We start from the raw sequence: 69,470 nt of genomic DNA, 5'->3' as shown, positions 1-69,470 counted from the left end.
ATCGAAGATTAACACCGATCGAAACCCGTGAAATCTGAAGGAGGCACACCTCCACACACCCTCCGCTGATGGTAGACACACCATCGGGAAGGGGGTCGAATATGGGAGACGTTATTCCTAGTGAGAGACATTACCGCTGCCACATAGCCCCAAGCAAGACGTTGAACCTAACAGAAACGAGAACAGGATCCCTCCCGTCGGGAGGAGGAGGTCCTCCACACCTCCAGGGTCCAAAGGCAACTTGGAAAATGGGAAGTTATTGAAAAGCTTCTCGGATTCTCGCGCAACTTTTCCTCGACACTTTCCACCACAATGGTCATAACTTTCGATGCACAACACCAAATGATGCAAGGTCTTTTGGGTGGGAAAAGTAGACTTCAAGGAGCCTCTAATCGTATAGCTCATTTCCACGTTGTATCTCCAAAATGGTGGCGGAAAAGCAAAAGATCGGAGGCATATTCTGAAAAGTTTAGATTCAATTCAGAACTTGTTTCCGCAAACATTGTTTCTTCACGAGCTCAAAGACTGTTGACTTCCCTCGACTTGGCACATGAGTTTAGTCAACAATAAAGGGGGTGAAGGCACAACCAATTTATCAAGTTTACATGATATAAAATTAAGTTAGCGTTCACCTGGTCAGTTATTTGTTTGCCGTGGCTTCTTCTGATTGGACCTATATTTTCTAGTCTCCTCTTGACGGTGGTGAAGTTCTCATCATGAGAGCGTTGGCATGTGTCTCTTTTCCTTACCGCTGGTTCAATGCATTTGTGAAGCTCCGACGGACGGCGTGCAATCGAAGGAACAAGATGGCCAATATGGTTTTTGATGTAATTTTTTTTGCTAGTTGTTTTGTGTCTTGTTGTCTTTTCATTACATTGTCTATATTGTGTTTTCTTTTATAATATTCAGTTAAAAGAAAAGGATGTTCCCCGCAAAAAAGAAAAGATGGTCACGGTTTTTTTTAACTTCATGGTCAAGGTTCACTTCATTCCACGACCTGAAGGAAAAGGGGATTCGGGTTCTGAAGGCCAAATTAGGGAATTCGCACGGCCACGACCTGAAAAAGACTGAAGTGTACGGATTTATGAGACATTGAGACCTGCCCAGCTCCACGGAGAAACACATATAGACAGATAATTGCATGTCCATGGTCTCTGTTTTACTACACATATAGACAGATAATTGCATCCGATCCGACACTTGAACAAAATCATACAAGCTTTACTTGTGTGTCTCGCAAAAAAACCCGTACTACATCCGTAGATCTAATGCGAATCTCAAATTACAGTATTACACCGACGCGAAAATCTTCTGCTTTCAATATGTGGCCCTATACTCCTGGCTATGCAGTACTGAAGATGCTATGTATCTACGAGCTCGGCAATAGCTTGCCATTGTACATCTTGTCCAGCAGCTCTTTGGCGCCCGGTCGCCGCAGGAGTCCTTTGTTGTTGGGCACGCCGGTTCCGAGACAGATGGGGCAGACCAGCTTCCCACGGCCTACATCGGCAGGCAAACACAGATCAGAGAAGCATGATCGACCGGCGCCATACGGCTTGTAATCGACATGTAAACAGGCAAAGAAAATGTATGCAGAAAAGCTTTTATGTCCATTTGTTGTTTGAAACAGAGAAGGGCTGACTTGACTGAAATGCTACGCTGGGTGCTTTTGGCTATTACGTGAAGAAAACTACAAACGATCGATGTACCAGAATAAATGAATCTAAAAACATGTCTTAGATACGGAGAACTACACTTGATTCATTTATCAGAATTACTGGATTCTGAAAATGTAGGACACCAAATCACTAAATCAAGAGTAGAGCATACCATAGCAATTTGGGCATTCTGTGAATTCATAAACATCTTTTGCTCTCTTTCGGTTGAGGGCCTTCCATTTTCCTGTGCCACCACACATGTCACCTACACCCCAAATGGTTGAAATATCATTCAAGGAATACATTCTACAAGCTTGATGACACAAGTAGCGCTAAAGTAAAACATTACAGAAAATAAAATGAAATAGGCACTCTTGTTTTCTTGTCATACACAGTGACATGTAAAGAGTCAATGAGGTTATTATAAGTGATAAAATGGAAATCATAAGCAGTGCAGGATACTAAAAGTAAATTGTCGAGTAAGGCCTGACATGAGTATGGCCAGATTTTTTTTTTATTTCTCTGAATTTATCGAGGTAAAGCAGGTGGCTACCAGCTCAGCATGTTTGCTTTTACTGAATGTATTTCTGAATGACATACTTCTAGTACTACTGTACTACTAATTACAATCAACGAAATTGTTCTTCACAAGCACAATTCCTAACAACACACTGTTTAAGCTGGAAGTGTACTCATCAGACTAATCAAGGGTCAAGGCATGGGAAACAGTAAGACGTGATAACATAGAAGGAGACCAGGGTGATGCAAAGCTCTTACATATTATAGCACCGCCGCCACCACAATTTCTGCATACAGCCTTTTGTATGCCAGGCTTGTTCGTCATGTCCGCAGCAAATCCATTCGGCGCATAAAACGTTGGGCCTGATGCACTGATTAATGTTACAGCACATAGGCAAGCCAAACATCTTCTTCTGGAGCTAATACTTTCTTCCTCCTGTATGAGAAAGAAAACGCGCATCAGACATGAAAGCAAAACGAGCCTCACAATGTTCGAGCGCTCGCTCCCTTGGTACAAAAAAAAAGCGCAAATTGTTCATGCCCCTTTTGGTTCTTCAGACGTTTTATTTTGCAGAATGGTACTGTTCACCATTTGGGGATCATACATCTGACATTTGCCATAAACATTTCTCAAGGATTCTTTACTTGTATGATTTGAAATCCTCTTTTCTGAGATGAACCATGACTAACAGGATATACATAGAACCTGAATGGGCTAGAATATTGATTTTTGAAGATGTTGCAAGACCGTAAGGTTCTGACTGTGTACTACCATGCCCAATATGTATGACAGTGTCTCCAGTATTTGCCTTATCCACCTTATGCTAGACGGATTGTATGGCTGAAACAGAGACAACTCAAAGAAGAGTAATACACGGCCAACCTTGGCATCGCTGGGGGAATCGCTTCTCGCGCAATCCTCCTCCGAATTGTTGGGTTTAGAGCAGCAACTGATCCGAGTTCGCACTGTAACACACATAAGAAAACATTCTCAGCACCTAATTCAGTAGAGATGTTTCTCCAAAAAAATCATACCCCCCCCCCCTCCACCCCTCAAGCAACCTATGAACCACAACCAATTCTGCCTATCTGAAAACGAACTAACATCGGAGCCTTCCGATTTGCAGCCCCGAAATGAGCACTCACCTCCCCTACACAGGTCTAAAAGAACTCACCTTTGGCAGGCGGCCGGTGGGCAGTGGCGCGGCCACTGACGGCGGGGAAGCTCGGGCGGGAGCGCAGCGGCCTCGTCGGCGCCGGCGAGGGGAGGAAGTGGCAGCTGACGCCCGCCATCATCGTGGCTCTCCCTTCCGCTCGCTTCTGGTGGCGTTGTGAGGACCGGAAGAGAGCGGGTGGCTCAGCCGTATTGGAGATTGGGGCCGCGCCACATCGCTCGCTCAGTCGTTCTGTTTGGGCCCGACCGACCACGGCCCGTTCGGGTCGGGGCTCGGCCCAACCCTATGATATATATCCGCCTCGACCACTGGAAAACCATCCCGGCGTCCACCCATTCACTCGCGGCGGCGGCGGCGGTTGTTGACCATGTCGGCAGGGAGCGAGCGCTCGAACGCCGCCTACGCGACCCCGGCGGCCGTCCTGGCGGACTTCTCGCGCGGATCCGGCCCGTCCGTCTCCGGCGGCGCCGCGGGTACCGGCACCGGCAGCGGGAGGAGCCAGGCGGAGGGCGGGGCGAGGAAGAAGCCCCCTCTCCGCCTCGCGGCGGACGACACCAAGCCCGTGCTCCGCGACCCGGTTAGTCCGTCCGTCCGTTGGTAACACGCGCAGATTTATCGCTGGATTTTTCTTGGTGGCAGTGCTCAACTGACTGGGTGCTGCTCTGCTCTGCTCTGTTGTGCAGATCTCGCGGTCCGACCCCATGGAGACCGAGCAGGCCGTGCTGCGGCTGCCGCCCTTCCCCTGACGCCTTGACGATGACGGTACGCTGCTCTGCCCTGCCCTGCCCTGCCCCTCTGTACGCCGCATCTTGCGACTTCCTCCGTGCTGCGCCTGCGCTTCAGTGGCTGTTGAGCCATGAGTGGTCAGGGTTGTGTGGGCAGAAGAATCATGTGCCCACCAGTTAGCCTCGGTGCAGGTCTCTCTGCTTTTATATTTTTGGTCAAGCATGTCAACTACTCCCTCCTCCGTTCCTAAATACAAGTCTTTGCAGAGATCTCACTATGAACCACATACGGACGTATACAGATGCATTTTAGAGTGTAGATTCACTCATTTTGCTCCGTGTGTAGTTCATAGTGGAATCTCTACAAAAGACTTGTATTTAGGAACGGAGCGAGTACGAAATGTAGGAGTACATTTTGTGCCTCTGCCTTGTGATCTCGTACAGACTACAGACCGCTCAAGTGTTCGGTCGACTTGCTTAGCGTTGATGCAATTGATTACAGTAGAAAATGGAACCGGCAACATCATCATTTCGTTTACAAGTTGTAACCGCCGTGTGCGTGTGTTGCTGATCAAATGTTGGCTAGTGACCGTCTCACAAGTTCTTATTAATAACTCGCATACAACTGGCCGGGCTACAAGTTTATTGCTAGGGAATCAGCATACTTAGATATACGATCTATATATATGATAGAAGAGCGGAATTAAAATTCATTGGCTGCATACGCACCTACGTAGATACAGTATAAAACTAGAACAGTCTAACGGGATCTGATATGGGGTTTATCGATGGTACATGAAGTTGTCAGGTGAGTTCACTTTATTTCAGACAAGTTAAAAACTGAATGTATTGGTACATCAAGTTGTCCAACATGTTCATCACTAGTCCAAAACAGTCCATTGAGGCAGAGTTGCTAATCTGGCTCGTTTAGTCAGCTCACAGGGTCTAATGTTTTGGAACCACTTTGCTGTGTTATCGAGTATGACGATCATGTGGAAGGTATGTCTTTTGGCATTGCGCCTTGGGCTAGGCTGACTCAGAGCATCTCCAGCCATTGGCCCCCCAGGAGGGGCTAAACCGCGCGTTGGGGGCGTGATGCCCCCCAGTCACGGCGCCCACGTTTTAAAAAAAAACTTAAATATGGCGCAAACACGGCTCAAATTTAACGCAAACATCGGCGAGTTCGTTCAAATTTAAACATATTTTACAAAAAAAGAAAAAAAAACTACTAGGGGCTGCTCCTCGCCGTCTCCATCGCCGCTCCTCGCCGTTCCTCGCCGCCCGCCCTTGCAGTTCTACATGCCGAGTAGGCTGTAGAACCGCGTGTAGTCGCCGCCGCCGTCGTCGTCGCCGCTGCCTCCGCCGCCGCCGTCCCTGCTGCATCCTTCCCCTGGTTGGCGCGGCGGGTTGGACGGTCCGGGGTCGTCCTCGTCGTCGTCGTTGTCGAGGATCACGACGCCGTGCTCGTCCTCGCGCCCACGTTTGTGGGCTTCTATCTCCTCCAGGGCCCGGCGCTGCCGGACCATCTCGTCGCGGTAGTAGTCGTCCCGCGCCCACTGTAGGGCCTCCTCGTTGGAGAAGCCGCGCCGGGCTATCTCCTCGTACTCCGAGGGGAGGCCGGCCTCCGGCTTGGTGGGTGGTGGTGGCACCGGCACGCCGTCGGCGCTGATCCTCCACGCCCCGGGCACCCGCATGTCTGGCGGGACCGGGTACTCGGCCTCGAAAAGGAGGCGAGCCTCGTCCTCGTGAAGATGGCGGCGCCCGAAGCCATTCGCCGCCGCGCCGTCGCCTGGGAAGCGCTCGGCCATTCTTCTGAACTGGAGACGGCGAGAGGAGGCGAGGGAGGAAGGGGGAGAAATGGGCGCGTCGGCGGTGGAGGATCTGTGCGTGTCTCCGGCGCGCTGGTGGTCGGCTTATATAGGCGGAGGCGCCGCGTAGTCGCGTGGCTGGCACGTTACGCGTGGCGGGCGAGGGGACGCGCGTTGCCCGGCCTTCACTGCGCCGCCCGTGAGGCATCAATGGAGGCTGACCGGCGTGGCGGCGCGCGCAGCTTTGGCATTGATTCGCCGCGGGGAACGAGGCGATGAGGACGACGAAGCGGCGAGAAGAGAGTCGAGTCGCTGGCAAGGGGGGCCTGTGGCTCTTCGCGCCAAAAACGATCCGCCCGGCGCCCCCCAGCGCGCCGGGTTCGGGTCGGTTCCGCCGGCGCCAATTTCGGCCCGAGCCGGCGAAAACTGGGCACTTGGGGGCGTGACTGGGCCGTTTTTTTGGTGCCGGCGGCCGAAAAATCGCCTGGGGGGCCTTGTTGGGGGCGCGGCTGGAGATGCTCTCATGCTTTCTTTGCCATTTTTACAAAAATGGGCATGGACCACAAGGCGCATGTGTAACTAGTGTGGTATATGGACTTGGCCCATCTAGCCCAAACCAGTGATATCTTATTAGCCGAGTGAAGTGGGAGGAGTTGCCTGGAACCATGAATCAGACACAAAAGTCCTGCATGGTGCCTCCGCTGGATGACGACCACTCTGCCCTGCAGTCCAGCTGCGTCATAGTGATGGCTCTGTATTTTAGGAATCCAGTAGTAGTGAACTAGTGGCTACTGACCTCATGATTGATCAGGGTTGTGTGAGATGTTTCAAACAATTAGTCATGGTCTCTGCTTTCAGATTCTTGGTCAAGCATGCCAACTAAGAAACAGCATATGGTGCCTCTGCCTTCTGATTTTGTATAGATCGCGGACTGCTGAAATGTTTGCTTGACTGCCGTAGCTTTGGTGCAATTGATTACAGAAGAAAATTGAACAAACAACAACATCATTGTGCTTGTAAGTTGTAACTGCCCTGCGTGTATACTCTAGGTCTTGTTGATCAGTGTTGGTGTACTGTGACCATCTCACAATTTTTTGTAAGATTGAAATTATTCACATACAACTGGCCGTGCTATAAGTATATTGTTAGGGAATCAACATACTTGCATATATTAAATATGATGGAAGCGTGGAAAGAAAATTGATTGGCACATGCACCTATCTAGGTCTAGAACTAGAACATGCTAACGGGGTCTGATATGGGGTTCGTCAATGGTACACGAAGTTGTCAGGTGGGTTCATTTTATTTTATACAAGCTGAAAACTGAATATATTGGTACATCAAGTTGTCGAACAAGTTCATCACTAGCAAGGATTACGAGTCGACGAGTCGTTCCGAGGTTGAGACTCATAGACTAATCGGATTAGTCTTAGACTAGTGCTAGACTAGTCGACATAGTACTGTAGTACTCAACTACTAATACCTAGTAGTAGTATGTAGTACTCCCTCCGTAAACTAATATAAGAGCGTTTAGAATACTAAAGTAGTGATCTAAACGCTCTTATATTAGTTTACAGAGGGAGTAGTATGTAGTAAACTGTACAGCACATTACAGTATATACATAATAAAACCAGCAGTGCTAGTCAACACTTGTCAGGCCCAGCCCAAGTGGCCAGTCTACTTAGTCCCCCAACAACTGGAACCCTAGCTCTCGATCTACCCAATCGCCGCCGCCAGCGCCATCACGCACAGAGCACGCGCGCACGCGACCCGCGCCTCCTGCCGCCTTCCGCCGGCCTCAACCGCTCCTGCCGGCGAGCCCGCCGACCACCGCCATGCCTCCTCCTTTCCTCTCCCCCCTCTCTCTCTTCCTCCTCTCTCGTCTCAAGGCCGCGCGCGCCTACGGGTCACGGCCATGGCCGCTGCCTGAGCACGAGCTCCGGCCGGCTGCCGCACTTGGCTGCGCCATCCGCCGTCCCAGCGGTGGGTGGCGGCGGCAGTGGCAGGCCAGTGGGTGCTAGCGGCGCCTCGTCCCAGTTGAGGCAGCTCTCTCTGGAGCAAACCTGGATTTTTTTTGAGTCGAACGACTCAAGATGCACACTAGTCGTCGATTAGTCCTTCGACGGCTCGACTCGTATTTGTAGTCTACACGAGAAAAGGAGTCGACAGCTGGAGTGCGACTCGTAGACTAGTCGAGCGACTAGTCTAGACTAGTCGTTCGACTCGTAATCCATGATCACTAGTCCAAGACAGTCCATTCAGGCAGAATTTGCCAATCTGGCTCGATTGGGAAGCTCATAGGGTCTAATGTTTTGGAACCTCTTTGCTGTGGTGTCGAATGTGACGATCATGTGGATAGTATGTCTTTGGGCATTGTGCTTTGGGTTGTGCTGACTCATGCTTTCGTTGCTATTTTACAAATGATCCACAAGGATCATGGGTAACTAGTGTGGTATATGGGCTTGGCCCATCTAGCACTAACCAGAGTCGACTGTAACCATTAATCAGACATGAAAGTCCTCCATGGTGCCTCTGCTAGATGACGACCTCCTGGGGGAGATCCTCCTCTCGGGGGAGATCCTCCTCTCAGGCTAGGCATTCGGTTAGACTGAACCGATTGGTTTGGTACCTTGGTTTACTTTGGCATTCGGTTTCCAGATCTTAGTGACGATCGGTATTCTGAGAAACCAACAACCGAGATTTTGGTCCACCCAGAATTCGGTTCAGTCGTCAGTATAGCCGAAGAGAACTGAGATTGGCGAAGTTAAGAAATCACAAGTCAAATCTGTAGCAAGAAACGACGAACAGCCGAACAGAAATCAATTAAAAACGTAGAAGGAATGGCAGAAGGAAGTGTTGCAGGATATCGTCACACGTGGGTCGTCGCCCGTGAAGGAGTAATGCTCGTGAGAGCCATGTGTGCCACTGGCCGCCGTCCTGTGGGAGCTATGGGCGCCGGGTGTCGGTGGCTCATGGGAGCAATGGCCGCACTGGTCCCTGCCACGTGGGAGCTATGGGCATCAGGTGCCGATGGCTCGTGGGAGCCATGGGCGCGCTGGTCGCCGCCACGTGGGAGCTATGGGCGTCGGGTGCCGGTGGCTTGTGGGAGCTATGGGCGCGCTGGTCGCCGCCACGTGGGAGCTATGGGCGTCGGGTGCCGGTGGCTTGTGGGAGCCATGGGCGCGCTGGTCGCCGCCGGGTGGATGCTATGGGCGCCGGGCACCGCGGCAATATGGAAGCTACGCGTTGGAGCCGTGGGCGCCGGTTGTTGGGATTGCGGGTCGTGGGCAAATCCACAAATGGAGATGGCGGCTCTAGGTGATGTGCGTGAAGCCTCGAGCGCATCGAGATAAGCTGCGGCTGCTGCATGGGTGCTGTGTGCATGGGTAGACAAAAAGGCTGGGAAAGCTTCATGGATGGCATATTGGGATTTAGCTTTTTCTGAATTTAGGTTTAGTTTTGTTGGCCTGTAATATAATATTCGTTTAATTCGGTGTACGTCATCGAAGCAATTTCGGTTTTTGATGTTTGCTAACTGAGCAAACCAGCGAACATTCGGCCCTTGTCTTTTTTTGGCTTTGCTTACGATTTTTTCGGCTTCGGTCTTCGATTCTCGGTTTTTTGCCCACTCCTATCCTCCTCTGCCTTCCCACACACATGCTCTCCCTCCCCTGTGCCTCGGGTGCCTCATACGTGCCTCCAAGGACAATGTTGACATTAGTCAACCCTTTTTGATTTGTGGTTCTGTTGTGTGCTTCCTCTTGCCACTCAACTATTATGACCTCTTCCTCGACTGCCACCATGGCCTTGCCCTCGTCCTCAATCGGCAACACTACAACATGTTGGTTTGTGGTTTGGGATTTTGTAACCAAGACCACCACTTTGTTAATTGCACCATAATACAAAGTATGATCAGTGTCTTGTTAGTTGTTACAAACAATACATTGCACCATGGTTATCAAACGAAGGCAAAACAAATCTTTTAGAGGGCCACAGCGCTCAAGTTTGCTCAAAATATAATTTGATGGAATGATTGACTTGCCATGCACGAAGATAAGTTTTTTGAACTATATTAACAAGTGTATTTGGTAATAAATAAAAATAAGATAAACAAAGAAAATAATTATAAAAATACTAATACTCTACTTCGAATCACAATATCACTTATGAGAATTAAGCAACATGACCTAAATAAAAAGAGGTGTGGGCAAACCTAGCCTTGGTGATCCGGAGACGGCTATGGGCGGAGGGTTGATAGTGATGTGTGTATCGCTTCTGGGCCCTCAATTCCACATTAGGCAGCACAAATTAACCATGGGTTCGGGAAGCCTTACACCCACTACTACCAACCCTCCTCCCATGGCTGACTCCGCATTGCCCAGGTTAGTTTTGCCAATTTCTCTCTTTATTCAGGTCATGTTGCTTGCTTCTTATCAAAAAACGAGATGGTGACTTCAAGTATTGTAGTAGTACGTTATAATTCTTTCTTTTACCTTTTTTATTTGTTACTTGAATTTATTAGTTAATTAATATACTTCATTGAACCAATCGTATTACACGCCAATATTTCATTAGATTAGATTTTGTGCAAACTTGAGCCTAGTAGCCCTTTAAATTTTTTTGCTTTGCCTTTGTTTGATGATCTTTAGGCTACATTAGTCAGTTGCGATGTTCCTACAAGATCTGTGGTGTAATGTAATGTTGGTAAGAAGAAGCTGATCGTACTTTGTACCATGGTGCAATGAACTCGGTTGTCGGTCCAGCAACTGTTTACAGGATCCCAAACTAGGAGCTGGTAGTGTTACCGGTTGAGGACGTGTGCGAGGCCGTTGTGGGTTATAAGGAAGAGGTTATAGCAGTCAAGCAGCACGCGGAAGCTCCTCGAGCAGTTTGTGTGGGAGGCTGGGAGCACAACAGGGTAGGGCGGGTATGCCGTCAACGCGAAGTACGTCATGAGCAACATCAAGCATGACAGAGACACGGTGCGATTGTGATGAGATGACTGAGCACAGGAGGTTCATTCTAGTACCACCGCACCCTCACCTCCCAGGCTGATTTGGACCACTGGTTGTGCATCACTTATGCAACATTACTAACTTGTGTATCCGCGACAACTTCTTGTACTAACTGTGTAATATTACTCTAATATCACCCTCGCCTAATCAGGATGACTGCTGTGTGGGAGCTCACTGCTAACAAAATCTACACCGCAAGTCGATGTATAGAGCTCTGACTTACACGGGCATCATATTTCCCTTTAAAAAGCAGGATAATTCACCTTGCAAGTCATTCCGGATAGAGTATGGTACGGGCAATTGGCATTGCCCCTTCTCTGAGCACATTGAAACTGTCGGCCACCTATTTTCTTAGCTGCCCATTTGTGTGGTTTGCTCTGTTCATCCTTGGTGGCTTGGGCTCTGTTTTGGCGACCTGAGTTTTGAAGTTAAACTTGTGCAACAACCCGGTGAGCAGGATGCCATGCATGAAATGCTCCTTTTTTTTTCTTGCAGCACCAGCGGCTCTTTGGGGGGAGGAAGCTGCTGGAGGTTGATCTTGACTTGATCGTAGCCAAGATGGTGGAGCTGGGGAAGTGGTGTTGTGCTGCCCTGTGCCCCTGTGTCCGTTTTGGTTTAATATCGTTTGCCACTTTTTAGGTGTCCCCTGGACTATGTAATGGATTCTGCATTCTGCGGCTGGTGCTGCCTAGATTGATTCTATGTTCTTTAGCTCTACCTGGAAGCAGCTAATAGTGTCAACAAAAAGTTTGGCTGCACCTAGGATGTAGTGGAAATCTGATTGCTTGATATCTCATGGAAGCACCGAATGGTGCCACGAACCATTTTGGAATGGATGCCACGCCGAGTGATTTTGTAATCGCAATGCAAACCAGGTGGTTGACTGCTTCGCAAGGCCTGCCTTCTTGACTTCCGTTTGGGATACTAATCCCGTAGACTTTATTTCTTCACATCTTCCGTTTGAGAATGCTATTCCTGTCCAAAAAAATACTCCTAACAGCAGGTAGAGCGCAAATTTAGTGATAAAATCTACCTCCATGTTAGCCCTCCTCCCTCTTCTGTTCCTCCCTTGTTTGCAAGTGTTGGCAGGGCCTCGTCAGGCGCCGCCTCTTCCGCGGTTGCCATGACAACCTACCCCCTCCTCAGCGTCTTCTCTGATGAGACAGATATGAGCCACCCCTTCTTCATGCCCTACATCAACACCCCGCATCCTCCTCAGCATCTTGTAATTTTCCTCTGCGCTGCACCTGCACTTGTATGGCGGCTCTGTATTTGGGGAATCCAGTGGTAGTGAACATGGTCTACTGACCTCATGATTGTGTGGGATGTGTCTTAGCCTCGCGCAGTTGTTTACAATAGAAAATAGAACAAACAGCAACATTATTGTATTTGTAAGTTGTAACCATATGCGGTGCGTGTGTAGTGTGGGTCTTGCGGATCGGTGTTGGCTTAGCCTGACGATCTCGCAATTTTCGGATGCTATGTCTTTTGGCATTGCGCCTTGGGCTGGGCTGACTCATGCTTTTGTTGCCATTTTACCAAAAAAAAAGGAATGGTCCACAAGGATCATGTGCTAGTGTGGTATATGGGCTTGGCCCATCTAGACCTGGCCCAAGATATCTTATTAGCCGAATGAAATGAGAGGAGTCAACTAGAACCCTGAATCATACACAAAAGTCCTCCATGGTGCCTCTGCTATATGATGACCTCCTGGGGAGACCCTCCTCTGCCTTCCTCCGCACATGCTCTCCCTCTTCTGCGCCTCCTTTGCCTTTTCCGTGCCCGCCACAGACAATGTTGACATGAGTCTGCCTTTTTCGCACCAACCTAGACTCGTTGTGTGCTTCCTCTTGCCACTCGACTATTATGACCGCTTCCTCCACTGCCGCCATGGCTTCGCCCTAGTCCTCAATCGTCAACACTACAACCTGTAGGTTTGGAGTTTGGGATCATGTAACCAGAGACCACCGCTTTGTTAATTGCACCATATTACAAAGTATTGTCGGTGTCTTGTTAGTTGTTGCCAACCATACATTGCACCATGGTCCTTGTAGCAACATCACTTTGACTAGTGTAGCCTAAAGGTTATCACACAAAGGCAAAACAAATCTTTTAGAGGTCCTGAACGCTCAAGTTTGCACAAAATATAATTTGATGGAATGATTGATGTGCCAGGCATGAAGATAAGTTTGTTGAACTATATTATCAAATGTATTTGGTAATAAATAATAATAAGGTAAACAAAGAAAATAATTATAAACATACTAATATTGTACCTCGAATTATCTCATTTATGAGAATTATGCAACATGACCTAAATAAAAAGAGGTGTGGGCAAACCTAACCTTGGTGATCCGGAGACGGTCATGGGACAGAGGTTGATGGCGATGTGTGTATGACTTTTAGGGCCCACCGACGCGAGCTGGTGGAGGTGGCATGCTTAGGTACCTTCATTGCGACCGCTAAAAAGTAAGGCCACTACTACACATCGGCCGACGGACCAGGGGTTTGGCCCGTCGCTTTCGAACAGTCAGATGTAAGTGCTGGTGGCCATCAGATTTGTCTTATCCCTTCGCACAAAGTCAACTCTCTCCTCAACGCGCGCACTCCTCGCTAAAAAGTGTTCATGATCTTAAAAAATGTTTGAAAATCTGTAAAAATGTTCATGATTTCAGATATGTTCACAAGTTTAAAAAAAGTTCATGATTTTAAAAATTGTTCATGATTTCAGAAAATGAGAGTGATAATGTATCTTGGTGATGCAGCAAAATGTGGTCAAGATTATTGAAAAATATGATTTTTTTTTCTCCCATCGCAACGCACGGACGGTTTTGCTAGTTAGAACGTAAATAAGGGGAAGGGGTGTGTGCCATGTACTGAATTGCCTTTAAATGGTACATAAGGCGGCAAATAGGTGTTGGCTTGCTGGGTGCGGTTGGATTAGAGAAGAGAAGAAGAAAGAGGAAGAAGCAAATGGTCCCAGCCCAATGACAAGGGGGAGTAGGGGCAGTAACCGGCACCCTAAAGTGCCAAATAGGAAGCGGCTTCGATTGTGTACCTCACTTTCAGTCCATTTCACCCTTTTTGCCTCGCTTCTAGCGCAAGCAACAAAACTGGCTCGGCTGCAGCGGCCATTTAGAATGACCCATCGAGCAGGAACAAGTTTTATGATAATTTTTTTAAAATATTTCCAATTTTAAATAATAAAATTGAAAAAAATTGGCCATGTGTGCTTAAAATATATAATTTTGTATTTCTTAAAATGTATGTGTATTTAAAAATATATATTATTATATTTCAAAAGATTCATTCATGTGTCGCAAAAAGTTATTCATGTACTATTCGGCATGAATTGTAAGCTATATCAAAAATAAGAAAAAAAAACCATGTGGATATTACAAGAATCATGTCTTTATTTGGAATTTGTTCTTATATGTGACAGAAATGGTTGGTAGAACTTAAAACAAAATGATGTTTGTGTATTGAAAAAATTGTTCAAGTTCATCTGAACAAGTGTTCATGTGCTTACAAGAAAAAAAAATCTAAATATAAGAAAATACAAGTAGAACATAATGCTTTTGGTTTAACAGTAAGAAATTTACGTGATTTGAGACTAACATGAATGTATGTTTGCCAAGCTGGGCTTATTACATATCAAATCCCTGAATAGCATGGCCACAAATGACATGAGCACAGCTAATTGCTCCTGAACTCCATGCCCTCCACGATGAGTCCTCTCTTCTCCACGGCGACGTTCTCCTCACGGAGATCCACGATCACCCCCTTCTCTTGTCGCATCTCGTCATCATTTGTGAACTCCGCCAGCTTAAGCTCCAACCAGCCATCGCTCCTCGGGACAGGGTAGGTAACATCGCTGTCCGATGCGCACGCTTCCTGGCCGAGGCTAACCTTGCTGGTGGCGACGGTATGCTCCCCGTGGAGCCTAAGCGACGACGTCTGCACGAAACCTCTCAAGCCACAGGAGCTGCTCGCCAGCTTGTACACTAGGTAAACGGTGTAGCTTGCACCGGCGCAAAGGTCTGCTGGTGAGACCTCTCCGCTGATCGCGAGGAAGTACACACTCAGGAGCTCCGCATACTTGGCAAACCTTGTCACGGAACAAAACAAAATCAAGCCCGGGAACTGGAAACTGTTGATCTGAATACGGTCGTTGAGAGCATTTCTCTGGTTTGAATGTTTGGTGAGCAAACCTGGAATCTGGGAGGGATATCCATCTCCAGTGACGGGGCTTGTTGTTGGCAATCAGCAACGATTCCGATTGAAGCATCTTGGACGTGCGGCCGGTTTCTCCCTCCAATGATGGCTCGGCCTGCACCATTGACTCCATGCCTGTGATTGATGCCTGCTGGGATACAAAAACAGCTTCTCACTTAACTTGAACTAAGAGACCATACCTCCAACAAGTAAGGGCAATGACGACACACGTCTACGTTTATGATAATGGAGAAGTCACATGTTTTCGCGAAATGAAATTGGAATGATCATATACCGGCTGTACCGATACCGGTAAGGAAGAAGTGTCAACACCAAGGGAACCGAGGATATCCTGTGTAACAGGTCTACTCTCTGGTTCATGTTGTCTGCACCTTTTTGATATGTCGATGCATGCTCTCACTTGTTCCAGTTGTGTGTGCTTCTCAGATGCATCGAGCTGGTCCAACCTTCCACTCCACTTGCCCAGCTACATTTTTATTAGCAAAACAGTGTGGGGGTAAACTTGCCGTCAAGATAAACTTTGACTCCACTCGCCCAAATACATAGCCCCATCCCCCCCCCCCCCCCCCCCCCCCCCCAAAAAATTCCCAATCCTAGAAGGGGCCGTACACCAAGGGCACCTTATTTGGGTGCCCTCTACGTCCACCCTTTGCGCTAATCATAATTATGTACCAACCCATAAAAAAATTGGAATTAACATGTTCAAGAATTAGGGTGTTCGTATGCTATTATTTGCCAATTAATTAATGATAGTGTAATTTGTACTAATCATAGCATCTGTTAAATATTTGTTGATTTAGAGCGAATATTTTCTGATTAGGCAGCTAGCTAGTAATTATGTTGGTGGTCGGTATTCAGATGTGGGCCAATATAATTAGCAAGCTAAACATGTTACGTACTTATGTCGATGTATACAGTTAGTTAGACAAAATTAATAAAATATAGGACAGTGGAACATGGGGTCTAGAAATATCACACGAGTGTAACTCTCTGGCCCGGCCCCCGCGTCGCTCCCGCAGGGGCGACTCGGGCGGTGATAACCTAGCCCGCCGCCAGCCTCCCCTCCCCCACTCTCCTCTCCCTCGCCACCACCGGAGGGGGTCGCCGGAGTGCTGCGCGTCCGCCCGGGAAGGGTGGTGGCGAGGATCTGTTCCGCCCTGTCTCGTGCAGGGGGCTTTGGAGCCGAGGCGGCGGCGGCCTCGGGTGGTGGAGCGACGGCGACCTCAGCAAGCGGCCGTCGCTAGTGCTGGCCGTCCTCCTTGGCCGCGCGGGTGGCAAGGCGGCGGCGGGTGGTGGCTGTGGGGCGCGGTGGCCGCGGGGGCGCCCGTCCCGGATCTGACGCCTCCGTCTCCAACCCTTTCGGCCCCTGTCAGATCTGGTCTCCGGCTGGCCCAGGCTGCCGGCGCCGCGTCTGTGCTAGGGGTGGGGAAGACGTGGAGCCCGGAGAAATCCATGGCTGGCTCTGCCGGCCACGACGACGGCGACGCCTGAGGGCGCCGTCTCCTACTTGTAGGCGCCGTCAAGGTTATCCCTTTCCCCCTCTGCCTCGTTCCCCTGCTCGTATACCGGGGTGAAAACCCAAATCCCTTTGGATTGGGCGGCAGCGACGCTCGCGGCGCCGTCACCCCCATGGTGGTGCCGCCTTCGGTGAGTTTGGGGCGGTGGTGAGTCCGATCTGGTTGGTGGGCGTCTGGCGGCGACATGGTTGGAGCTGGTGGGCGTTTGGCAGCTTCGTCTCCATGTTCAGTCCAGTGGCTCCACTCCATTGTTGCTCTGTCATCGGCAGCCCCACCGTGCTTTTGCTTCTCCTTGCGTGTTGGTTCCCTCCCAGTGCCATGTTGCCCTTCGTTGAGCTCGGCGACGCGTGTTGATGGTGCTCTGGTATGGCATTTCGTGTGGCCATGGCGTCGGGTGTACACCTTTGCTCTTGGGAGAGCGTTCTCATCGTCCGACGGATCAGCGCCTCGTGCCAGGCGAGGGGCTAGGGAGCCCCTTTCGGAGATGTAGGAGGTTGTCGCCGCTTCGGCCGGAGCCCATGGAGCTGCCATCGTCACCCCCGCTTGCTAGCTGGGTCTCCTCAAGGTCAGATGGTGTCTCGGTGGGGTGGATCTCACTCGGTGGAGGGCTTCAACGTCTCCAAGCTGGTCTTGTTCTTTAGATGCTGCATCTTTGCTTGTGGATGGTAGGAAGCCTATTAGCTGTTAGCACAGCACTCTTGTACCCTTTTAGCTGTTTTCTGTGTTCGTCTCTGTACTTGGTGCTTGTTGTAATCCTGGCCGGTTGATGGCTTTTTTAATTCAAAGCCGGGCTCGTCCTGAGCCTTCGTTCTAAAAAAAACATGGGGTCTAATAATTAGGGGTTTTCCTTGCGTGCGTTTCAAAGTTTAGGGGTTTTGCTGACGATGCTCTTGCTTCATCTTATAGTCTCACTATCTACAAAGACGCGGGGGGGGGGGGGGGGGGGGATCTTCTTACTGTATCATCCATGGATATCGTGTGTTGTCCATTATTTAGTATGTTTTCTATTAAAACACCCAAACTATATATGTCTGATTTGATAGTAAATTCCCCATTGTTTGTGTACTCTGGTGCGGTGTATCCCCTGCATGAAAATTGATACAATCAGATACATGGATGAATGATTTCTCTGACTAAACAATGAAATTTCAATGGAGACTTAGCTTACTGTGTTCCATATTTTTTTTCAATGAGAATTCGGCTTTTTCCTTGCTCCAACAGCCTTGACAAACCAAAATCCGCAATTTTTGGAGTCATGTCATCACCAAGCAGTATATTATCTGGTTTGATATCTCCATGAAGTATCCTGTGCTCATGAAGATGGTGCAGACCGAGACAAATTCCTCGGATAGTATCATAACACATGTTCCACTGACTCCAACAATGATAGTCGTCTATCAATTAAACAAATTAATAATGTTCAGAAAATTATAACCAAGTCCATTAAGTTGGTCAAAGTCTTTCTCAAAATTACAAGCTTTTAAAGTTTCATTTCACACTGTAGAATTTCAGTTATTTGTATTTCATATATACATAAATAGTTGATCCCCACTACTTCTATTTATCTCAACATGCATGCACGTGACCTCACCACACATCCCGCTGTATCTACCCCACTACTGTTATTTCACTCAACATGCACGAGAAATGATACTTCTACTATTGCTCTCAACATGCACACATCCCACTTCATCGACCTAGCACTTTTATTTCTTTTAATATGCATCAGATATACTACTTATATTCTATTCATCAGATCTATTTTAGTCTTCACTCTAATATACAAATCTAGACAACCAAATCTCATCAAAATAATATGTTGCAACTAATTTTCGCAGTAATGCACGGTGTATCATCTATTTTTCATCGACCCACACATCGATAAAAGGGGAAATCAGAAGAAATGGGATCTTTTGCCCCCCCCCCCACCTCGAGAATGACGGGTGGGGCCGGGGCCACTTACCATTTAGACAAGTCTAGGGCAAATCATAAAACCCCATGTAAAGTGGGGCAAAAGAACCAATCCCCTGGGAAATTAGTGTGTCGTTAATTACGACTTGTACCCATGTAGTGGCTATACATGTCTAGCCTTATTTTGGTCGGCCTACATGCCTAGCTCAATGCTAACCGATCTATTGGAAGAAAAGCATGAGAGAACTCATTAGATTAGTTCTATTCTCCAGGTGTATGAATACGGACTGTGTTGTGGCGGCACCACTCTGGGCGGACATGGTCCGGTCCCTGATCTAGCCGCTGTTTGGACCGGCCGTCGGGGGTTCGAACCGGACCGGACCAGACCGAAGAGCATCGCGGTCAAGTTTTCGAGGACCAGACCAATCGTGGAGAAGCCTAGGTGAGACCAAGCGGACCGGCCATGGTGATGGCGAACAGCAGCAGCCTAGGTTGGCGCAAGGCGGTAGGCTACGAGACACGAGGAGGCGAGAGAGGAGGGGAAACAATTGCGTGATCACGATGAGCTTGGTTAAGATGCCGGGGAGCCAGGGAATCGACGATGATAATGAATTCATGGTTGTAGGCGGCAGCCATGGTCGGAGAAGAGATGATGCACATGTCATCTCTTCGGCGTTCCAGAGCAATTCGTCATGCATGGATCAATATGGCAATGTGGTGGACGACTATTGTGTGGAGGTGGCAGCGGCGACTATCGTGTGAAGGCAAAGGCGGGTGTGGAGAAGCCCCAATGTTGTAGGATTTTTTTGTTTTTTGTTTGAGAACCCTAATGTCGTAGGACGATGTGCATAAGCTGCGTCATCTGCGTGGGTTGTGACTGATTCATTGGGGCACGAGTTCTTTTCGCGGCCTAAAAAATAAGCTGGCTCCTCCCGAGCTTCTCTCATAAATCGTCACTCGTTCATTGGGGCTTCTGAGCTAGTTATAGGATAACTAGTTTAGAAGCCTTATCAAATTTAGGAAGGGGCTTATTTTTTATGATTCTGGGGTACTAGGCTCCATGTTCAACAAAGCAAAGCATTTGCGTAGGCATAATTTTACTGAATTCCGCCCTAGAGCTTGTAATAGGCCACCTCATGTACTGGCCCCGTTCTCCTACGGGCCACAATGCCAATATATACGGAGTAGAAAGGCAGTTGTGACTATGATTTTGACATCAACGCCCTCTTGTTCCAGGTAGTCTTCGAGGTCGAGGAGTGGCAACAACCATCAATTCGGCCGAAGTGGTTCGTTGGCCACAGCGGATTTGGTTTGCCACAGAAGCCCATTACTCAAGGACTACATTGCAAATTTAGTTTGTATGTTTGGGTCCTTCTTACGATGTTCGATTGCGCATACTGTGGTGCAGCCAACTCAGACGGAGTTCATGCCGGAACGAAATATCCTGGAGGGTGTTGTCATTCTTCACAAAACCTTGTGCGAAATTCACTCAAAGAAACTAGATGGAGTTGTCTTCAAAGTGGACTTTGAAACATCATACAATAAGGTTAAATGGCCATTTTTGCAGTAGGCCTTGCTTATGAAGGGTTTTGATGTGGCCTGAAGGAAACAGGTAGAATCCTCTGTACAAAAAAAACATTGAGATAAAGGTTAATGACATCATAAGTCGTTATTTCCCGACACACAAGGCACTGAGGCAGGGGGATCCAATGTCTTCAATCTTGTTTAATATCATGGCCGATATGTTGGCGGTCCTAATTGATCGAGCCAAAGAGGACAGTGAGGAAAGTGGGCTTATCCCTCATCATGTGGATGGTGGGGTTTCCATTTTTCAGTACGCTGATGACACTATTATTTTAATGGAACATGATTTGGCAAGGTTAGGAATATGAAACTTGTTTTCTGTCTCTTCGAACAACTGTCTGGTTTGAAAATTAATTCCAGCAAGAGTGAACTGTTCTGTTTTGAACGCGCCAAGGAAGAGCAGGAAAACTATAGACAATTGTTTGGGTGTGGGTTGGGTTCTCTACCATTTAAATATCAGGGAATACCAATTCATCTCCGAAAACTTAACAACAAAGAATGCAATTGCATAGAGGATTGATTTGAGAAAAAGCTTAGCTGTTGGACAGGCAAGCTTATGCATTATGGGGTCAGCTAATCCTGATAAATTCCATGCTTACAAGTATGCCAATGTTCCTATTGACTTTCTTTGAGGTACATATGGGTGTACGAAAAATATTAGACTTTTATGGACCACATTTCTCCTGGCAGAGCGATGAGACTTGGGGCCTTTTCGGCTATCCACAGGCTCCACAAAATTACAGGGATCTGCGGAGCACCTATTTTCCAGCTCCATTTATTTAGCCTGTAGCTCCGTCAGCTCCGCGAGCGGAGTCTGGAGCGGAGGGACTCCAAACACTCCCTTAATCAAAATATAGGTTGCCAAAGTGGGATATAATCTATAGGCCGATGGAACAAGGGTGCTTAAGGATAGAAACCTTGAGGAAAAGAACATATGCCTACTCAGTAAATGGTTGTATAGACTTTCTATTGAGGACAAGGGTCTATGAATACAATTATTTCATAACAAGTATCTACACTCTAAGACCCTCACAGTAGTAATGGCGCAACCGAATGATTCATCTTTTGGAACAGCAATTCAACTAGGTTCTGGGAAGATACATGGCTAGGGGACACGCCCCTGACCATACAGTATCCAACCCTCTATAACATTGTACAACGAAAAGAGGCTTTCGTTAGTTTAATTCTTGAATCGATTCTCTTAAATATTCAGTTCAGAAGGTCCCTAGTGGGGAAGCGATGTGATAGATGACTACATCTTGTGCCTAGGTTGATGCAACCGTGATTCTTTTGAGGAAAGCAAGCACACTAATCAAAATCACCGTATCACCACTACCAAAACCACTAATGCCTCGTAAAGTTGTTAAACTCCATCGTCTTGAAGACCTCTTCTGTGAGACAAGTACTGATAAAAGTATGGAGCTACAAGTTTTGCAAGACATAACAGAGAATTTCTCGGTGGATACGGTGATTGGTAGTGGTGGATTCGCAGTGGTTTTGATTAGTGGGGAAGCGATGTGATAGATGACTACATCTTGTGCCTAGGTTGATGCAAACGTGATTCTTTTTGAGGAAAACAAGTACACATATGCATGCCTAGGCTAAATGAGCAGTGAAGGTTGCATGCGTCAATTTCCTTTTAATCTTTTGATGTAGCAATTTAATGCGCCTAAAAATCTACATGTTATGAAGAGGAATAGAAGTGGGAGTAATAACAAACCGAAACATTTCAAAAGCTGAGATAGGCCCAACAAACTAGAAAGTAGGGAGTATTATGTTTAAAAAAGTGTGATGTTGCCAATGCCTTGTATGTGCATTTTTTTTGATAAATTGGAGGGGGGGGGGGGGATATAATTTGGAGAAATTTACACATAAAAATAGGCCGGGCACCTGTCATACCATCAAGATTCCTGCGAAGGCTTCCATTGTGAAGATACTCGAAACAAATCAGTTGGTGTCGAACTCCTACCAAAAGATTCTTGCCGTCCATCATCACCATCTTTTTTTGTTCTCCAGCATAATAACCGATACATCGTACTATATTTTGGTGCTTAATCCTTATCAGACAGTCAACCTCACGCTCAAATGATTTGTACTCTAGTACTTCGTGGAACTTCTTCACAGCTACACAACCATCTTCAAGCTTTCCCTATATGTTTCTTCAGTTATAGGTGTGTAATCTACAAACTGAAAAGCTTCTACAAACTGAAAAATAAACAAGTAGCCCGACTTACCTTGTGAACCACTGCGAATCCACCACTACCAATCACCGTATCCACCGAGAAATTCTCTGTTATGTCTTGCAAAACTTGTAGCTTCATACTTTTATCAGTACTTGTCTCACAGAAGAGGTCTTCAAGACGATGGAGTTTAACAACTTTACGAGGCATTGAGTGCTTTGAAATCTACAAAGACATTGCACCAAATCAGGACACCATCAAAGCATATCCTTTGGGAAAATAAACAGGACCACACATCAACAATTGATGCCATAACAGACTACTCACAGTGGAGAGTAACTTCGACTAGTAACATGCATATGTTCAAAGTTACTCCTCACTATGAGTAGACTTTTAACATGCACAACACATTTTGTGTGCCAGAAACACATTTGTACCAACCTTCCAAACATTAGAACACATTAATGTAACAACATCATCATTAGGGGGTGGAGGGGACCGACTAGCAATACTCATAAATCTAGTACAAAAGCACAATCCGTATTTCCCAAATAAAAAATAAAATTGCTGACATAGCTGGTCTGGCTAACAAAATCCGTGACAAAGTATGATTTATTCTCTTCATCGTGTGCCCATATCCTCAAAAAAGCATGTCTGGCTAACTCGGCTAAAGATTGAAATTCTTCAAAATATGAATAAATAATAATAGAGATAATAAGAAGGTTGAAGCATCAAGTATACCTTTGCGTGGTAATATAGATCAATTACATTACAGAAAATATCAAAGAAAGAGTACATAATAAACGACTAGAAACGATAAATCATACATGGACAACATACGCACCTTTTCTTAAAAAAAGTAAAACAACGTACGTACCTGTTGACGCAAGGCCAGGGCAGAAGGAACTTGACTCAAAGCAGATGCTGCAGAGATGCCAAGATACATTTCACATTAGAACGACTATTTATAGCTCTGCCACAGTGCCACAGGCGTTTGCAGGTCCAGCTCCGGTGGTATTGCTACCTGGGCCACACATGTGCATTATTGGATAGCTTAGAGCGCATCAACACATTTTCGGCTCTTTTCACTACTTTGACCCTTTCAGAAAACTTTAGCACAAAATGAACTCCACACAAAACTATTTCACAATCTGACCCTTTTAATAGCGCCACAAGACGTGGCGTTTCTTCTCTATTTGAAAACGCCGAACTAGCTAGCGTTGCTTCACTTTATAAATAAATGAAAAATATGAAAAGCTAGGTGAACGCCAACCATCCTTGGCGTTGCATGCTTGGGCAGCAACGCCCACCCCCTTGGCGTTTCCAGCAACGCAACAAACTTTGGCGTTTCAGCCCTGCCACGTAGCATCTCGACCAGGCCTGCAATGCTAGCTAGTTCGGCGTTTTCATAGTGCAGCAACGCCACTGCCTTTGGCGTTTCTGAAAAGGGTCAGATCGTGAAATTGTTTTGTGTGGAGTTCATTTTGTGCTAAAGTTTCCTCATAAGGTCAGAACAGTGAAAAAGGCCCGCATTTTCTCTCTCAATAAGGACATTTTTATTTAATTGATATATCGAAATGATATAATTGCATTAAGCGAATGTCTGGTTTCTGCATTGGCGATGCACACAGCGAACATCGTAGCAACACGTGTCACACATGCCAGGTTCTTTGTATAGCATAGAGCAAAGTCATTTGGTTAATATTCCATTCGTTTCATTATATAGTGTGTATTATTTTCTAAATCAAACACTAAAAACTGAGACTAGCTCACTTGATTAGGGGAGTGGATGTACGGCCCAGTCAATCAGGTTCAAGTCCTCACGGATGAGGATTTGGGTCTTATTTCTTATTCTTTCCAGTACAATCCTATTGTACGGATTTCCCCTGCCGCATTCCTTTCCGAAGAAGTCAAAGTTTATAAAGTTTGATCAAACAATAACTCTAAATAAATATAATAAAAAATACGTCCCAGTATATTATCATTGAACATATAAGGTATTATCGTAAGGCAATGCTCAGTGCAATCCGTCGTCACTCTCGTACTCTCAAATTGGGGAGCTCACACACCCAACGACAGCTCGCCTCCCAGTATCCATCGTCTCAACTTTGCAATGTGTAAGCGCGCCCAAACCTTGGTCTCCGGACGCGCAAGGAAATGGTCCATCTCCATGCACATTAGGATGCACGTCCCTCTCCATGGACGCAGAATTCCAGCTATATTCCTGCTTATTCATCTGGTCCATCCACGTTGCACCGTACCTGAAAGGTTACCTAGTTAATTCCTTAATACTTTTCAAAGACTAGCTACGAAAAGTTGCAGCAATAACTATAGCCATGGGCAAACCAACCCACCAGAGATCAAGTTCTAAACTTATGTTGGTGCTCGCATTTTTCTGCATTTATTTCAGACCTTTGGACGATGTGCGTTTAGTGGGAGGAGACGTTTCCGTCGACCACGAAGCCATCTGTGGTGACTTTATCAATTGTTAGAAAACAGAAAATCTACACAAATCTTGAAGTTACTTAAAAAGAGTTTTCAGGTACATTCACAATAAACTAATTGTGATCCCTATTCTCCCAATGGATTAAACAAGAGGTGATAAAAATCTAATCATTTTGATTGGAGGGGTAATTATAATCTCCACCTTTAATTTGCATCTAAATCAGCAAACCTTTCTAAAGAAGGGTGTGCTGAAACAAAACTCTTTATTTATTTATCAGAGATCTATATTTGATGTTTATCTAGCAACTATAGTTGGTCCCGCCATTCTAAATGTATGGATGTCTATCAATATATTTAGGACCCACCCATGTCTGGAAACCTAACATTTGAAGAGTAAAATGACCAATAGACACCCCGTTGTACATGTTCCACAAGGTAGTGAGAGCATCTACAACCGCAAACATCAAAATCCGCCCCCCAAAAACCCGCGGACGCGCCCGGGCACGGCCACGGACAATGACCAGGCAGCACACAACAAACGTCCGTCACAACTGTGAACCTCAAACTTCATAACTCAAATACATTCTAGCCATGCAGATAACAGCCTACATACTGCGTACATAGCTAAAACTACTCATCATCAGAGATGTTGACGATCTCCGTGCACGACGCAGGGTAGACGGGCAAGTGCGATAGCTCTTGTGCCTGTGGAGGCTCCAGCTCCTCCCCTCCCCCCCTCTCCGCCTTCCCGTCCAGTTCGGCGAACAACACCTTTGTCGCCGCCTGTTCTTGCCGGATGAATCACCGGTTGACCTCGATGTAGGCGTCATCCAGGATGGACTCGAGGTCGAGGATGGCGGTCTGCCCCGCCATCTCCATCGCTTGAGAGGCCTCGTACGCCGCCTCCGTGTTCGCCATGACGAAGCCGTAGCTGGCTTCACCTCTACCTCCTCCTCCTCCATCTCCCCTCCTCCATGGGATCCGCTTTCAGCGGCTGCTCCACCTACTCCTCCCCCGCCTGCTCCTTCTCCTCCTCCGGCTCCGGCGAATCCGGAGGAAGGCATGCATCAAAGAGAGGAGCTCGTGTCGCCTGGATCTCCTCCAGTAGTAGCTGCAGACGGTGCTCCCGAGTGAGTGTAGCGTAGGCGGTGATCCGACGCCTCTGGAAGGTGCGGTGGGCGGATTGGAAGTGGCGGCGGCGGATAGGGTTTCGGCTGCCGCTACCCGGCTTAAATAGCAGGCCTACTCACTCGGGCAGCATGTCGAAGCGGCTCCACGCGGCGTGGATCGGAGGAGGTACCCGTCGGACCAACGGTCTCTTCGTATCCCCGAGTGGGCCCTATCTGTCTATGATGTGGTGGGTTTGCCCGGGCGCATTCGGGCCTCCCCATATCCGCCCTAGATATGGGCTGGATATGGGGAGTGTTGGCCCGTCCAGGTGTTTGTGCCGGCTATGGGGAGCCTGGTTTTGTGGCCAAAACTAGTTCGAGCACTGACCGGGCAGTCCGCACGGGTGTTTGGGACGGTTATGGGGGTTCTGGTTGTAGATGCTCTGAGGTTGTCTCTGAGAAGGCGCGTCCTGAACCTGGGTACATATGAACCCGTTTTTTTAAAAATGCATTAGAAGCATGTTTTAAAATGTAAAAATAATCAAAACAAAATTTCACGTGTACATGTTCGCAAGATATTTGTGTGGCACAAAGTTCTGCGGAAAAATGTGTTTCTATTTTGTCTTCGCAAAAGGGTCAAAATTTTGTACTTCTAAATAGCGTTCCATGACATATATTTTTTGTATTTTTGTACAGGCCAAAAAAAGTTGTTTTTCCGCAATACTTTCTTTGCCCACATAGAACATGGAGATGTATGCGTGCAACTTTTTTCAGAACTTTTTGACTTTAGAAATGTGTTTTTCGAAGTGGGTTCATACGTACCCAAGTTCATCCACATATTTTCCAGTTCCTCTTGAATACTCACTTTGGAGCATGAGCGAATTATGCCCGTTTTTTAAGTTAAAAAACGTTGATATTTATGGCTTGATTTTTTTTTTCAAAATTTGGTGTACATCCATATGTAGAGGTGTTGTATAACTGTGCAAAAATTTATCAACATAGGTGCTTGTATGTGAGATTTATAAACAAGACACATACACAAAAAAAATGAGCTTGTTATTTTTGTTGATTTTGGGCAGGATTTTTGTCTTTTTTGTACAATGTATAATGTAACATATTATTGTACGGGAATTAACAGGTACTTTGACCACATGCATACATATTCATGTAAAACAGCTCAACTTTCTTTTAAACTTTTAAGCACAATTTTTGAGATGTTTAAAAAGTGTGCTCCAATGCCCCCATGCTTCACAAGTCCGCTCTAGGTTGTCTCCACCCTAGTGAGCAATTTCTTTGCGCTTCAAAAGCAAAAGGATGCACATGGAATTTTTTTGTGAGGTTCGATCTAAGTCGAATTAGACTATCGACATATTATTTCTTTTTAATATTAGTTTTTTCTCAATGTTTTTTGTATTTTTTCCTTAATTCATGTTAATCCATGAATATAATTGTTTACTTTTAATTAAAGATAAAAGATAAAAAATGTAAACATAGTTGTGCAAGACCGAACTACAATTGCACACGTCTGGTGGACATGTAGTTGCTCACAGATGGCAGGCATGCAGTGATGCAAAAAAGATTACTAGCGGTGGTCAGTAAATGCCGCCAGTGACGCTGGAGCGGGATGCGGATATGCTCGCAGTAGTGGCGCCGACCCTCAACACGACTGGATTTGAAGGTAGGAGTGGCTTCATGGCTAATCGCCACAAAGGGAAAATTAATTTGTAGCGTTGAGACTATACAAGTTACGCCACTAGCACATCTCATATGCTATATCCGCGGCGACACCGTCACTTAGAGCAAAGTATTTTAATTAATACTTCATTCATTTCATAATATAGTGTGTATTATTTTTCTAAAGATCATACTTCCTCCAGTTTTGTATACAAGGCCACAAACTCAGATTATAGATACCAATGTAAAATTTAATGTATGCTTTGCAAATCAGCTTTTCTTTTCGTTTACTGTGATCATTAATACAGAGTGGAGGAAATAGATGGCGGTCATTATGACTGCATGCATGCAAGTATTAAACATGTTGCTAGTGCGAGAAAATATTATTAATTTTGCCTCAATTATTGTCGGTGGCCTTGTATAGATGCAAAATATATATTTTATAGTGGCTTTGTATAAGCAAATGGAGGGAGTATATTAAAAAGTGAGCCAAGCTCAGTTGGTTAGGGGAGTGGATGTATGGCCCAGCCACCCAGGTTCAAGTCCTGATTGATAGAATTTGAGTTATTATTCTTTCCAAAACAAAAAAAATCATTGTAGAAGATTTCCCTACCACATTCGTTTCAAAAAATAAATAAATCAAAGTTCATAATGTCTGATCAGGATTATTGAAATAATATCAACAACAATAATACTAAATAAATATAGGGAAATGATTACCCTCAGCTGACTGATAATCACGACGGATCCGCCGCCACCGTCGCGTGCCATGTGTCGTTTGCATAGAGATAAGTGCAAGCACCTATTTCAGCAACAACGGTGTTGTTGCAAATCTTGGCGACGAGCGACTACAGTAATGTGACGCGGCTTCGTTTTGTTGAAATATAATCCTGCAACAAGCTCTCGGTTGCAAAAAAAAAGTCTGCACAAGACAGTTCTTGCAGATAATTTCTAAAAAGACCTACAACAAGATGTTTGTTGCAAAAAAAATAATTTGCAACAAGACATCTGTTGCAAAAAATTATGCAACAATGTGTCTGTTACAAGAAATTTTTGCAAAAAGGCATGTGTTGCAATGGTGGATGATAGCGCTCGGCCGCTCAATGCGTCAAATCAGACAGTTAGCGCCCGACCAATCTTTTAAAAAATCAGCCGGCAGATGTGTAGCCCTCCCCATAAATATGACATAAAAATATGTCGCCTTATTTCATTATTGTGCCGATAAAGTATTACGTAAGGTAATGCTTAGCGCAATCCGTCATCACTGTCACACTCTCTCAAATTGGAGAGCTCACACACCCAACTGCAGCTATAGCCCCGCGATATCAATCATCTCCACTAGGCAAATGTGTAAGCGCGACCAAACCTTGGTCTCCTGACTGTGACGGGCAAGGAAATGGTCCATCTCCATGCACATTAGCATGCACGTCCCTCTCCATGGGCACAAAATTCCAGCTATATTCCTCCTCCTTCATCTGGTCCATCCACGTTCCACCGTACCTGAAAGGCTAGCTACTTAATTCCTTAATACTTTTCAAAGACTAGCTACGAAAAGTTGCAGCAATAACTATAGCCATGGAAAGTTTTCTTTTATGAAAGCAAAAAGTTTACATGAATTTTAAAGTTACTTAAAAAGAGTTTTCTCGTGCGTTCATGATTAACTATTTCCAATCCCTATTCTCCCAATGGATGAAACAAAATACCGTAAAAATCTTATCTTTTTTATGGACGGGGTAATTTTTAATCTCCACCTTTAATCTGCATCAAAATATGTAAACTTTTCTAGGGGAGGGTGTACCAAAACAAAGCTCTTTATTTATTTGTTCAGAGATCTATTTTGGATGTTTATCTAGCAACGATAGTTGGACCCGCCATTCGTAATTTATGGCCAATGTCTATCATTATACGCCAGGACCCACCCATTCCTGGAAACCTCACATTCGAAGAGTAAATGGCCAATTTAGACTCCCAGTTGTACATGTCCGCAAGGTAGTTATGTTGTCTCTCGAATACTAACTTTGGACCGCGGGCACATTATGCCTATTTTTTTAAGTTCTAAAAAGTTGATTTTATGGCTTGAAATTTTTCAATTTTTTGTGTATACGTGCATGTATAGAAGTGCATTATAACTGTGCAAAAATTCATCAATATATGTTCTTCTATGTGATATGAAAAGGACAAATACAAGAAAAATCTTATTTTTTTGTTGATTTTGTGTTGGATTTTTGTCCTTTTTGTACATGGTTGAGGGACAGTTGAGTTATTTAAAAACAATTACAACGAAGTTGGTTTGTCAATGACTTTTGCAAAGTATTTGTCCACACATAATAACAACAAATAAATAAACTATAGTAATTATACATGCATATTGTAGCCATAGGAGGTAATCTACGCACTTTTTTACCATGTGTTATGTTCTTCTGCATTTCGCGAGGTTTCACCATGTGTTCTAAGTGTTGGGTATACTGGTTGCACAACAAATCCGGATGCATACAACACTTTTTGGATTGGGATAGGTTTTCCTTATGTTGGATGGGCAGCAAGAAGAGATGGTGAGAGACGGTGGTTGCACAGTTGGTATTTGGAGGAAAGCCATAAGTCCATAATATTTGACATGACAATTCATATTACAGGACATACTGGGAAGTTGTTCTGCTTTTGTCTACTCAAGTTGTTATCTTCTCTATTATTGATTATTGCAGTTTATCTGACTGTCATAACCGCCAATCCATGTGAGACTAAGCCACTATTCCTGTGTGATATTTTTATGGCAATACTAACCGAATCAAATAATAACAAAGTGTCACAGAAAAACTCTAGCTATCAATCTCAAATAAATAATGTTGAAATGGAGACAACATTTTATTTTGGATATGTAGTTAGTTTAATTGAACCTACCATTTCATGGTTATCTATACTCATGAAACTTGGTTAATGTCGTAGTACGATCCAAACATACTGAATATGGGTCAGAACCAGACTCTTCAAACATCCATGTGTTGGTTTTTCAGAAAAAAAGCCATTTTGCTAACAAAATTTCCTCATGGCCCAGGGCATAATGTACTAAGTGGAAGACCTAATTTTATTGAGTAATTAAAAATATATATCAAATAAAATAAATTGAAAACAAACAAACAATAAAGATCGAAGATAAAACTAAAAGTTACATCAAAATCATTCAAAGCCATCGTCTTTTGCTTCACCTTTTGCTTCTCAACGTTCCACCATTGATCCAATGAAGAATTGCACAAGTACAAAATCAGACAAGTTACCTTGAACATTTTGAGAAGCCATATGAACCATCCGTCCAAAGAGCTGACAATGTGAGGTCAATGAATGCACTATGAAGAAGACATTTTAAGGAAGTTATTTTTTCAGGGGATTTTAAGGAAGTTGTTGAAGCACTGCTTAGTCGCCTTAAAATCGAGGAAGATGACCAGGAACACGAAACAAGATAATTACCAAACAAATCACACTTAAATCCATCGTCGCCACCACCACCGTGCAAAGCACAGAAGCGTCAAACAACAATATGTCGGTTTAGTGAGTGGTTATTTTGCAGGACCAAAACGTTAAAGACTCCTTGCTGTTGTCCACGTCGACTGCGATGATCACAACACGACGTGAATAAAGACATGTGACTTTAATGCCATATGACCCCCAACCTCCAACATTGAGATGTCATCGCTGAGAGCACCCAAACCTAACAACTTGGAGTACCTAGAAGATTAATCAAACCTTTGTTATAACTTTTTCTTGCCTTCCAGCCAAATTAATATACCACCAGAGAGCTAAGAGAAATCGCCGAAATCACACCCCTAGCTGCCTTGTGGCTAAGTTTTTTTGGGGTTCGCCGCTCATCAACGCAATAAGAATAACTGTTATATGTTTGATGACCACCACTCGACCAGGCGTAAATCATGGTTTCTTCTTCCATAGGGAGATATAATCTTCCTCCATGTTTTCACTGTTGATCATATCAAATTTGCCGGACCATAGGATACAAAATGAAGTACACATGGGCCTCGTGCAACGACTCAAATATACTGCGAAATCTAAGTCACCCGAGATTTTCCTACATCTAGGTCGACGCTCTACGTCATCCGATGTTTTCAAGTTACAATTTCCGCATGCATGGGCAGTGCAAACCAAGATTAAATCATAATATTAGACAGCTAGAGCCATGGACTTAAACATAAGAAGAAATAATAAAACATAAACATAGATGAACCTTATTTACGACAGTTCCGAATACCTAGTTTGGATATGTTAGCTAGGAAAACAGACCGAGGCACTGCCCCGGTTGGGGTAGCGGTGGGGATAGCGTGCTACCTAGTGTTCATGCTCCAAAAGCAATTTTCGAACTTTGCTTCTTTGGTAAATCACAGGCTTTGATGAGAAGATGGAGTGGAAAGACTTTGAAGACGAGTATGCATTTCTTATTTCTTGTTTGTGTTTTTCAGTGTATTTTTCTGCATTACCTCCACCCTAAATTAGTTGTCTTAGTTACATACGTATCTAGACAAATCTAAAACAAATAATTCGGGGCGGAGGGAGTATTACATAATGTTTCTCAGATCTCTATAACAAAATATCGTGAGTGTTTCTTCTCATAACAAATGCAAGGGGATTTTTTTTCTCTGAAAGGATGATTATATCATTTTTTATGTCCACTCGCAAAAAAAAGCCTCAAGTCAACTACCCACACCACACACGAGCGTCCTCATTACAGAGAACTCTCTTTGGCAAATAACACGGCTACATATATAGCGTACTACTCGATTCAAGAATTGTCTGAATTCAACACCATGGCGCACCAGCTTGGCGACAGGTAGATGTTATTATCCATCCAATAAAGGAACATAAACAATTGGCAGTTTCACCTCATCTACCACCTTCTCCGCTAAGGTTGTCTTGAACACTTCTTGATAAGAAATTTGAGTATCTTCTGATGCCAGTTGCTCGCTGATGCTGATGCTCTGCACGAGCAGCATGTCGTGACACTGCATGTTGGGTGGTGCCGCCCCCTGCGGACGCAGCGTCACGATGACATAACACTTGGAGCACGGAGGCATTGTGCCAATGCTGGGCTGTGCGCGGTACTTGTTCTTGTTGACCTTTATGTTGAACGCGAGGAAACCATCCGTCTTGTTGGTGAGCTGCAGGCAGCACGACACCTCCTTCCTCGGCTCGAAGAGGAAGCGCAACTCGAACGCTGGGTCCACCGCCACATCATTGGTGGCACAACTTCTCTGCAAGGAAAGAACCAATTAGTGTGGCAAATCATAAAAAAATGCATTAATAGAAAACAAACTGTATAGATTGCCTATTTCATAAGCCGGAGTGCTACTAGTGTAGAAAAGCAGAATGCAAAATACAGAACAAAGAATAAATAGATAGGGTGCAAGGGAATAAATAGAGAGGGTGCATCTTCGGGCTTTGTCCATCCCTTCAGAATAGTCACTTGTACATACATACCTTCAGAATTAGGTCTTTTGACCGATCAAAAGGTAGTGCAATTTTATTGGTCTCAACCTCCAGTTCCTCCAGTTCATGAACAATTTTCTCTATATTAGGTCTTTCTTTTCGATCCTTGCATATACATCGCAATGCTATCTCAATGCATCTGCGCACTTGAAGGATGTATATCTCGTGAGATGAATACCCTGACACTGCCTGCATCTTCTCCTTCCAAGTTTTACTTACCTGGATTCGAAAAATGAGCATGCAAAGTATATTAGAAAGTGGTACATAGTGTGCAAGCACGAATAAGGAGTGCATATAGCACAACATGTAAAAGGCCTATGCTCATGTTTGTTGTATGAATCGAGAACTTTTCTCACAAGCTCAATGAACTCTTTTGGGGACATTTCAAAACAGCTGACATGGCCTGTATTCCCAGCCATCATTTTTATAATTATGACCCCCAGACTGAACACATCAAACTTCTCAGATATGAATCCATTGTTTATGTACTCTGGTGGCATGTACCCACTGCATGATATCATATGCATCACGGATATGGTTAGTGCAATACAAATAGAACTTCAATCTAGAGAAATACGTAAGCATAAATTGCGGGCTTAAAACATGCATCAACTTACTATGTTCCTTTTTTCACCTCTGCTTTATATGTTATTGTGGAAGAAACAAGCTTGGATAAACCAAGATCTGCAATTTTGGGAGCCATGCTATTATCTAGCAATATGTTAGCAGGTTTCATGTCCAGATGGAAAATATGTTTTTTCTGCATGTGAAGATGATTTAAACCCTCACATGTCCCTTTAATAATTTCATAACATGTTGTCCAATCAAGTTCACAAGGTTTATCTGCAATTACAGGAAAATAGAGAGGCTTATTTGTGGGGCATATGTTACACATGTAAAGATGCGGAATCGTTTATATATCTTGGAAAACTACTAATTTAGCTAATTTTAGATCAGATTTACCTCCAATATATTTCTCAAGGCTTCCACGCTGCATATATTCGAAGCAAAGAACTCGCTCCATAGCTTTAGCACGAATTAGGTCCCCATTGTGCTCAACGAATTTTTCTTGTGATTCATAGCAGTAACCAATTAACCTTACAACGTTTTTGTGAAAGATCTTTGTAAAATTACGGAATTCATTATCGAATTCCTTATCATCAAGTCCTTGCAAGGCATGAAGCCTCTTCACAGCAATCTCTTCCCCGTTATGCACCGCCTGTATGATCACTTGTTAGCGTTGTCGAACTTAGCTAGCTGGTAATGGTAACATTAATTTGACAACTATGTAGATATAGAAAAATTATTATAAAAAGTATTCATTACCCTGTAAACAGCTCCATATGCACCGCTCCCAACTTCTTGGTTCTTCGAAAAATTGTTTGTAATACTCTTAATCAAATGGAGCTCAAAGTCCATGGCTCTCCTTTGCACCAGCCAGGCATATGTGACGATCTTCTTCCTGAAACAGAATCACAGAAATAATCTTCCAATATGGACAGAAAATATCCTTTGTCCACACTCATGATATACTTTGGTAGAAAGAAGAACTAATGAATGAAGCAAAGATTGGGTAACACTAACCTGGAGAAAGATGGAAGGGATAATCGTGTTGTTTTCTCCTTGCCGATGAGGAACCCATCCAGCAGCAGCAACCTTTAAATCCGGCGATGAGGAGGTGATGAGATGTTGGTTGGCCTAAAAGAAAAAAATAAGTCATTAATGTGACGTTGACTCTCCAAGTCACCATTGGAGGAAGCAATGTGCCGACATTAAGAAGACTAGGTACACTCGAAGACCGTTCAAATCAATAGTTAGATATACCCTACTTAGTACCAATTATTGATATTCTTCTCTTCTTAGGTAAAAACGTTACTTTACCCGTTAACCTGCTTTTGTTCCCCAGATTCTCTGGCAACCTATTCGTTAATTTATGTGATAGCTAGTATGGTGGTTGATGCCCAAACAATTGTGTGGACGGCAGATCCAACTGAGTTCTTAGTTGATGTACTGGCTGATGATGTATCTTTTTTCCCCAAATCAATATAATCCGTCATGATGTCATTCCCTCAAAAAAAAGTAAGCAATTTACGTATTGGAATCCACATCTAATAGTTAATTGAACTTATCATCATTTATCTTCTTGACTTTCATGTCTAAACGATAATGACTTTCGATGTTAGAAATTCTGAGTTAAATTCACGATTAATTTTCTTCATATAGTTTTTTGCTTGCCCCTAGTTCGCGTTCTTTTATTTTACTCATCCGTAAAAAGTGCCTTGGCTATAACATAATATGCAATCATTTACTCTAATTATTTTTCTTATTTAAAAAATTTCACCACTTCCTCAAAACTTTCATTGTCAACTCCGGTCCATCTTGGTACCGGTACACTCAGTCCCCAACATGGGCTCGTCAACATTGATTCAACACCCTTTTCACACTCATCTGGCTGCCAATGTCTTGCTCTGCCGTCGTATCCCGTGTTTACCATAGTTCCGCTATGGTTCTATTGAGAAACTGCACAAGTACAAAATCACACGTTACCTTGAAGGTTTTGAAAAGTCATATAAACCATCCATACAAATAGGTGAGAATGTGAGTTTGCTGAACGAGCGTTGCTATGCACATGACGACATGTCCACAATCTATGAACGATGTTGCTAATCAAGCCGTTGGTGTAGAATGCAAACTTGAGTGCATCTTCAGATTTTGCATCGTCCCTGAATCGGCCACGCATCTATCGTGTGCCAAGTAGTTTCGTTGCTGAACGCACTATGACGAAAACATTTCAAGGCAGTTGTTGAACCGCTGTTTAGTAATCTTACACACTGCATTAGCCAGGTTCCACCTACGCCTCGGGACAGCCTTGTAGATATAGAGGAAATATCAGGTGATACGGGAGCTGATGTGCTACCATGCTATGATGCGAGCTCAACCATTGGATCCAACATCCAAGTGTCATCTTCATGGGCTTCCTCCTCGCCCCACCCGCCCACCCATCCATCGCTCGCGGCGGCGGCGGCGATTCACCACGTCGGCCGGAAGCGAGCGCTCCTACGTTGCCTACGCGACCCCGGCCGCAGTCCTGGCGGACTTCTCGCGCGGATCCGGCCCATCCGGGAGTGGGAGGAGCTAGACGGAGGGCGGGGCGTGGAGGAAGGCCCATGATTTTCAATTTCAGTTTCGAGACAATTTCAGCACCAACCAAAATCACTTAAATTCAGTGAAATTCAGTGATTTCAGTTTGCATTTCAGCCAAAGGTCCGAAATATTCACTTGAATTTAATTAAATATTTAAAAAATTCAAAAAAATGAAAAATATTTGATTTGTTGTGTACTACTGAAATTCCTGAAATATTTAGGCCGAAATGTAATATTTCAGTGTCTACATTTTGGGAATCCAGTGGTAGTGAACTAGTGGACTACTGACCTCATGAGTGATCAGGGTTGTGTGGGATGTGTCAAACAATTAGGCATGGTCTCTGCCTTCAAATTTTGGGTCAAGCGCATGTCAGCTATGAAATAAGTAGCATGTGGTGCCTCTGTCTTCTGATTTTATACAGACTGCAGACCGCTGAATTATTCGCCCGGCTGGTTTGGCTTTGGTAAAAAGAGGCGTGGGCAAACCTAGCCTTGGTGATCCTGAGACGGGCATGGGCGGATGGTTCATAACGATGTGTGTCTGACTTCTGAGGCCTCAATTCCATATTAGGCGGCACAAATTAACCCAAATTAACCATAGCTTAGCAGGTACTCCCATCGCTAAGCTATGGTTAATTTGGAAGTAATTAATAACAACACATGCTGGAGTTGAGTTCCGGGAAGCCCTACACCCATCGCTACCAATCCTCCTCCCATGGCCTTTAAAAAAATTGGTTTGCCTTTGCTTGATGATCTTTAGGCTACATTAGTCAGGATGTTCCTACAAGAACCGTGGTGTAATGTAATGTTGGTAAGAAGCAACCAATCGTACTTTGTACCATGGTGCAATGAACTCGTCGTCGGTCCAGTAACTGTTTACAGGATCCCAAACTAGGAGCTGGTAGTGTTGCCGTAGTATCCCCTGAACCGCAGAGTGGTTGTACTCGGGGTTAGACTTCATCGTAAACTTGGCAGTGGCTGAGAGGCCCCCGTGAGTAATGAAAATCTCCTTTACCCCCGCCAAAAAGAAAGGACGAGTGCAAGGCCGTCGTGGGTTTTAAGAGGTCATAGCAGTTGAGCGGCACGCGGAAGCTCCTCGGGCAGTTTGTGTGGGAGGCTGGGAGGGCAAGGACGAACCTTGTAGCTTCCTGGAGGGATGACGCCCATGTGAAGTACGTCCTGAGCAACATCAAGCATGACAGAGACAGGGTGTGATTGTGTCGAGACGACTGTGTTAGAATATGTATAGACTAGAGATAGACTAGGATTTTACATATCATCTTGTGCTTTAAGTCATGGGCTTCTTGCCTCCAAGTCTAGTACACTTATATAATCCCCATGAGGATTAGATCAATAAAAAAAATACAATATTCATCCATCCTATAATTTCTACATGGTATTGGAGCGGTTAGTCTTATGACGCCGATCCTAGATCCTTCACCACTTCCGCAGCGCGTCGCCTCCGGGGAGATTAATCTTTTCTCCGGGGGGCGCGGCACCCGATCAATCAAAGATTAGATCGGTTCTTTAGAATAGTTCATATAGCTTCAAATCTTGAATCTAGATTGATTTTCCTTAGCCACCAATAAAAACGATGACCCTTCAATTCTCATGAGGAAAATCTCAGCAGGAATCGGTGTTCCAAACGACGGGCACGCATCAACAACCTCCCACGGCAAAGTCATTTGGTTAACATTCCATTCGTTTCATTATATAGTGTGTATTATTTTATAAATCAAACACTAAAAAGTGAGACTAGCTCACTTGATTAGGGGAGTGGATGTACGGCCCAGTCAATCAGGTTCAAGTCCTCACGAATGAGGATTTGGGTCTTATTTCTTATTCTTTCCAGTACAATCCTATTGTAGGGATTTCCCCTGCCGCATTCCTTTCCGAAGAAGTCAAAGTTTATAAAGTTTGATCATGATTATTTAGAAAACTGCAACAACAATAATTCTAAATAAATATAATAAAAAAATACGTCCCAGTATATTATCATTGAACATATAAGGTATTATCGTAAGGCAATGCTCAGTGCAATCCGTCGTCACTCTCATACTCTCAAATTGGGGAGCTCACACACCCAACGACAGCTCGCCTCCCAGTATCCATCGTCTCAACTTTGCAATGTGTAAGCGCGCCCAAACCTTGGTCTCCGGACGCGCAAGGAAATGGTCCATCTCCATGCACATTAGGATGCACGTCCCTCTCCATGGACGCAGAATTCCAGCTATATTCCTGCTTATTCATCTGGTCCATCCACGTTGCACCGTACCTGAAAGGTTACCTAGTTAGCTCCTTAATACTTTTCAAAGACTAGCTACGAAAAGTTGCAGCAATAACAATAGCCATGGGCAAACCAACCCACCAGAGATCATGTTCTAAACTTATTTTGGTGCTCGCATTTTTCTGCATTTATTTCATACCTTTTGATTATGTGCGTTTAGTGGGAGGAGACGTTTCCGTCGACCACGAGGCCATCTGTGGTGACTTTGTCAATTCCGTTAGAAAACAGAAAATCTACACAAATCTTGAAGTTACTTAAAATGAGTTTTCAGGTACATTCACAATAAACTAATTGTGATCCCTATTCTCCCAATGGATTAAACAAGAGGTCATAAAAATCTAATCATTTTGATTGGAGGGGTCACTAGTAGAAAAAGGGTCATTTGTCCCGGTTCGTAAGGCCCATTTGTCCCGGTTGTTGAACCGGGACTAAAAGGGTCGTTACTAAAGCCCTAGGCCTTTAGTCCCGGTTCTTACACGAACCGGGACAGAGGGCCTCCACGTCGCCGGTGCGGCGAGCCCAGGCGGGAGGCCCTTTGGTCCCGGTTGGTGGCACCAACCGGGACCAATAGGCATCCACGCGTCAGCAGCTGGCAGGAGCTGAGTTTTTTTTGAAAGGGGTGGGTTTAGGCGGTTTTGGGGGGTTAATTTAGGTGTTTCATATATTGTGTTGGTTAGCTAATTAATAGAGAGAAGTGTCCTCTCTTATCTCCGTGCTTGGTCGACGCTACGTACTATACGTATAGAGAGGACTCGACACGCTAGCTAGTAAGCAAAAATGAAGGAAACAGAAGATCGTCATGAACATATGCATACAAAGAGAAGTGATATCGACCACCTCTCCTTCTCCGAGAGATTGGTCGAACAACAAGTTCTCGTATATCTATCCTACGCTACTGGCTACATATATACAATATAATTATCTCTTACAATATAATCTCCTAATTATATATGAACTCAGGGTCCACATGGTATTCTCCGTCTTTATTGATCACGTGTTCAAGAAAGAATACCGCCAATTCCTCTTGAATTGCTCGCAAACGATCTGGTGGTAGGAGTTCATTCCGCATCCGAAACATCTAATTTGAAGAAGGGGGTCAATACATATATATGAATAAATGAAACTCAACAAAAATGATGGTAATAAAATAAAATTGTGAATATTATTATTTACACACTTCATATTGTTTGTCAGAGTAGCCCCGCTCATAGGTCGTGTAGCGGATGGACTCGCAAACGTAGTATCCACCGTAATTATTCCCGGCTTCCTGCCACAACCACTTTACAAAAAATAGAGGTCAATCAAACTGATAAGCAAGCATGCTATAAATGGTATTGATGAAACTAGCGCTTGAATCACTAGGAGATACGCGGAACATGCTAGTAGTACTTACTTTCGGGTGTTTAAATTGCAGCTTCTTCGGCAGTCCCGGAGCTTTTGAGGTGAATTTTTTCCAAACCCTGTCAGACAAAGAAAACAATTACTTGATATCAGGAAATGAACAAAGTTGCCGATATGGTGCGATAATGATCGATTTAACTTACTTCTCGAGCATTTCAGTCATGTCCGCATACTCCTGGGGATCTTTTCGTCTCGAGTCTAAGACGGTTACTAGTCCCTGCTCAAGCTTAATCTCTAGGAGAATATAGTGGAACCTGCGCGTGCATGCATAACTCATCAATTACATTACTATAATCTCGACTAATAAGGGAAACCGAATATGCACAAGACAGTAACACTCACTTGAAGTTGTAAGGAAAGAGTATTATAGCTTTGTTTTGATTTAATACCAACGATCGTAGCAAGTTAGCCTCGGTATCTTTGGCCTGAAATTCAACCGTATATGCTCGTGAGAGCCATGTGTGCCACTGGCCGCCGTCCTATGGGAGCTATGGGCGCCGGGTGTCGGTGGCTCATGGGAGCAATGGCCGCACTGGTCCCTGCCACGTGGGAGCTATGGGCATCAGGTGCCGATGGCTCGTGGGAGCCATGGGCGCGCTGGTCGCCGCCACGTGGGAGCTATGGGCGTCGGGTGCCGGTGGCTTGTGGGAGCTATGGGCGCGCTGGTCGCCGCCACGTGGGAGCTATGGGCGTCGGGTGCCGGTGGCTTGTGGGAGCCATGGGCGCGCTGGTCGCCGCCGGGTGGATGCTATGGGCGCCGGGCACCGCGGCAATATGGAAGCTACGCGTTGGAGCCGTGGGCGCCGGTTGTTGGGATTGCGGGTCGTGGGCAAATCCACAAATGGAGATGGCGGCTCTAGGTGATGTGCGTGAAGCCTCGAGCGCATCGAGATAAGCTGCGGCTGCTGCATGGGTGCTGTGTGCATGGGTAGACAAAAAGGCTGGGAAAGCTTCATGGATGGCATATTGGGATTTAGCTTTTTCTGAATTTAGGTTTAGTTTTGTTGGCCTGTAATATAATATTCGTTTAATTCGGTGTACGTCATCGAAGCAATTTCGGTTTTTGATGTTTGCTAACTGAGCAAACCAGCGAACATTCGGCCCTTGTCTTTTTTTGGCTTTGCTTACGATTTTTTCGGCTTCGGTCTTCGATTCTCGGTTTTTTGCCCACTCCTATCCTCCTCTGCCTTCCCACACACATGCTCTCCCTCCCCTGTGCCTCGGGTGCCTCATACGTGCCTCCAAGGACAATGTTGACATTAGTCAACCCTTTTTGATTTGTGGTTCTGTTGTGTGCTTCCTCTTGCCACTCAACTATTATGACCTCTTCCTCGACTGCCACCATGGCCTTGCCCTCGTCCTCAATCGGCAACACTACAACATGTTGGTTTGTGGTTTGGGATTTTGTAACCAAGACCACCACTTTGTTAATTGCACCATAATACAAAGTATGATCAGTGTCTTGTTAGTTGTTACAAACAATACATTGCACCATGGTTATCAAACGAAGGCAAAACAAATCTTTTAGAGGGCCACAGCGCTCAAGTTTGCTCAAAATATAATTTGATGGAATGATTGACTTGCCATGCACGAAGATAAGTTTTTTGAACTATATTAACAAGTGTATTTGGTAATAAATAAAAATAAGATAAACAAAGAAAATAATTATAAAAATACTAATACTCTACTTCGAATCACAATATCACTTATGAGAATTAAGCAACATGACCTAAATAAAAAGAGGTGTGGGCAAACCTAGCCTTGGTGATCCGGAGACGGCTATGGGCGGAGGGTTGATAGTGATGTGTGTATCGCTTCTGGGCCCTCAATTCCACATTAGGCAGCACAAATTAACCATGGGTTCGGGAAGCCTTACACCCACTACTACCAACCCTCCTCCCATGGCTGACTCCGCATTGCCCAGGTTAGTTTTGCCAATTTCTCTCTTTATTCAGGTCATGTTGCTTGCTTCTTATCAAAAAACGAGATGGTGACTTCAAGTATTGTAGTAGTACGTTATAATTCTTTCTTTTACCTTTTTTATTTGTTACTTGAATTTATTAGTTAATTAATATACTTCATTGAACCAATCGTATTACACGCCAATATTTCATTAGATTAGATTTTGTGCAAACTTGAGCCTAGTAGCCCTTTAAATTTTTTTGCTTTGCCTTTGTTTGATGATCTTTAGGCTACATTAGTCAGTTGCGATGTTCCTACAAGATCTGTGGTGTAATGTAATGTTGGTAAGAAGAAGCTGATCGTACTTTGTACCATGGTGCAATGAACTCGGTTGTCGGTCCAGCAACTGTTTACAGGATCCCAAACTAGGAGCTGGTAGTGTTACCGGTTGAGGACGTGTGCGAGGCCGTTGTGGGTTATAAGGAAGAGGTTATAGCAGTCAAGCAGCACGCGGAAGCTCCTCGAGCAGTTTGTGTGGGAGGCTGGGAGCACAACAGGGTAGGGCGGGTATGCCGTCAACGCGAAGTACGTCATGAGCAACATCAAGCATGACAGAGACACGGTGCGATTGTGATGAGATGACTGAGCACAGGAGGTTCATTCTAGTACCACCGCACCCTCACCTCCCAGGCTGATTTGGACCACTGGTTGTGCATCACTTATGCAACATTACTAACTTGTGTATCCGCGACAACTTCTTGTACTAACTGTGTAATATTACTCTAATATCACCCTCGCCTAATCAGGATGACTGCTGTGTGGGAGCTCACTGCTAACAAAATCTACACCGCAAGTCGATGTATAGAGCTCTGACTTACACGGGCATCATATTTCCCTTTAAAAAGCAGGATAATTCACCTTGCAAGTCATTCCGGATAGAGTATGGTACGGGCAATTGGCATTGCCCCTTCTCTGAGCACATTGAAACTGTCGGCCACCTATTTTCTTAGCTGCCCATTTGTGTGGTTTGCTCTGTTCATCCTTGGTGGCTTGGGCTCTGTTTTGGCGACCTGAGTTTTGAAGTTAAACTTGTGCAACAACCCGGTGAGCAGGATGCCATGCATGAAATGCTCCTTTTTTTTTCTTGCAGCACCAGCGGCTCTTTGGGGGGAGGAAGCTGCTGGAGGTTGATCTTGACTTGATCGTAGCCAAGATGGTGGAGCTGGGGAAGTGGTGTTGTGCTGCCCTGTGCCCCTGTGTCCGTTTTGGTTTAATATCGTTTGCCACTTTTTAGGTGTCCCCTGGACTATGTAATGGATTCTGCATTCTGCGGCTGGTGCTGCCTAGATTGATTCTATGTTCTTTAGCTCTACCTGGAAGCAGCTAATAGTGTCAACAAAAAGTTTGGCTGCACCTAGGATGTAGTGGAAATCTGATTGCTTGATATCTCATGGAAGCACCGAATGGTGCCACGAACCATTTTGGAATGGATGCCACGCCGAGTGATTTTGTAATCGCAATGCAAACCAGGTGGTTGACTGCTTCGCAAGGCCTGCCTTCTTGACTTCCGTTTGGGATACTAATCCCGTAGACTTTATTTCTTCACATCTTCCGTTTGAGAATGCTATTCCTGTCCAAAAAAATACTCCTAACAGCAGGTAGAGCGCAAATTTAGTGATAAAATCTACCTCCATGTTAGCCCTCCTCCCTCTTCTGTTCCTCCCTTGTTTGCAAGTGTTGGCAGGGCCTCGTCAGGCGCCGCCTCTTCCGCGGTTGCCATGACAACCTACCCCCTCCTCAGCGTCTTCTCTGATGAGACAGATATGAGCCACCCCTTCTTCATGCCCTACATCAACACCCCGCATCCTCCTCAGCATCTTGTAATTTTCCTCTGCGCTGCACCTGCACTTGTATGGCGGCTCTGTATTTGGGGAATCCAGTGGTAGTGAACATGGTCTACTGACCTCATGATTGTGTGGGATGTGTCTTAGCCTCGCGCAGTTGTTTACAATAGAAAATAGAACAAACAGCAACATTATTGTATTTGTAAGTTGTAACCATATGCGGTGCGTGTGTAGTGTGGGTCTTGCGGATCGGTGTTGGCTTAGCCTGACGATCTCGCAATTTTCGGATGCTATGTCTTTTGGCATTGCGCCTTGGGCTGGGCTGACTCATGCTTTTGTTGCCATTTTACCAAAAAAAAAGGAATGGTCCACAAGGATCATGTGCTAGTGTGGTATATGGGCTTGGCCCATCTAGACCTGGCCCAAGATATCTTATTAGCCGAATGAAATGAGAGGAGTCAACTAGAACCCTGAATCATACACAAAAGTCCTCCATGGTGCCTCTGCTATATGATGACCTCCTGGGGAGACCCTCCTCTGCCTTCCTCCGCACATGCTCTCCCTCTTCTGCGCCTCCTTTGCCTTTTCCGTGCCCGCCACAGACAATGTTGACATGAGTCTGCCTTTTTCGCACCAACCTAGACTCGTTGTGTGCTTCCTCTTGCCACTCGACTATTATGACCGCTTCCTCCACTGCCGCCATGGCTTCGCCCTAGTCCTCAATCGTCAACACTACAACCTGTAGGTTTGGAGTTTGGGATCATGTAACCAGAGACCACCGCTTTGTTAATTGCACCATATTACAAAGTATTGTCGGTGTCTTGTTAGTTGTTGCCAACCATACATTGCACCATGGTCCTTGTAGCAACATCACTTTGACTAGTGTAGCCTAAAGGTTATCACACAAAGGCAAAACAAATCTTTTAGAGGTCCTGAACGCTCAAGTTTGCACAAAATATAATTTGATGGAATGATTGATGTGCCAGGCATGAAGATAAGTTTGTTGAACTATATTATCAAATGTATTTGGTAATAAATAATAATAAGGTAAACAAAGAAAATAATTATAAACATACTAATATTGTACCTCGAATTATCTCATTTATGAGAATTATGCAACATGACCTAAATAAAAAGAGGTGTGGGCAAACCTAACCTTGGTGATCCGGAGACGGTCATGGGACAGAGGTTGATGGCGATGTGTGTATGACTTTTAGGGCCCACCGACGCGAGCTGGTGGAGGTGGCATGCTTAGGTACCTTCATTGCGACCGCTAAAAAGTAAGGCCACTACTACACATCGGCCGACGGACCAGGGGTTTGGCCCGTCGCTTTCGAACAGTCAGATGTAAGTGCTGGTGGCCATCAGATTTGTCTTATCCCTTCGCACAAAGTCAACTCTCTCCTCAACGCGCGCACTCCTCGCTAAAAAGTGTTCATGATCTTAAAAAATGTTTGAAAATCTGTAAAAATGTTCATGATTTCAGATATGTTCACAAGTTTAAAAAAAGTTCATGATTTTAAAAATTGTTCATGATTTCAGAAAATGAGAGTGATAATGTATCTTGGTGATGCAGCAAAATGTGGTCAAGATTATTGAAAAATATGATTTTTTTTTCTCCCATCGCAACGCACGGACGGTTTTGCTAGTTAGAACGTAAATAAGGGGAAGGGGTGTGTGCCATGTACTGAATTGCCTTTAAATGGTACATAAGGCGGCAAATAGGTGTTGGCTTGCTGGGTGCGGTTGGATTAGAGAAGAGAAGAAGAAAGAGGAAGAAGCAAATGGTCCCAGCCCAATGACAAGGGGGAGTAGGGGCAGTAACCGGCACCCTAAAGTGCCAAATAGGAAGCGGCTTCGATTGTGTACCTCACTTTCAGTCCATTTCACCCTTTTTGCCTCGCTTCTAGCGCAAGCAACAAAACTGGCTCGGCTGCAGCGGCCATTTAGAATGACCCATCGAGCAGGAACAAGTTTTATGATAATTTTTTTAAAATATTTCCAATTTTAAATAATAAAATTGAAAAAAATTGGCCATGTGTGCTTAAAATATATAATTTTGTATTTCTTAAAATGTATGTGTATTTAAAAATATATATTATTATATTTCAAAAGATTCATTCATGTGTCGCAAAAAGTTATTCATGTACTATTCGGCATGAATTGTAAGCTATATCAAAAATAAGAAAAAAAAACCATGTGGATATTACAAGAATCATGTCTTTATTTGGAATTTGTTCTTATATGTGACAGAAATGGTTGGTAGAACTTAAAACAAAATGATGTTTGTGTATTGAAAAAATTGTTCAAGTTCATCTGAACAAGTGTTCATGTGCTTACAAGAAAAAAAAATCTAAATATAAGAAAATACAAGTAGAACATAATGCTTTTGGTTTAACAGTAAGAAATTTACGTGATTTGAGACTAACATGAATGTATGTTTGCCAAGCTGGGCTTATTACATATCAAATCCCTGAATAGCATGGCCACAAATGACATGAGCACAGCTAATTGCTCCTGAACTCCATGCCCTCCACGATGAGTCCTCTCTTCTCCACGGCGACGTTCTCCTCACGGAGATCCACGATCACCCCCTTCTCTTGTCGCATCTCGTCATCATTTGTGAACTCCGCCAGCTTAAGCTCCAACCAGCCATCGCTCCTCGGGACAGGGTAGGTAACATCGCTGTCCGATGCGCACGCTTCCTGGCCGAGGCTAACCTTGCTGGTGGCGACGGTATGCTCCCCGTGGAGCCTAAGCGACGACGTCTGCACGAAACCTCTCAAGCCACAGGAGCTGCTCGCCAGCTTGTACACTAGGTAAACGGTGTAGCTTGCACCGGCGCAAAGGTCTGCTGGTGAGACCTCTCCGCTGATCGCGAGGAAGTACACACTCAGGAGCTCCGCATACTTGGCAAACCTTGTCACGGAACAAAACAAAATCAAGCCCGGGAACTGGAAACTGTTGATCTGAATACGGTCGTTGAGAGCATTTCTCTGGTTTGAATGTTTGGTGAGCAAACCTGGAATCTGGGAGGGATATCCATCTCCAGTGACGGGGCTTGTTGTTGGCAATCAGCAACGATTCCGATTGAAGCATCTTGGACGTGCGGCCGGTTTCTCCCTCCAATGATGGCTCGGCCTGCACCATTGACTCCATGCCTGTGATTGATGCCTGCTGGGATACAAAAACAGCTTCTCACTTAACTTGAACTAAGAGACCATACCTCCAACAAGTAAGGGCAATGACGACACACGTCTACGTTTATGATAATGGAGAAGTCACATGTTTTCGCGAAATGAAATTGGAATGATCATATACCGGCTGTACCGATACCGGTAAGGAAGAAGTGTCAACACCAAGGGAACCGAGGATATCCTGTGTAACAGGTCTACTCTCTGGTTCATGTTGTCTGCACCTTTTTGATATGTCGATGCATGCTCTCACTTGTTCCAGTTGTGTGTGCTTCTCAGATGCATCGAGCTGGTCCAACCTTCCACTCCACTTGCCCAGCTACATTTTTATTAGCAAAACAGTGTGGGGGTAAACTTGCCGTCAAGATAAACTTTGACTCCACTCGCCCAAATACATAGCCCCATCCCCCCCCCCCCCCCCCCAAAAAAATTCCCAATCCTAGAAGGGGCCGTACACCAAGGGCACCTTATTTGGGTGCCCTCTACGTCCACCCTTTGCGCTAATCATAATTATGTACCAACCCATAAAAAAATTGGAATTAACATGTTCAAGAATTAGGGTGTTCGTATGCTATTATTTGCCAATTAATTAATGATAGTGTAATTTGTACTAATCATAGCATCTGTTAAATATTTGTTGATTTAGAGCGAATATTTTCTGATTAGGCAGCTAGCTAGTAATTATGTTGGTGGTCGGTATTCAGATGTGGGCCAATATAATTAGCAAGCTAAACATGTTACGTACTTATGTCGATGTATACAGTTAGTTAGACAAAATTAATAAAATATAGGACAGTGGAACATGGGGTCTAGAAATATCACACGAGTGTAACTCTCTGGCCCGGCCCCCGCGTCGCTCCCGCAGGGGCGACTCGGGCGGTGATAACCTAGCCCGCCGCCAGCCTCCCCTCCCCCACTCTCCTCTCCCTCGCCACCACCGGAGGGGGTCGCCGGAGTGCTGCGCGTCCGCCCGGGAAGGGTGGTGGCGAGGATCTGTTCCGCCCTGTCTCGTGCAGGGGGCTTTGGAGCCGAGGCGGCGGCGGCCTCGGGTGGTGGAGCGACGGCGACCTCAGCAAGCGGCCGTCGCTAGTGCTGGCCGTCCTCCTTGGCCGCGCGGGTGGCAAGGCGGCGGCGGGTGGTGGCTGTGGGGCGCGGTGGCCGCGGGGGCGCCCGTCCCGGATCTGACGCCTCCGTCTCCAACCCTTTCGGCCCCTGTCAGATCTGGTCTCCGGCTGGCCCAGGCTGCCGGCGCCGCGTCTGTGCTAGGGGTGGGGAAGACGTGGAGCCCGGAGAAATCCATGGCTGGCTCTGCCGGCCACGACGACGGCGACGCCTGAGGGCGCCGTCTCCTACTTGTAGGCGCCGTCAAGGTTATCCCTTTCCCCCTCTGCCTCGTTCCCCTGCTCGTATACCGGGGTGAAAACCCAAATCCCTTTGGATTGGGCGGCAGCGACGCTCGCGGCGCCGTCACCCCCATGGTGGTGCCGCCTTCGGTGAGTTTGGGGCGGTGGTGAGTCCGATCTGGTTGGTGGGCGTCTGGCGGCGACATGGTTGGAGCTGGTGGGCGTTTGGCAGCTTCGTCTCCATGTTCAGTCCAGTGGCTCCACTCCATTGTTGCTCTGTCATCGGCAGCCCCACCGTGCTTTTGCTTCTCCTTGCGTGTTGGTTCCCTCCCAGTGCCATGTTGCCCTTCGTTGAGCTCGGCGACGCGTGTTGATGGTGCTCTGGTATGGCATTTCGTGTGGCCATGGCGTCGGGTGTACACCTTTGCTCTTGGGAGAGCGTTCTCATCGTCCGACGGATCAGCGCCTCGTGCCAGGCGAGGGGCTAGGGAGCCCCTTTCGGAGATGTAGGAGGTTGTCGCCGCTTCGGCCGGAGCCCATGGAGCTGCCATCGTCACCCCCGCTTGCTAGCTGGGTCTCCTCAAGGTCAGATGGTGTCTCGGTGGGGTGGATCTCACTCGGTGGAGGGCTTCAACGTCTCCAAGCTGGTCTTGTTCTTTAGATGCTGCATCTTTGCTTGTGGATGGTAGGAAGCCTATTAGCTGTTAGCACAGCACTCTTGTACCCTTTTAGCTGTTTTCTGTGTTCGTCTCTGTACTTGGTGCTTGTTGTAATCCTGGCCGGTTGATGGCTTTTTTAATTCAAAGCCGGGCTCGTCCTGAGCCTTCGTTCTAAAAAAAACATGGGGTCTAATAATTAGGGGTTTTCCTTGCGTGCGTTTCAAAGTTTAGGGGTTTTGCTGACGATGCTCTTGCTTCATCTTATAGTCTCACTATCTACAAAGACGCGGGGGGGGGGGGGGGGGGGATCTTCTTACTGTATCATCCATGGATATCGTGTGTTGTCCATTATTTAGTATGTTTTCTATTAAAACACCCAAACTATATATGTCTGATTTGATAGTAAATTCCCCATTGTTTGTGTACTCTGGTGCGGTGTATCCCCTGCATGAAAATTGATACAATCAGATACATGGATGAATGATTTCTCTGACTAAACAATGAAATTTCAATGGAGACTTAGCTTACTGTGTTCCATATTTTTTTCAATGAGAATTCGGCTTTTTCCTTGCTCCAACAGCCTTGACAAACCAAAATCCGCAATTTTTGGAGTCATGTCATCACCAAGCAGTATATTATCTGGTTTGATATCTCCATGAAGTATCCTGTGCTCATGAAGATGGTGCAGACCGAGACAAATTCCTCGGATAGTATCATAACACATGTTCCACTGACTCCAACAATGATAGTCGTCTATCAATTAAACAAATTAATAATGTTCAGAAAATTATAACCAAGTCCATTAAGTTGGTCAAAGTCTTTCTCAAAATTACAAGCTTTTAAAGTTTCATTTCACACTGTAGAATTTCAGTTATTTGTATTTCATATATACATAAATAGTTGATCCCCACTACTTCTATTTATCTCAACATGCATGCACGTGACCTCACCACACATCCCGCTGTATCTACCCCACTACTGTTATTTCACTCAACATGCACGAGAAATGATACTTCTACTATTGCTCTCAACATGCACACATCCCACTTCATCGACCTAGCACTTTTATTTCTTTTAATATGCATCAGATATACTACTTATATTCTATTCATCAGATCTATTTTAGTCTTCACTCTAATATACAAATCTAGACAACCAAATCTCATCAAAATAATATGTTGCAACTAATTTTCGCAGTAATGCACGGTGTATCATCTATTTTTCATCGACCCACACATCGATAAAAGGGGAAATCAGAAGAAATGGGATCTTTTGCCCCCCCCCCCCCACCTCGAGAATGACGGGTGGGGCCGGGGCCACTTACCATTTAGACAAGTCTAGGGCAAATCATAAAACCCCATGTAAAGTGGGGCAAAAGAACCAATCCCCTGGGAAATTAGTGTGTCGTTAATTACGACTTGTACCCATGTAGTGGCTATACATGTCTAGCCTTATTTTGGTCGGCCTACATGCCTAGCTCAATGCTAACCGATCTATTGGAAGAAAAGCATGAGAGAACTCATTAGATTAGTTCTATTCTCCAGGTGTATGAATACGGACTGTGTTGTGGCGGCACCACTCTGGGCGGACATGGTCCGGTCCCTGATCTAGCCGCTGTTTGGACCGGCCGTCGGGGGTTCGAACCGGACCGGACCAGACCGAAGAGCATCGCGGTCAAGTTTTCGAGGACCAGACCAATCGTGGAGAAGCCTAGGTGAGACCAAGCGGACCGGCCATGGTGATGGCGAACAGCAGCAGCCTAGGTTGGCGCAAGGCGGTAGGCTACGAGACACGAGGAGGCGAGAGAGGAGGGGAAACAATTGCGTGATCACGATGAGCTTGGTTAAGATGCCGGGGAGCCAGGGAATCGACGATGATAATGAATTCATGGTTGTAGGCGGCAGCCATGGTCGGAGAAGAGATGATGCACATGTCATCTCTTCGGCGTTCCAGAGCAATTCGTCATGCATGGATCAATATGGCAATGTGGTGGACGACTATTGTGTGGAGGTGGCAGCGGCGACTATCGTGTGAAGGCAAAGGCGGGTGTGGAGAAGCCCCAATGTTGTAGGATTTTTTTGTTTTTTGTTTGAGAACCCTAATGTCGTAGGACGATGTGCATAAGCTGCGTCATCTGCGTGGGTTGTGACTGATTCATTGGGGCACGAGTTCTTTTCGCGGCCTAAAAAATAAGCTGGCTCCTCCCGAGCTTCTCTCATAAATCGTCACTCGTTCATTGGGGCTTCTGAGCTAGTTATAGGATAACTAGTTTAGAAGCCTTATCAAATTTAGGAAGGGGCTTATTTTTTATGATTCTGGGGTACTAGGCTCCATGTTCAACAAAGCAAAGCATTTGCGTAGGCATAATTTTACTGAATTCCGCCCTAGAGCTTGTAATAGGCCACCTCATGTACTGGCCCCGTTCTCCTACGGGCCACAATGCCAATATATACGGAGTAGAAAGGCAGTTGTGACTATGATTTTGACATCAACGCCCTCTTGTTCCAGGTAGTCTTCGAGGTCGAGGAGTGGCAACAACCATCAATTCGGCCGAAGTGGTTCGTTGGCCACAGCGGATTTGGTTTGCCACAGAAGCCCATTACTCAAGGACTACATTGCAAATTTAGTTTGTATGTTTGGGTCCTTCTTACGATGTTCGATTGCGCATACTGTGGTGCAGCCAACTCAGACGGAGTTCATGCCGGAACGAAATATCCTGGAGGGTGTTGTCATTCTTCACAAAACCTTGTGCGAAATTCACTCAAAGAAACTAGATGGAGTTGTCTTCAAAGTGGACTTTGAAACATCATACAATAAGGTTAAATGGCCATTTTTGCAGTAGGCCTTGCTTATGAAGGGTTTTGATGTGGCCTGAAGGAAACAGGTAGAATCCTCTGTACAAAAAAAACATTGAGATAAAGGTTAATGACATCATAAGTCGTTATTTCCCGACACACAAGGCACTGAGGCAGGGGGATCCAATGTCTTCAATCTTGTTTAATATCATGGCCGATATGTTGGCGGTCCTAATTGATCGAGCCAAAGAGGACAGTGAGGAAAGTGGGCTTATCCCTCATCATGTGGATGGTGGGGTTTCCATTTTTCAGTACGCTGATGACACTATTATTTTAATGGAACATGATTTGGCAAGGTTAGGAATATGAAACTTGTTTTCTGTCTCTTCGAACAACTGTCTGGTTTGAAAATTAATTCCAGCAAGAGTGAACTGTTCTGTTTTGAACGCGCCAAGGAAGAGCAGGAAAACTATAGACAATTGTTTGGGTGTGGGTTGGGTTCTCTACCATTTAAATATCAGGGAATACCAATTCATCTCCGAAAACTTAACAACAAAGAATGCAATTGCATAGAGGATTGATTTGAGAAAAAGCTTAGCTGTTGGACAGGCAAGCTTATGCATTATGGGGTCAGCTAATCCTGATAAATTCCATGCTTACAAGTATGCCAATGTTCCTATTGACTTTCTTTGAGGTACATATGGGTGTACGAAAAATATTAGACTTTTATGGACCACATTTCTCCTGGCAGAGCGATGAGACTTGGGGCCTTTTCGGCTATCCACAGGCTCCACAAAATTACAGGGATCTGCGGAGCACCTATTTTCCAGCTCCATTTATTTAGCCTGTAGCTCCGTCAGCTCCGCGAGCGGAGTCTGGAGCGGAGGGACTCCAAACACTCCCTTAATCAAAATATAGGTTGCCAAAGTGGGATATAATCTATAGGCCGATGGAACAAGGGTGCTTAAGGATAGAAACCTTGAGGAAAAGAACATATGCCTACTCAGTAAATGGTTGTATAGACTTTCTATTGAGGACAAGGGTCTATGAATACAATTATTTCATAACAAGTATCTACACTCTAAGACCCTCACAGTAGTAATGGCGCAACCGAATGATTCATCTTTTGGAACAGCAATTCAACTAGGTTCTGGGAAGATACATGGCTAGGGGACACGCCCCTGACCATACAGTATCCAACCCTCTATAACATTGTACAACGAAAAGAGGCTTTCGTTAGTTTAATTCTTGAATCGATTCTCTTAAATATTCAGTTCAGAAGGTCCCTAGTGGGGAAGCGATGTGATAGATGACTACATCTTGTGCCTAGGTTGATGCAACCGTGATTCTTTTGAGGAAAGCAAGCACACTAATCAAAATCACCGTATCACCACTACCAAAACCACTAATGCCTCGTAAAGTTGTTAAACTCCATCGTCTTGAAGACCTCTTCTGTGAGACAAGTACTGATAAAAGTATGGAGCTACAAGTTTTGCAAGACATAACAGAGAATTTCTCGGTGGATACGGTGATTGGTAGTGGTGGATTCGCAGTGGTTTTGATTAGTGGGGAAGCGATGTGATAGATGACTACATCTTGTGCCTAGGTTGATGCAAACGTGATTCTTTTTGAGGAAAACAAGTACACATATGCATGCCTAGGCTAAATGAGCAGTGAAGGTTGCATGCGTCAATTTCCTTTTAATCTTTTGATGTAGCAATTTAATGCGCCTAAAAATCTACATGTTATGAAGAGGAATAGAAGTGGGAGTAATAACAAACCGAAACATTTCAAAAGCTGAGATAGGCCCAACAAACTAGAAAGTAGGGAGTATTATGTTTAAAAAAGTGTGATGTTGCCAATGCCTTGTATGTGCATTTTTTTTGATAAATTGGAGGGGGGGGGGGATATAATTTGGAGAAATTTACACATAAAAATAGGCCGGGCACCTGTCATACCATCAAGATTCCTGCGAAGGCTTCCATTGTGAAGATACTCGAAACAAATCAGTTGGTGTCGAACTCCTACCAAAAGATTCTTGCCGTCCATCATCACCATCTTTTTTTGTTCTCCAGCATAATAACCGATACATCGTACTATATTTTGGTGCTTAATCCTTATCAGACAGTCAACCTCACGCTCAAATGATTTGTACTCTAGTACTTCGTGGAACTTCTTCACAGCTACACAACCATCTTCAAGCTTTCCCTATATGTTTCTTCAGTTATAGGTGTGTAATCTACAAACTGAAAAGCTTCTACAAACTGAAAAATAAACAAGTAGCCCGACTTACCTTGTGAACCACTGCGAATCCACCACTACCAATCACCGTATCCACCGAGAAATTCTCTGTTATGTCTTGCAAAACTTGTAGCTTCATACTTTTATCAGTACTTGTCTCACAGAAGAGGTCTTCAAGACGATGGAGTTTAACAACTTTACGAGGCATTGAGTGCTTTGAAATCTACAAAGACATTGCACCAAATCAGGACACCATCAAAGCATATCCTTTGGGAAAATAAACAGGACCACACATCAACAATTGATGCCATAACAGACTACTCACAGTGGAGAGTAACTTCGACTAGTAACATGCATATGTTCAAAGTTACTCCTCACTATGAGTAGACTTTTAACATGCACAACACATTTTGTGTGCCAGAAACACATTTGTACCAACCTTCCAAACATTAGAACACATTAATGTAACAACATCATCATTAGGGGGTGGAGGGGACCGACTAGCAATACTCATAAATCTAGTACAAAAGCACAATCCGTATTTCCCAAATAAAAAATAAAATTGCTGACATAGCTGGTCTGGCTAACAAAATCCGTGACAAAGTATGATTTATTCTCTTCATCGTGTGCCCATATCCTCAAAAAAGCATGTCTGGCTAACTCGGCTAAAGATTGAAATTCTTCAAAATATGAATAAATAATAATAGAGATAATAAGAAGGTTGAAGCATCAAGTATACCTTTGCGTGGTAATATAGATCAATTACATTACAGAAAATATCAAAGAAAGAGTACATAATAAACGACTAGAAACGATAAATCATACATGGACAACATACGCACCTTTTCTTAAAAAAAGTAAAACAACGTACGTACCTGTTGACGCAAGGCCAGGGCAGAAGGAACTTGACTCAAAGCAGATGCTGCAGAGATGCCAAGATACATTTCACATTAGAACGACTATTTATAGCTCTGCCACAGTGCCACAGGCGTTTGCAGGTCCAGCTCCGGTGGTATTGCTACCTGGGCCACACATGTGCATTATTGGATAGCTTAGAGCGCATCAACACATTTTCGGCTCTTTTCACTACTTTGACCCTTTCAGAAAACTTTAGCACAAAATGAACTCCACACAAAACTATTTCACAATCTGACCCTTTTAATAGCGCCACAAGACGTGGCGTTTCTTCTCTATTTGAAAACGCCGAACTAGCTAGCGTTGCTTCACTTTATAAATAAATGAAAAATATGAAAAGCTAGGTGAACGCCAACCATCCTTGGCGTTGCATGCTTGGGCAGCAACGCCCACCCCCTTGGCGTTTCCAGCAACGCAACAAACTTTGGCGTTTCAGCCCTGCCACGTAGCATCTCGACCAGGCCTGCAATGCTAGCTAGTTCGGCGTTTTCATAGTGCAGCAACGCCACTGCCTTTGGCGTTTCTGAAAAGGGTCAGATCGTGAAATTGTTTTGTGTGGAGTTCATTTTGTGCTAAAGTTTCCTCATAAGGTCAGAACAGTGAAAAAGGCCCGCATTTTCTCTCTCAATAAGGACATTTTTATTTAATTGATATATCGAAATGATATAATTGCATTAAGCGAATGTCTGGTTTCTGCATTGGCGATGCACACAGCGAACATCGTAGCAACACGTGTCACACATGCCAGGTTCTTTGTATAGCATAGAGCAAAGTCATTTGGTTAATATTCCATTCGTTTCATTATATAGTGTGTATTATTTTCTAAATCAAACACTAAAAACTGAGACTAGCTCACTTGATTAGGGGAGTGGATGTACGGCCCAGTCAATCAGGTTCAAGTCCTCACGGATGAGGATTTGGGTCTTATTTCTTATTCTTTCCAGTACAATCCTATTGTACGGATTTCCCCTGCCGCATTCCTTTCCGAAGAAGTCAAAGTTTATAAAGTTTGATCAAACAATAACTCTAAATAAATATAATAAAAAATACGTCCCAGTATATTATCATTGAACATATAAGGTATTATCGTAAGGCAATGCTCAGTGCAATCCGTCGTCACTCTCGTACTCTCAAATTGGGGAGCTCACACACCCAACGACAGCTCGCCTCCCAGTATCCATCGTCTCAACTTTGCAATGTGTAAGCGCGCCCAAACCTTGGTCTCCGGACGCGCAAGGAAATGGTCCATCTCCATGCACATTAGGATGCACGTCCCTCTCCATGGACGCAGAATTCCAGCTATATTCCTGCTTATTCATCTGGTCCATCCACGTTGCACCGTACCTGAAAGGTTACCTAGTTAATTCCTTAATACTTTTCAAAGACTAGCTACGAAAAGTTGCAGCAATAACTATAGCCATGGGCAAACCAACCCACCAGAGATCAAGTTCTAAACTTATGTTGGTGCTCGCATTTTTCTGCATTTATTTCAGACCTTTGGACGATGTGCGTTTAGTGGGAGGAGACGTTTCCGTCGACCACGAAGCCATCTGTGGTGACTTTATCAATTGTTAGAAAACAGAAAATCTACACAAATCTTGAAGTTACTTAAAAAGAGTTTTCAGGTACATTCACAATAAACTAATTGTGATCCCTATTCTCCCAATGGATTAAACAAGAGGTGATAAAAATCTAATCATTTTGATTGGAGGGGTAATTATAATCTCCACCTTTAATTTGCATCTAAATCAGCAAACCTTTCTAAAGAAGGGTGTGCTGAAACAAAACTCTTTATTTATTTATCAGAGATCTATATTTGATGTTTATCTAGCAACTATAGTTGGTCCCGCCATTCTAAATGTATGGATGTCTATCAATATATTTAGGACCCACCCATGTCTGGAAACCTAACATTTGAAGAGTAAAATGACCAATAGACACCCCGTTGTACATGTTCCACAAGGTAGTGAGAGCATCTACAACCGCAAACATCAAAATCCGCCCCCCAAAAACCCGCGGACGCGCCCGGGCACGGCCACGGACAATGACCAGGCAGCACACAACAAACGTCCGTCACAACTGTGAACCTCAAACTTCATAACTCAAATACATTCTAGCCATGCAGATAACAGCCTACATACTGCGTACATAGCTAAAACTACTCATCATCAGAGATGTTGACGATCTCCGTGCACGACGCAGGGTAGACGGGCAAGTGCGATAGCTCTTGTGCCTGTGGAGGCTCCAGCTCCTCCCCTCCCCCCCTCTCCGCCTTCCCGTCCAGTTCGGCGAACAACACCTTTGTCGCCGCCTGTTCTTGCCGGATGAATCACCGGTTGACCTCGATGTAGGCGTCATCCAGGATGGACTCGAGGTCGAGGATGGCGGTCTGCCCCGCCATCTCCATCGCTTGAGAGGCCTCGTACGCCGCCTCCGTGTTCGCCATGACGAAGCCGTAGCTGGCTTCACCTCTACCTCCTCCTCCTCCATCTCCCCTCCTCCATGGGATCCGCTTTCAGCGGCTGCTCCACCTACTCCTCCCCCGCCTGCTCCTTCTCCTCCTCCGGCTCCGGCGAATCCGGAGGAAGGCATGCATCAAAGAGAGGAGCTCGTGTCGCCTGGATCTCCTCCAGTAGTAGCTGCAGACGGTGCTCCCGAGTGAGTGTAGCGTAGGCGGTGATCCGACGCCTCTGGAAGGTGCGGTGGGCGGATTGGAAGTGGCGGCGGCGGATAGGGTTTCGGCTGCCGCTACCCGGCTTAAATAGCAGGCCTACTCACTCGGGCAGCATGTCGAAGCGGCTCCACGCGGCGTGGATCGGAGGAGGTACCCGTCGGACCAACGGTCTCTTCGTATCCCCGAGTGGGCCCTATCTGTCTATGATGTGGTGGGTTTGCCCGGGCGCATTCGGGCCTCCCCATATCCGCCCTAGATATGGGCTGGATATGGGGAGTGTTGGCCCGTCCAGGTGTTTGTGCCGGCTATGGGGAGCCTGGTTTTGTGGCCAAAACTAGTTCGAGCACTGACCGGGCAGTCCGCACGGGTGTTTGGGACGGTTATGGGGGTTCTGGTTGTAGATGCTCTGAGGTTGTCTCTGAGAAGGCGCGTCCTGAACCTGGGTACATATGAACCCGTTTTTTTAAAAATGCATTAGAAGCATGTTTTAAAATGTAAAAATAATCAAAACAAAATTTCACGTGTACATGTTCGCAAGATATTTGTGTGGCACAAAGTTCTGCGGAAAAATGTGTTTCTATTTTGTCTTCGCAAAAGGGTCAAAATTTTGTACTTCTAAATAGCGTTCCATGACATATATTTTTTGTATTTTTGTACAGGCCAAAAAAAGTTGTTTTTCCGCAATACTTTCTTTGCCCACATAGAACATGGAGATGTATGCGTGCAACTTTTTTCAGAACTTTTTGACTTTAGAAATGTGTTTTTCGAAGTGGGTTCATACGTACCCAAGTTCATCCACATATTTTCCAGTTCCTCTTGAATACTCACTTTGGAGCATGAGCGAATTATGCCCGTTTTTTAAGTTAAAAAACGTTGATATTTATGGCTTGATTTTTTTTTTCAAAATTTGGTGTACATCCATATGTAGAGGTGTTGTATAACTGTGCAAAAATTTATCAACATAGGTGCTTGTATGTGAGATTTATAAACAAGACACATACACAAAAAAAATGAGCTTGTTATTTTTGTTGATTTTGGGCAGGATTTTTGTCTTTTTTGTACAATGTATAATGTAACATATTATTGTACGGGAATTAACAGGTACTTTGACCACATGCATACATATTCATGTAAAACAGCTCAACTTTCTTTTAAACTTTTAAGCACAATTTTTGAGATGTTTAAAAAGTGTGCTCCAATGCCCCCATGCTTCACAAGTCCGCTCTAGGTTGTCTCCACCCTAGTGAGCAATTTCTTTGCGCTTCAAAAGCAAAAGGATGCACATGGAATTTTTTTGTGAGGTTCGATCTAAGTCGAATTAGACTATCGACATATTATTTCTTTTTAATATTAGTTTTTTCTCAATGTTTTTTGTATTTTTTCCTTAATTCATGTTAATCCATGAATATAATTGTTTACTTTTAATTAAAGATAAAAGATAAAAAATGTAAACATAGTTGTGCAAGACCGAACTACAATTGCACACGTCTGGTGGACATGTAGTTGCTCACAGATGGCAGGCATGCAGTGATGCAAAAAAGATTACTAGCGGTGGTCAGTAAATGCCGCCAGTGACGCTGGAGCGGGATGCGGATATGCTCGCAGTAGTGGCGCCGACCCTCAACACGACTGGATTTGAAGGTAGGAGTGGCTTCATGGCTAATCGCCACAAAGGGAAAATTAATTTGTAGCGTTGAGACTATACAAGTTACGCCACTAGCACATCTCATATGCTATATCCGCGGCGACACCGTCACTTAGAGCAAAGTATTTTAATTAATACTTCATTCATTTCATAATATAGTGTGTATTATTTTTCTAAAGATCATACTTCCTCCAGTTTTGTATACAAGGCCACAAACTCAGATTATAGATACCAATGTAAAATTTAATGTATGCTTTGCAAATCAGCTTTTCTTTTCGTTTACTGTGATCATTAATACAGAGTGGAGGAAATAGATGGCGGTCATTATGACTGCATGCATGCAAGTATTAAACATGTTGCTAGTGCGAGAAAATATTATTAATTTTGCCTCAATTATTGTCGGTGGCCTTGTATAGATGCAAAATATATATTTTATAGTGGCTTTGTATAAGCAAATGGAGGGAGTATATTAAAAAGTGAGCCAAGCTCAGTTGGTTAGGGGAGTGGATGTATGGCCCAGCCACCCAGGTTCAAGTCCTGATTGATAGAATTTGAGTTATTATTCTTTCCAAAACAAAAAAAATCATTGTAGAAGATTTCCCTACCACATTCGTTTCAAAAAATAAATAAATCAAAGTTCATAATGTCTGATCAGGATTATTGAAATAATATCAACAACAATAATACTAAATAAATATAGGGAAATGATTACCCTCAGCTGACTGATAATCACGACGGATCCGCCGCCACCGTCGCGTGCCATGTGTCGTTTGCATAGAGATAAGTGCAAGCACCTATTTCAGCAACAACGGTGTTGTTGCAAATCTTGGCGACGAGCGACTACAGTAATGTGACGCGGCTTCGTTTTGTTGAAATATAATCCTGCAACAAGCTCTCGGTTGCAAAAAAAAAGTCTGCACAAGACAGTTCTTGCAGATAATTTCTAAAAAGACCTACAACAAGATGTTTGTTGCAAAAAAAATAATTTGCAACAAGACATCTGTTGCAAAAAATTATGCAACAATGTGTCTGTTACAAGAAATTTTTGCAAAAAGGCATGTGTTGCAATGGTGGATGATAGCGCTCGGCCGCTCAATGCGTCAAATCAGACAGTTAGCGCCCGACCAATCTTTTAAAAAATCAGCCGGCAGATGTGTAGCCCTCCCCATAAATATGACATAAAAATATGTCGCCTTATTTCATTATTGTGCCGATAAAGTATTACGTAAGGTAATGCTTAGCGCAATCCGTCATCACTGTCACACTCTCTCAAATTGGAGAGCTCACACACCCAACTGCAGCTATAGCCCCGCGATATCAATCATCTCCACTAGGCAAATGTGTAAGCGCGACCAAACCTTGGTCTCCTGACTGTGACGGGCAAGGAAATGGTCCATCTCCATGCACATTAGCATGCACGTCCCTCTCCATGGGCACAAAATTCCAGCTATATTCCTCCTCCTTCATCTGGTCCATCCACGTTCCACCGTACCTGAAAGGCTAGCTACTTAATTCCTTAATACTTTTCAAAGACTAGCTACGAAAAGTTGCAGCAATAACTATAGCCATGGAAAGTTTTCTTTTATGAAAGCAAAAAGTTTACATGAATTTTAAAGTTACTTAAAAAGAGTTTTCTCGTGCGTTCATGATTAACTATTTCCAATCCCTATTCTCCCAATGGATGAAACAAAATACCGTAAAAATCTTATCTTTTTTATGGACGGGGTAATTTTTAATCTCCACCTTTAATCTGCATCAAAATATGTAAACTTTTCTAGGGGAGGGTGTACCAAAACAAAGCTCTTTATTTATTTGTTCAGAGATCTATTTTGGATGTTTATCTAGCAACGATAGTTGGACCCGCCATTCGTAATTTATGGCCAATGTCTATCATTATACGCCAGGACCCACCCATTCCTGGAAACCTCACATTCGAAGAGTAAATGGCCAATTTAGACTCCCAGTTGTACATGTCCGCAAGGTAGTTATGTTGTCTCTCGAATACTAACTTTGGACCGCGGGCACATTATGCCTATTTTTTTAAGTTCTAAAAAGTTGATTTTATGGCTTGAAATTTTTCAATTTTTTGTGTATACGTGCATGTATAGAAGTGCATTATAACTGTGCAAAAATTCATCAATATATGTTCTTCTATGTGATATGAAAAGGACAAATACAAGAAAAATCTTATTTTTTTGTTGATTTTGTGTTGGATTTTTGTCCTTTTTGTACATGGTTGAGGGACAGTTGAGTTATTTAAAAACAATTACAACGAAGTTGGTTTGTCAATGACTTTTGCAAAGTATTTGTCCACACATAATAACAACAAATAAATAAACTATAGTAATTATACATGCATATTGTAGCCATAGGAGGTAATCTACGCACTTTTTTACCATGTGTTATGTTCTTCTGCATTTCGCGAGGTTTCACCATGTGTTCTAAGTGTTGGGTATACTGGTTGCACAACAAATCCGGATGCATACAACACTTTTTGGATTGGGATAGGTTTTCCTTATGTTGGATGGGCAGCAAGAAGAGATGGTGAGAGACGGTGGTTGCACAGTTGGTATTTGGAGGAAAGCCATAAGTCCATAATATTTGACATGACAATTCATATTACAGGACATACTGGGAAGTTGTTCTGCTTTTGTCTACTCAAGTTGTTATCTTCTCTATTATTGATTATTGCAGTTTATCTGACTGTCATAACCGCCAATCCATGTGAGACTAAGCCACTATTCCTGTGTGATATTTTTATGGCAATACTAACCGAATCAAATAATAACAAAGTGTCACAGAAAAACTCTAGCTATCAATCTCAAATAAATAATGTTGAAATGGAGACAACATTTTATTTTGGATATGTAGTTAGTTTAATTGAACCTACCATTTCATGGTTATCTATACTCATGAAACTTGGTTAATGTCGTAGTACGATCCAAACATACTGAATATGGGTCAGAACCAGACTCTTCAAACATCCATGTGTTGGTTTTTCAGAAAAAAAGCCATTTTGCTAACAAAATTTCCTCATGGCCCAGGGCATAATGTACTAAGTGGAAGACCTAATTTTATTGAGTAATTAAAAATATATATCAAATAAAATAAATTGAAAACAAACAAACAATAAAGATCGAAGATAAAACTAAAAGTTACATCAAAATCATTCAAAGCCATCGTCTTTTGCTTCACCTTTTGCTTCTCAACGTTCCACCATTGATCCAATGAAGAATTGCACAAGTACAAAATCAGACAAGTTACCTTGAACATTTTGAGAAGCCATATGAACCATCCGTCCAAAGAGCTGACAATGTGAGGTCAATGAATGCACTATGAAGAAGACATTTTAAGGAAGTTATTTTTTCAGGGGATTTTAAGGAAGTTGTTGAAGCACTGCTTAGTCGCCTTAAAATCGAGGAAGATGACCAGGAACACGAAACAAGATAATTACCAAACAAATCACACTTAAATCCATCGTCGCCACCACCACCGTGCAAAGCACAGAAGCGTCAAACAACAATATGTCGGTTTAGTGAGTGGTTATTTTGCAGGACCAAAACGTTAAAGACTCCTTGCTGTTGTCCACGTCGACTGCGATGATCACAACACGACGTGAATAAAGACATGTGACTTTAATGCCATATGACCCCCAACCTCCAACATTGAGATGTCATCGCTGAGAGCACCCAAACCTAACAACTTGGAGTACCTAGAAGATTAATCAAACCTTTGTTATAACTTTTTCTTGCCTTCCAGCCAAATTAATATACCACCAGAGAGCTAAGAGAAATCGCCGAAATCACACCCCTAGCTGCCTTGTGGCTAAGTTTTTTTGGGGTTCGCCGCTCATCAACGCAATAAGAATAACTGTTATATGTTTGATGACCACCACTCGACCAGGCGTAAATCATGGTTTCTTCTTCCATAGGGAGATATAATCTTCCTCCATGTTTTCACTGTTGATCATATCAAATTTGCCGGACCATAGGATACAAAATGAAGTACACATGGGCCTCGTGCAACGACTCAAATATACTGCGAAATCTAAGTCACCCGAGATTTTCCTACATCTAGGTCGACGCTCTACGTCATCCGATGTTTTCAAGTTACAATTTCCGCATGCATGGGCAGTGCAAACCAAGATTAAATCATAATATTAGACAGCTAGAGCCATGGACTTAAACATAAGAAGAAATAATAAAACATAAACATAGATGAACCTTATTTACGACAGTTCCGAATACCTAGTTTGGATATGTTAGCTAGGAAAACAGACCGAGGCACTGCCCCGGTTGGGGTAGCGGTGGGGATAGCGTGCTACCTAGTGTTCATGCTCCAAAAGCAATTTTCGAACTTTGCTTCTTTGGTAAATCACAGGCTTTGATGAGAAGATGGAGTGGAAAGACTTTGAAGACGAGTATGCATTTCTTATTTCTTGTTTGTGTTTTTCAGTGTATTTTTCTGCATTACCTCCACCCTAAATTAGTTGTCTTAGTTACATACGTATCTAGACAAATCTAAAACAAATAATTCGGGGCGGAGGGAGTATTACATAATGTTTCTCAGATCTCTATAACAAAATATCGTGAGTGTTTCTTCTCATAACAAATGCAAGGGGATTTTTTTCTCTGAAAGGATGATTATATCATTTTTTATGTCCACTCGCAAAAAAAAGCCTCAAGTCAACTACCCACACCACACACGAGCGTCCTCATTACAGAGAACTCTCTTTGGCAAATAACACGGCTACATATATAGCGTACTACTCGATTCAAGAATTGTCTGAATTCAACACCATGGCGCACCAGCTTGGCGACAGGTAGATGTTATTATCCATCCAATAAAGGAACATAAACAATTGGCAGTTTCACCTCATCTACCACCTTCTCCGCTAAGGTTGTCTTGAACACTTCTTGATAAGAAATTTGAGTATCTTCTGATGCCAGTTGCTCGCTGATGCTGATGCTCTGCACGAGCAGCATGTCGTGACACTGCATGTTGGGTGGTGCCGCCCCCTGCGGACGCAGCGTCACGATGACATAACACTTGGAGCACGGAGGCATTGTGCCAATGCTGGGCTGTGCGCGGTACTTGTTCTTGTTGACCTTTATGTTGAACGCGAGGAAACCATCCGTCTTGTTGGTGAGCTGCAGGCAGCACGACACCTCCTTCCTCGGCTCGAAGAGGAAGCGCAACTCGAACGCTGGGTCCACCGCCACATCATTGGTGGCACAACTTCTCTGCAAGGAAAGAACCAATTAGTGTGGCAAATCATAAAAAAATGCATTAATAGAAAACAAACTGTATAGATTGCCTATTTCATAAGCCGGAGTGCTACTAGTGTAGAAAAGCAGAATGCAAAATACAGAACAAAGAATAAATAGATAGGGTGCAAGGGAATAAATAGAGAGGGTGCATCTTCGGGCTTTGTCCATCCCTTCAGAATAGTCACTTGTACATACATACCTTCAGAATTAGGTCTTTTGACCGATCAAAAGGTAGTGCAATTTTATTGGTCTCAACCTCCAGTTCCTCCAGTTCATGAACAATTTTCTCTATATTAGGTCTTTCTTTTCGATCCTTGCATATACATCGCAATGCTATCTCAATGCATCTGCGCACTTGAAGGATGTATATCTCGTGAGATGAATACCCTGACACTGCCTGCATCTTCTCCTTCCAAGTTTTACTTACCTGGATTCGAAAAATGAGCATGCAAAGTATATTAGAAAGTGGTACATAGTGTGCAAGCACGAATAAGGAGTGCATATAGCACAACATGTAAAAGGCCTATGCTCATGTTTGTTGTATGAATCGAGAACTTTTCTCACAAGCTCAATGAACTCTTTTGGGGACATTTCAAAACAGCTGACATGGCCTGTATTCCCAGCCATCATTTTTATAATTATGACCCCCAGACTGAACACATCAAACTTCTCAGATATGAATCCATTGTTTATGTACTCTGGTGGCATGTACCCACTGCATGATATCATATGCATCACGGATATGGTTAGTGCAATACAAATAGAACTTCAATCTAGAGAAATACGTAAGCATAAATTGCGGGCTTAAAACATGCATCAACTTACTATGTTCCTTTTTTCACCTCTGCTTTATATGTTATTGTGGAAGAAACAAGCTTGGATAAACCAAGATCTGCAATTTTGGGAGCCATGCTATTATCTAGCAATATGTTAGCAGGTTTCATGTCCAGATGGAAAATATGTTTTTTCTGCATGTGAAGATGATTTAAACCCTCACATGTCCCTTTAATAATTTCATAACATGTTGTCCAATCAAGTTCACAAGGTTTATCTGCAATTACAGGAAAATAGAGAGGCTTATTTGTGGGGCATATGTTACACATGTAAAGATGCGGAATCGTTTATATATCTTGGAAAACTACTAATTTAGCTAATTTTAGATCAGATTTACCTCCAATATATTTCTCAAGGCTTCCACGCTGCATATATTCGAAGCAAAGAACTCGCTCCATAGCTTTAGCACGAATTAGGTCCCCATTGTGCTCAACGAATTTTTCTTGTGATTCATAGCAGTAACCAATTAACCTTACAACGTTTTTGTGAAAGATCTTTGTAAAATTACGGAATTCATTATCGAATTCCTTATCATCAAGTCCTTGCAAGGCATGAAGCCTCTTCACAGCAATCTCTTCCCCGTTATGCACCGCCTGTATGATCACTTGTTAGCGTTGTCGAACTTAGCTAGCTGGTAATGGTAACATTAATTTGACAACTATGTAGATATAGAAAAATTATTATAAAAAGTATTCATTACCCTGTAAACAGCTCCATATGCACCGCTCCCAACTTCTTGGTTCTTCGAAAAATTGTTTGTAATACTCTTAATCAAATGGAGCTCAAAGTCCATGGCTCTCCTTTGCACCAGCCAGGCATATGTGACGATCTTCTTCCTGAAACAGAATCACAGAAATAATCTTCCAATATGGACAGAAAATATCCTTTGTCCACACTCATGATATACTTTGGTAGAAAGAAGAACTAATGAATGAAGCAAAGATTGGGTAACACTAACCTGGAGAAAGATGGAAGGGATAATCGTGTTGTTTTCTCCTTGCCGATGAGGAACCCATCCAGCAGCAGCAACCTTTAAATCCGGCGATGAGGAGGTGATGAGATGTTGGTTGGCCTAAAAGAAAAAAATAAGTCATTAATGTGACGTTGACTCTCCAAGTCACCATTGGAGGAAGCAATGTGCCGACATTAAGAAGACTAGGTACACTCGAAGACCGTTCAAATCAATAGTTAGATATACCCTACTTAGTACCAATTATTGATATTCTTCTCTTCTTAGGTAAAAACGTTACTTTACCCGTTAACCTGCTTTTGTTCCCCAGATTCTCTGGCAACCTATTCGTTAATTTATGTGATAGCTAGTATGGTGGTTGATGCCCAAACAATTGTGTGGACGGCAGATCCAACTGAGTTCTTAGTTGATGTACTGGCTGATGATGTATCTTTTTTCCCCAAATCAATATAATCCGTCATGATGTCATTCCCTCAAAAAAAAGTAAGCAATTTACGTATTGGAATCCACATCTAATAGTTAATTGAACTTATCATCATTTATCTTCTTGACTTTCATGTCTAAACGATAATGACTTTCGATGTTAGAAATTCTGAGTTAAATTCACGATTAATTTTCTTCATATAGTTTTTTGCTTGCCCCTAGTTCGCGTTCTTTTATTTTACTCATCCGTAAAAAGTGCCTTGGCTATAACATAATATGCAATCATTTACTCTAATTATTTTTCTTATTTAAAAAATTTCACCACTTCCTCAAAACTTTCATTGTCAACTCCGGTCCATCTTGGTACCGGTACACTCAGTCCCCAACATGGGCTCGTCAACATTGATTCAACACCCTTTTCACACTCATCTGGCTGCCAATGTCTTGCTCTGCCGTCGTATCCCGTGTTTACCATAGTTCCGCTATGGTTCTATTGAGAAACTGCACAAGTACAAAATCACACGTTACCTTGAAGGTTTTGAAAAGTCATATAAACCATCCATACAAATAGGTGAGAATGTGAGTTTGCTGAACGAGCGTTGCTATGCACATGACGACATGTCCACAATCTATGAACGATGTTGCTAATCAAGCCGTTGGTGTAGAATGCAAACTTGAGTGCATCTTCAGATTTTGCATCGTCCCTGAATCGGCCACGCATCTATCGTGTGCCAAGTAGTTTCGTTGCTGAACGCACTATGACGAAAACATTTCAAGGCAGTTGTTGAACCGCTGTTTAGTAATCTTACACACTGCATTAGCCAGGTTCCACCTACGCCTCGGGACAGCCTTGTAGATATAGAGGAAATATCAGGTGATACGGGAGCTGATGTGCTACCATGCTATGATGCGAGCTCAACCATTGGATCCAACATCCAAGTGTCATCTTCATGGGCTTCCTCCTCGCCCCACCCGCCCACCCATCCATCGCTCGCGGCGGCGGCGGCGATTCACCACGTCGGCCGGAAGCGAGCGCTCCTACGTTGCCTACGCGACCCCGGCCGCAGTCCTGGCGGACTTCTCGCGCGGATCCGGCCCATCCGGGAGTGGGAGGAGCTAGACGGAGGGCGGGGCGTGGAGGAAGGCCCATGATTTTCAATTTCAGTTTCGAGACAATTTCAGCACCAACCAAAATCACTTAAATTCAGTGAAATTCAGTGATTTCAGTTTGCATTTCAGCCAAAGGTCCGAAATATTCACTTGAATTTAATTAAATATTTAAAAAATTCAAAAAAATGAAAAATATTTGATTTGTTGTGTACTACTGAAATTCCTGAAATATTTAGGCCGAAATGTAATATTTCAGTGTCTACATTTTGGGAATCCAGTGGTAGTGAACTAGTGGACTACTGACCTCATGAGTGATCAGGGTTGTGTGGGATGTGTCAAACAATTAGGCATGGTCTCTGCCTTCAAATTTTGGGTCAAGCGCATGTCAGCTATGAAATAAGTAGCATGTGGTGCCTCTGTCTTCTGATTTTATACAGACTGCAGACCGCTGAATTATTCGCCCGGCTGGTTTGGCTTTGGTAAAAAGAGGCGTGGGCAAACCTAGCCTTGGTGATCCTGAGACGGGCATGGGCGGATGGTTCATAACGATGTGTGTCTGACTTCTGAGGCCTCAATTCCATATTAGGCGGCACAAATTAACCCAAATTAACCATAGCTTAGCAGGTACTCCCATCGCTAAGCTATGGTTAATTTGGAAGTAATTAATAACAACACATGCTGGAGTTGAGTTCCGGGAAGCCCTACACCCATCGCTACCAATCCTCCTCCCATGGCCTTTAAAAAAATTGGTTTGCCTTTGCTTGATGATCTTTAGGCTACATTAGTCAGGATGTTCCTACAAGAACCGTGGTGTAATGTAATGTTGGTAAGAAGCAACCAATCGTACTTTGTACCATGGTGCAATGAACTCGTCGTCGGTCCAGTAACTGTTTACAGGATCCCAAACTAGGAGCTGGTAGTGTTGCCGTAGTATCCCCTGAACCGCAGAGTGGTTGTACTCGGGGTTAGACTTCATCGTAAACTTGGCAGTGGCTGAGAGGCCCCCGTGAGTAATGAAAATCTCCTTTACCCCCGCCAAAAAGAAAGGACGAGTGCAAGGCCGTCGTGGGTTTTAAGAGGTCATAGCAGTTGAGCGGCACGCGGAAGCTCCTCGGGCAGTTTGTGTGGGAGGCTGGGAGGGCAAGGACGAACCTTGTAGCTTCCTGGAGGGATGACGCCCATGTGAAGTACGTCCTGAGCAACATCAAGCATGACAGAGACAGGGTGTGATTGTGTCGAGACGACTGTGTTAGAATATGTATAGACTAGAGATAGACTAGGATTTTACATATCATCTTGTGCTTTAAGTCATGGGCTTCTTGCCTCCAAGTCTAGTACACTTATATAATCCCCATGAGGATTAGATCAATAAAAAAAATACAATATTCATCCATCCTATAATTTCTACATGGTATTGGAGCGGTTAGTCTTATGACGCCGATCCTAGATCCTTCACCACTTCCGCAGCGCGTCGCCTCCGGGGAGATTAATCTTTTCTCCGGGGGCGCGGCACCCGATCAATCAAAGATTAGATCGGTTCTTTAGAATAGTTCATATAGCTTCAAATCTTGAATCTAGATTGATTTTCCTTAGCCACCAATAAAAACGATGACCCTTCAATTCTCATGAGGAAAATCTCAGCAGGAATCGGTGTTCCAAACGACGGGCACGCATCAACAACCTCCCACGGCAAAGTCATTTGGTTAACATTCCATTCGTTTCATTATATAGTGTGTATTATTTTATAAATCAAACACTAAAAAGTGAGACTAGCT

At 44.3% G+C, this 69,470-nt stretch overlaps 7 protein-coding genes across 9 annotated transcripts; 1 reads left to right on the top strand and 6 right to left on the bottom strand.

The window, feature by feature from the left end:
- Window positions 1–1,200: 1,200 nt before the first annotated feature.
- LOC123051210 (protein PHOTOSYSTEM I ASSEMBLY 2, chloroplastic) lies at window positions 1,201–3,599 on the bottom strand. The gene is made up of 5 exons (XM_044474023.1): window positions 3,353–3,599; window positions 3,061–3,143; window positions 2,436–2,613; window positions 1,831–1,923; window positions 1,201–1,500 (listed from the first exon to the last, which is right to left on the bottom strand). The coding sequence occupies exons 1-5, from the start codon at window positions 3,471–3,473 to the stop codon at window positions 1,370–1,372; spliced, it is 606 nt and encodes a 201-aa protein (XP_044329958.1). The 5' UTR covers window positions 3,474–3,599; the 3' UTR covers window positions 1,201–1,369.
- A 50-nt stretch (window positions 3,600–3,649) lies between these two features.
- On the top strand, window positions 3,650–11,810 carry LOC123051211 (uncharacterized). Its single transcript, XM_044474024.1, has 3 exons — window positions 3,650–3,929; window positions 4,036–4,114; window positions 11,397–11,810. The coding sequence occupies exons 1-2, from the start codon at window positions 3,720–3,722 to the stop codon at window positions 4,096–4,098; spliced, it is 273 nt and encodes a 90-aa protein (XP_044329959.1). The 5' UTR covers window positions 3,650–3,719; the 3' UTR covers window positions 4,099–4,114; window positions 11,397–11,810.
- A 2,370-nt stretch (window positions 11,811–14,180) lies between these two features.
- On the bottom strand, window positions 14,181–23,279 carry LOC123051209 (putative receptor-like protein kinase At4g00960). Of its 2 annotated transcripts, none has more exons than XM_044474021.1 (8): window positions 23,207–23,279; window positions 22,384–22,554; window positions 22,049–22,298; window positions 17,823–18,048; window positions 17,612–17,738; window positions 15,412–15,603; window positions 15,113–15,267; window positions 14,181–15,009 (listed from the first exon to the last, which is right to left on the bottom strand). In XM_044474021.1, exons 1-8 carry the CDS (start codon window positions 23,273–23,275, stop codon window positions 14,598–14,600), a joined length of 1,602 nt encoding a protein of 533 aa, XP_044329956.1. In that variant the 5' UTR covers window positions 23,276–23,279; the 3' UTR covers window positions 14,181–14,597. The 2 variants fall into 2 exon arrangements, with proteins under 2 accessions (XP_044329956.1, XP_044329957.1); XM_044474022.1 differs by having other exon boundaries at window positions 15,113–15,264.
- An 8,857-nt stretch (window positions 23,280–32,136) lies between these two features.
- On the bottom strand, window positions 32,137–34,744 carry LOC123051208 (putative receptor-like protein kinase At4g00960). The gene is made up of 7 exons (XM_044474020.1): window positions 34,629–34,744; window positions 34,371–34,506; window positions 34,008–34,263; window positions 33,662–33,887; window positions 33,401–33,551; window positions 33,036–33,263; window positions 32,137–32,809 (listed from the first exon to the last, which is right to left on the bottom strand). Exons 2-7 carry the CDS (start codon window positions 34,461–34,463, stop codon window positions 32,399–32,401), a joined length of 1,365 nt encoding a protein of 454 aa, XP_044329955.1. The 5' UTR covers window positions 34,464–34,506; window positions 34,629–34,744; the 3' UTR covers window positions 32,137–32,398.
- Window positions 34,745–45,712: 10,968 nt separating this feature from the next.
- LOC123051207 (F-box protein At2g02240) lies at window positions 45,713–49,362 on the bottom strand. Of its 2 annotated transcripts, none has more exons than XM_044474017.1 (4): window positions 49,136–49,362; window positions 46,944–47,135; window positions 46,645–46,799; window positions 45,713–46,541 (listed from the first exon to the last, which is right to left on the bottom strand). In XM_044474017.1, the coding sequence occupies exons 1-4, from the start codon at window positions 49,145–49,147 to the stop codon at window positions 46,130–46,132; spliced, it is 771 nt and encodes a 256-aa protein (XP_044329952.1). In that variant the 5' UTR covers window positions 49,148–49,362; the 3' UTR covers window positions 45,713–46,129. The 2 variants fall into 2 exon arrangements, with proteins under 2 accessions (XP_044329952.1, XP_044329954.1); XM_044474019.1 differs by having other exon boundaries at window positions 46,645–46,796.
- On the bottom strand, window positions 49,186–54,802 carry LOC123055568 (receptor protein kinase TMK1). Its single transcript, XM_044479529.1, has 5 exons — window positions 54,730–54,802; window positions 53,907–54,077; window positions 53,572–53,821; window positions 49,347–49,571; window positions 49,186–49,262 (listed from the first exon to the last, which is right to left on the bottom strand). Exons 1-5 carry the CDS (start codon window positions 54,796–54,798, stop codon window positions 49,186–49,188), a joined length of 792 nt encoding a protein of 263 aa, XP_044335464.1. The 5' UTR covers window positions 54,799–54,802.
- An 8,908-nt stretch (window positions 54,803–63,710) lies between these two features.
- On the bottom strand, window positions 63,711–66,266 carry LOC123051206 (putative receptor-like protein kinase At4g00960). The gene is made up of 7 exons (XM_044474016.1): window positions 66,151–66,266; window positions 65,893–66,028; window positions 65,530–65,785; window positions 65,184–65,409; window positions 64,923–65,073; window positions 64,558–64,785; window positions 63,711–64,331 (listed from the first exon to the last, which is right to left on the bottom strand). Exons 2-7 carry the CDS (start codon window positions 65,983–65,985, stop codon window positions 63,921–63,923), a joined length of 1,365 nt encoding a protein of 454 aa, XP_044329951.1. The 5' UTR covers window positions 65,986–66,028; window positions 66,151–66,266; the 3' UTR covers window positions 63,711–63,920.
- Between the last annotated feature and the right edge of the window lie 3,204 nt (window positions 66,267–69,470).

Source organism: Triticum aestivum, chromosome 2D, assembly GCF_018294505.1.
Source record: "Triticum aestivum cultivar Chinese Spring chromosome 2D, IWGSC CS RefSeq v2.1, whole genome shotgun sequence".
NCBI lineage: Eukaryota > Viridiplantae > Streptophyta > Magnoliopsida > Poales > Poaceae > Triticum > Triticum aestivum.
The sequence above is the reverse complement of the archived record's forward strand: the minus strand, read 5'-3'. Positions and strand labels throughout refer to the sequence as shown.

Bases quoted from the DNA above. Each gene is read 5' to 3' on its own strand.
- LOC123051210 (XM_044474023.1), bottom strand. From the start codon at position 3,473: ATGATGGCGGGCGTCAGCTGCCACTTCCTCCCCTCGCCGGCGCCGACG. The intron at 2,614-3,060 runs GTTGGCCGTGTA...TTTCTCATACAG, and splicing joins ATTCCCCCAGCGATGCCAAG to GAGGAAGAAAGTATTAGCTC. The intron at 1,501-1,830 runs GTATGCTCTACT...CTGCCGATGTAG, and splicing joins AGAATGCCCAAATTGCTATG to GCCGTGGGAAGCTGGTCTGC.
- LOC123051211 (XM_044474024.1), top strand. From the start codon at position 3,720: ATGTCGGCAGGGAGCGAGCGCTCGAACGCCGCCTACGCGACCCCGGCG. The intron at 3,930-4,035 runs GTTAGTCCGTCC...TCTGTTGTGCAG, and splicing joins AGCCCGTGCTCCGCGACCCG to ATCTCGCGGTCCGACCCCAT.
- LOC123051209 (XM_044474021.1), bottom strand. From the start codon at position 23,275: ATGTATCTTGGCATCTCTGCAGCATCTGCTTTGAGTCAAGTTCCTTCT. The intron at 22,299-22,383 runs GTAAGTCGGGCT...AGAAACATATAG, and splicing joins GATTCGCAGTGGTTCACAAG to GGAAAGCTTGAAGATGGTTG. The intron at 17,739-17,822 runs GTAAGCTAAGTC...ATTTTCATGCAG, and splicing joins GAAAAAAAATATGGAACACA to GGGATACACCGCACCAGAGT.
- LOC123051208 (XM_044474020.1), bottom strand. From the start codon at position 34,463: ATGGACTTTGAGCTCCATTTGATTAAGAGTATTACAAACAATTTTTCG. The intron at 33,264-33,400 runs GTGAGAAAAGTT...TTTCGAATCCAG, and splicing joins CAAAAGAGTTCATTGAGCTT to GTAAGTAAAACTTGGAAGGA. The intron at 32,810-33,035 runs GTATGTATGTAC...CTTTCCTTGCAG, and splicing joins CAAAAGACCTAATTCTGAAG to AGAAGTTGTGCCACCAATGA.
- LOC123051207 (XM_044474017.1), bottom strand. The intron at 46,800-46,943 runs GTATATGATCAT...TTTGTATCCCAG, and splicing joins TACCGGTATCGGTACAGCCG to CAGGCATCAATCACAGGCAT. The intron at 46,542-46,644 runs GTTTGCTCACCA...TTCCGTGACAAG, and splicing joins ATATCCCTCCCAGATTCCAG to GTTTGCCAAGTATGCGGAGC.
- LOC123055568 (XM_044479529.1), bottom strand. From the start codon at position 54,798: ATGTATCTTGGCATCTCTGCAGCATCTGCTTTGAGTCAAGTTCCTTCT. The intron at 53,822-53,906 runs GTAAGTCGGGCT...AGAAACATATAG, and splicing joins GATTCGCAGTGGTTCACAAG to GGAAAGCTTGAAGATGGTTG. The intron at 49,572-53,571 runs GTATGACAGGTG...TTTAATTGATAG, and splicing joins CCTTCGCAGGAATCTTGATG to ACGACTATCATTGTTGGAGT.
- LOC123051206 (XM_044474016.1), bottom strand. From the start codon at position 65,985: ATGGACTTTGAGCTCCATTTGATTAAGAGTATTACAAACAATTTTTCG. The intron at 65,410-65,529 runs GTAAATCTGATC...CTGTAATTGCAG, and splicing joins CCTTGAGAAATATATTGGAG to ATAAACCTTGTGAACTTGAT. The intron at 64,332-64,557 runs GTATGTATGTAC...CTTTCCTTGCAG, and splicing joins CAAAAGACCTAATTCTGAAG to AGAAGTTGTGCCACCAATGA.